Genomic DNA, 60,948 nt, shown 5'->3' with positions numbered 1-60,948 from the left:
TATCATTTAACACTATATCTATTTTACTAAATATTACCATTTCATTGGATTGTGATGGCTTGGTCTTTCTAATTGTTAAATAGTATCTGTCAAGATTTCAATGTTTACATTTTTTTATTCTGGCAGGAAACTCTAGACTGTTCACAATCTCACAAGCTTATACGCACACTTAGCAGTTTGGTACTGCATATAAAGATAATGTCTTTGAAATTGTTTCATTCACTTCTCTCTAAATTTAAAATAAATTGAATCTTATTTGTAGCAAAGCAAATGTTCCATAAAACACTTAATTTAAAGAATGATATGTATTCATAATACTTATTTGTAAAGCTGTTTATTTCCGGTATTATTGATTCTCACAATTATTTATAAAAAAACACACTAAATCGAGTTGATGTTATAGGTACCTTTAAAGAAATAAAATTGATTTTGATAAATGAAGGAGAAGATCTTAAAATTAAATTATCATGATCGTTTATTGATGAGAAACTAATATAATGAATTGGTTTAAACAATATTTATTTTCAATAAATTGATTACATAATATATCATACAAAGTACACAAGAATAATTACAGAGCGATTTTACATTAAAACTAAAAACTTAGTTTTAATATAATGAATTTATATTCTATTTTTATATAATTGGCGGCGCAATTTCCTTTCCATTTTCAGAAGCGGTTAATTTGAAAAACATAAACCCCGCAAGTTAATCAAACAACCCAGTTTATTAAAACATAGCGGCATTTCAACGTTGACTTGAAGTTTCATATCTTGTTGATGGTAGGGCTAGCCAGTTGGTGATCGCCGGCACAATTTTCACATATTTATAACATTAAGTTTATATAACATTAAGTTTTCCTTAAACATCCACACGTTAATTCGGCCTATTATTGCAGAGAAATATATAAACATGGGTGTTGCCATGTAACTTGCTGCTTTGTTTATTTTTCTATTTTCCACCACTAAAGGTACGAAGTCGCGATATCACCTTTACTATTTTATATATAAAGTTCGCATACAAATACACTATACACTCGATGGTTTATTTTGGAATATAATGAAAAGCCAAAAGATTGAAAATACAAAACTGTTCATTAAATTTGAATATATGTATATAAAATGTTCAATTTATTGATTCTGTGTGTCCTGAAAAATGTTGCTGCAGTTGTTATTGATAAGTGCCATATTGTTGAAGAATGGTGTGTAAAATTTATGCAAAAGCTATGTCATTTGGAGATTTGATACCAAATGTTCCTGTTATATGTTTTACTGTGGGGCTTAGGACTAAACTGGCGTGAATGGATTTTAATATACATTTCCTCATAGTAATGTTAAGTCCTACACACAAGAAAAATCTGTCTGTTTTGAACAAAGAATACAAAAAACGATGCTCAGTACAAAGATTGTTTTATTTCTATAAACAGACATGTAATCTCTGGATGTATTAGATTATTTCTCGTATAATCTGGGAACTTGATTGGTTGTTGCAGACTGGTCATTATGTAATGATTTTATTCTACATATCACGTCAAATTACAACTGCCAACTTTAATCATAAGAGAATAATACATGGCAGAGTAGGGCCGGAAGGTGATAATTTGCCCTCAAAATGAATAATGGCCACTGGCTTCAGCCCGGGGAAATTATTCATTTCAGGGCCCATTATCACCTTCTGGCACAACTAAGACGTGTATTAATGTCTTTGATACACCTGGTAGATCTAATAGTAGCATTTCCCTAAATAATACTTTGAAATTTCTTTCGTTGAAATTCCTGTCTGCATTTCTTCTGTAAAGTAACTTCTACAGTACAGAGTTGTTTTCTTTTTGTATGTTCAAAGTACACTACTGTAGAATCTGGAAGCAAGTTTTTTTTTTCATTTTTTTAATGAATTTGTCGTATCATTTCTATAAATTTCAATAGTAATAAAACTGTATGTGTACGAAATATTCTTCAACTCTCATAATGAAATTAAGCAATTCATGCTTAAAACTTCTTTCACTTTTACAGTTAAAATTTGCATGAATAACTTCAGTGAGATAATTTAGTAATAATATAGTCACTAATTTCATGTAATTGCAGGGGACGAGAATTTCGAACAGCATTTAGCAAATTGAGCACCCTTCCTGCAATATTTGAGAACATACCATTCCTTGCATTAAGTGGAATATTAACCAGAAAACATTTGAAAAAACTTCCAGAATTGCTGAGCTTGAAAAATCCAGTCTTAGTTCAAGACAGTCCTGATCGAAGCAATATTTATTTAGAAAGAGTCATTAAAATTAAGTACAGATTCAATGGAAATTTATGAAGATATTTTTAAAAAAGAACGTGAAAGTCTTCATTGATTCCCAACTACATATCCAATTACATTAATGGTTATGACCCTATATTACATTAGTATATCTGCAGCTTATCTTAAGCACCTGTTTGGGACAGTTGACATTACAACCTCCAGCTAGGCAGTACTATATTCAAGACAAGACTGTTATACAAACTACCATTGAAGATCTTAGATCAGAAAAAAACACGAATTAGACTTGTGCTTACATCTTCTGTGGCTGGTATGGGATTTGATCCCCCAAGTGTTTAAAGGGTAACCCATGCTAGACCCCCTCGGAATATGTCCCAAGATCTACATGATATAGGCCGAGCAGGTAGAAGAGGTCAGAATAGCAAATTATTATAACAACAGAGATGTAGCAAAGAACATTCTAGGAATTCAGGAGGATATACTTGAGTTTTGCAAAAATAACAATAAATGTCTTCGTGAAATGCTTCTTGCACCATTTGGTTTTACAAAGTCAGACAATATTCCTAAAGAGAGTTGTTGTTCTTTCTGTGTGAAAGAAGAACTTGTTCTGTTTGAATTAGAAGGTAAATTTGATGTAATGAACGTAAATTCATGTATCTATACTTGTGAAAACTTGGTGTTTTGTCAGTGTGAAAACAAAGGCAAACTGTATTCTGTTTCGATACATACTTCATATTTGTTGGGATAATCAAAGATGCTATAAACTCGTTACTTGTATCATAACTCAATACATAACTTTCTAGAAAATAATACTGATATTCCCTAGTTAAGTTCCGAGATTTCGTATTCTCTTGTTGGCCTTATTAATTGTAATGCAATTAGAGATACATGTATGTACTTTAAAATATGATAAAAGTCCTGTATCTGATCGTTTTTTGTGCTAATTTTTTTAAGTATTCTGTAATAAAATTGGTCATTTTATTGTCCGATCTATAAACTGTTCATTTAATGAATATTATCTTTCATTAATACACTGTAACAAAATCGCCTATGATTTCAACTTATTATGAGTGTCACGTGACCTATTATGAGTTTGCAGCCCGGGGTCGAAAACTTGTTATCAGCCTTCTGAACAAGTGCAAGTGCACAAACTGAAACAATGACGTCACATTTTACGTCATCAAACAGTTAACTATTAAAGTGAAAGTATGTTTCGCTTTATTTTATTATGAGAGCTGAAACGTATTTCGTACACACACAGTTTTATTACTATTGAAATTTAGAGAAATAATAGATCTACGACAAATTCATTCCGAAAAAATGAAAATAAAACTGGCTTCTAGATTCTATAAGTAGATTCTACAGTAGTGTAAAAAAAAGTAAAAAACTATGTAGAAGTTACTGTACTTCAGCAGACAGTTCATTTCAACAAAAGAAATTTCAAAGTATTTTTTTTTTGTTAATGCTACTTTTAAATCTACCAAGTGTATTAAAGACATTAATACATGTCTTAGTTGTGCCATAAGGTGATAATCAACGTTGAAATGCCGCCATGTTTTAATAAACTGGGTTGTTTAATTAACGTGCGGGGTTTATGTTCAAGTTCTTTAGTTTTATTGTATTGCAATAACTTCTTTTGTTTGAATTCAAAACTATCTTATACTGTATTTTGATGTTACATGTATATGACATGCATTTGTGATATATAGAGGATATTTGTTTGCTTTGCATGTAAGATTGATATATATTTCACTGAGTGAATACCAGATGCAATATTTTCACGAGTGGTGTAGCCACAAGTGAAAATAGAATAGCTGGTGGTCACGAATAAAATATATTTCAATCTTACACGCAAAGCAAACAAATTTTCTTTTTATTTCATGCTTTTTAAGTGATTTTAAGTATTTTCTAATCAATTTTGCCGCGTAACGTCACGCATTCCTCTTTAATGATGTCATCACATCATGACGTCACACCATAATTTTGAAATATAGTTCTATTAAATTTCTCTAATTTTGTCACATTTTAACATGATGTATGATGATATCGACTTGCTTTTCCTAATTAAGGTAATTTTCCTAATTTACATGACAAAATTTCTTTTGCCTGTTATTTCATGTAGTTATGATATTCTTCTCATCCACATTCAGATGTAGTCCGGCTACAGTGACAATTTTATATTATAATTTTTTCACTGGTGGTTAATTAGAATATAATCATCTGATAAAATTACAGGTAAAAACTCTGGAAAGCATGAAATAAAAAAAAAAAACATAATCCTTGAAATTCATGTTACATGGGGTTTTTTTGCCCTTCTTGGGGAAAATGGTTTTTCTATTAATGGTACCAAGGGAAAGAAATTGACGATGACCTTTTTATTGATAGGGGGGTTTAATTCGGGAAGGGGGGTTTATTTAAAAGGGGCTTTTAAAATGGGGGGGGTTCATTATTAACCAATTATCTAAAAAAAAATGATTTTGGAAAATTTGTATTTTAAAGGGGCGGGGGTTTGGGGTTTAATTGTATTGCTCTTTTTGTTTTTTTCCAAAAGTTTTTACTTTTGGGGTTTATTTTAAAACTTTGTAAGCGATGAAATTTTGGGGGAATTTTTAAAAAAAAAGGGATAATTCCAATTGAAAATTAAATGTTACATGTAAAATTTGCCCTTCAAATAGAAAAAGAAATTAAAAAATTTGTTTGGCTAAAACTTTTTAGGGTCCCCAAGTGATGATCAACTTCAGTTTCTTGTTTGAATTTATGTCAAAAGCAATAAATTTGTTTTATATATGGTACAGTATGACATTTTATGATGTCATCACATCATGACGTCACACCATTAATTTTGAAATATAGTTCTGTTGAATTTCTCTAATTTTGTTACTTTTTAACATGATGTATGATGATATCGACTTGATTTACAAACTTCGTAAGATTTTGGGTCATGGTAATTTTTCTGCTGTTTTTACTAAAATCATTAAACGTTTTATTAAAAGAGATTATGACCCTATTATTTTAAGACATACTGCATGTTTAGTGTTCAACCCTTTTACAGTTGGACACTACGCTTTCCTCTTTTAATTACATCTGACGGACCAAGTGGGAGACTCTATGAATGATAGTTCTTAAAGCCCTTTGGGACTGAATTGTCTTGATGTTCGTCTTCTGCCTTGCTTCGTCGGGCCCTTGTAGGTGATTTTCTTTGTTGCTCTGTCTTCCTTTAGGACATTGAGTACTTTTGTTAGGGTCATTGGGTTTACTTTTTATATGTTTCTACATGATCATTTTGGTGTTTTACTTACCATTAACCGGTTTAAACTCCCCTGCAGTCATTATTATGCTGCTGACCGTTCCAAGGCGCGCCCCTCTGTGTTCCTCAGATGTATGTCTATGTTGTTTCATACTGGTTTGGTGACACTTTTGCTTGTGTCCTTGTTGTTTTCTCGTCTACGGTAAGTATCTTCCCCCCCCCCTTTACCCCTAGTTTTTATTTCTTTGATTAAACCCCCACCTCTTCCCCCGGTCTCCTGTCCCCTTTCCCTGTGCCCTTTAATTTTGTGGGCCTATTATTTAATCATTTATTTATTTTCTTTGAATTCCTAATCAGTTACAACTTATTTATCATTTAGTGATTAATCTGTCCGTGCTCTGTCTTGTGCCCTGTCCTGTTTTTGTTTGGGGTCCACCTGGGCTCCTTGCCACTGGTTCTTGTTGCTGGGTCATATGGGGACTGCGTTCATTGAACGCCGCCTTTCCTTGTTGATCTTGTTTATCATATTTTTACTTTTACATTTGTATTCATTTTTGTGTTTGATTCTAAAAAAAAACTGGAAACAAAGTGATCCCTCGGAAGCATTAATCACAACACAATTACAAGAGAATTGCAGACTCGGTTTAATTGAGTCTGTACATGAGGGATAATGAATACCTGCAACATCCCTCACGCCCCCTTGCACCGGCTTGAGCGGTACTCAATTCTCAACACTTAATAGTGCTGGCATCAATGATCCCGCTGAACCAGAAAAATATAACAAAATTCTGGAAACAAAGTGATCTCTCGGAAGCATTAATCACAACAAAATTACATAAGAATTGCAGACTCGGTTTGATTGAGTCTGTACATGAGAGATAATGAATAAGTGCAACATCCCTCAACACTGAAGTGAAGTACGGGGCAACTTTTAACAGCTGCCACACAGCACTTGACACCTGCTGTTGTAAAGTATAAAAATCTGGAAACAAATTGATCCATCGGAAGCATTAATCACCACAAAATTACAAGAGAATTGCAGACTCGGTTTGATTGAGTCTGTACATAAGGGATAATGAATACCTGCAACATCCCTCACGCCCCCTTGCACCGGCTTGAGCGGTACTCAATTCTCAACACTTAATAGTGCTGGCATCAATGATCCCGATGAACCAGAAAAATATAACAACACTGAAGTGAAGTACAGGGCAACTTTTAACAGCTGCCACACAGCACTTGACACCTGCTGTTGTAAAATATAAAAATCTGGAAACAAATTGATCCATCGGAAGCATTAATCACAACAAAATTACAAGAGAATTGCAGACTCGGTGTGATTGAGTCTGTACATGAGGGATAATGAATACCTGCAACATCCCTCACGCCCCTAGCACCGGCTTGAGCGGTACTCAATTATCAACACTTAATAGTGCTGGCATCAATGATCCCGAAGGACCAGAAAAATATAACAACACTGAAGTGAAAAATTTGGCATTACGGTATTTAGCCAATAAATACTAATAATAATTATATAATTAAAATCAAACACTTTTCTTTCCATTAAGAATCTGAGAGTTCCATAAATATGTTATGCATGTCACTGTTCCACACTGACATATTTAAAAAATGTCCCCTCTTACTCAGATTCATCACTGTCTGAAGAGTCATTTTCTGTTCTCTCTACATTTTGTCCCCAATAAAGTCGCTCTATAACTTGTTCATCCTACACTTAAAGTCAGCTTTGTCAATTTATGTAAAGGAATTGCATGTATATTTGGAAAACCTTAACATTTTCTTTTTTCAACCTTGCGAAAAGGTCGAGATGAGCGGAGGGATTTACTTATTTTTCGTCTTTCTCAGCTTTTGGGGTATGGTGCCGTGTTGTTTTTCTTTTTCAATGACACAGAGGAATAAACTTTTGTACACCGGGAATTTGCTTTTTAAGTCTTATCAGCTCCTAGGCTTCTTATCAGATCTTTTTCATTCCTTACAGAATTCTCCTGCACCAGGTCTGGTTTCAATGTTGCTGTCATTTCCCCTCTGAGGTTGATAAAAGCCCACTCTAAAACCCCTTCGAAGTATTCAAGAAACTGCTTCAATAACCATGTGTTTACCAAAAAGCATAATGAAACCCGTCGTGATGGTTAACCCCTTTAACTTTCCTGTTACATCTGTTGCGCTGTAGTTGGCTTTTAAAATGGTAAAGTGTTCCAAGATGATGGACAGATTTAGGGCTACATACTACATACATTCTGAGGACTCCAGTGAAATAGAGCCAATTATCCCTCTTAAACTTTAACAAAAAAGAATAAAATTAACATTAATTCCTTAATGTTTACATTGCCAACAAATATTGAAGCTTTTTTATATGGATACCAGAAGTATTTACAACATCTAACCTTGAAAGTAAAAAACATCAACAGTAGATCATTTTAGCTCGGTTTTTTCGATAAGAATAAGTAGAGCTATTGTAGTCATCCAAGCGTCGGCATCGGCGTAACCACTTATGTTTATGTTTTTGTAATACCTCAAATATTTTCAAAGTCCATTGACATAACGCTTTTGAAACTTTGCAAACTTGTGCACCATCATGACCCCAACCTGTAGACAGGAGGAGGTAACTCTATGAAACATTTAGACAGATTAATGCCCCTTTTTCAACTTGGAACTTACATTCATGTTTGCATACCACCTCAGATATTTTCATACTCTATTGACATCTGGCTTTGAAACAAATTGAAATTTAATACTCTTCGTTGAGAGCATAATAGGAGTTTCTCCAAGGCCTTAAATTGTTACATAGATTAAAAGAAAATAATTGCCCTTTTGTAAACTTAGAAAAATTTTACATTATCAAGGCTCTTTTACTATCAAGCACTAAGAAAAGTCGAGCGTTGCTGTCCTGTCGACATCTCTTGTTTAAGGACTTATGAATTTATGGAATTTTGTAAAAGCAGCAAATAAATTTTTTCTATTAACCCAACCCACTGCTGGGCCTAAGGAAATCGAGAGGAACATAACAGTCCTATATCCCTCACCATACTATTCTATACCATATACAGGTAGTTTTGAAAATTAGTTTACTATCAATTCTTCAAGCAACTAAATTTAAATTATTATTCAGTTACTTACCTCCAGAAAATCTTGCATAGCATGCCATAATTCAATTACAATTGGATTTAGATTATCAAATCTTTTTTTTGAGATGTGGATAGTGAACGGAGCTGTTTTGCTTCCTCCAAACGTACTTTTTTCAGCTGATCTCCACCTACTACAACCTTGTATTTCTGAAGGAGACTGTTTGAACCTGTTAAAAGGTTTAAATTTTCTCAATTTATCTTAACACAAGAAGTAAATCTAGAAACAACGTCAATGTCAGATTTCATAATTTAAAATGTCTGCGATACTGTAATACATTGTGCATATAGTGAACAATACAATGAGATAGTTATTTATTCAGTTGCCATAGATTTTATTCAGTTGCGTTCTTTAATAAAGTAATTAACTTAGAAGAAATATGCGTATAGTTTTATTTGTAAATTTTGGTTTTAAACCCTTTGGGAGCATGTCACCCTTTTTCTGAAAATTTTGAAATTTAAAAATTGGGATGATATTTCCCCTTTTGTTAACTCAGCCGGAGCCCCCCGGGTGTCCGTTTCGTTGCCCCTTAAAAAAACCACAATCATTTAAAAAACCTTCATTTTCTGCTGGAGTACTGATGATCCCTTGTTTTCTGTTCAGGTAATACCCTAAAGGGAAAACACAACAAAAAAGGGAACGCGAACAAATTGTTTCACTTTTAAAAATGGCATACACTAAAAATGTTAAACCCAAAATAACTTAATTTTAAAGTCTGTTGAAATTTATTTTTAAGTTAAATTTTTCCGCTTTCTTCAAACTTTTTTAATATAATAAAATTCCGGGGTGGGGAAAAAAATGTTAAATTTTTAAAAAACTCAAAGTTAACAAGAGGGTCATGATTGGGCCCCTGAAATCGCTTTACCCTTTTAATATAGAAACTCTCCATTTGGGAAAAGGGAAAGGTAATTTGTAAACCCTTTAAACCCAAAAACAGATATGAAAAATTTAAATTTAAACTATAATCAAAAAAGTTTTATTATATCTGAAAAATTGCAACTTGTAAAAACTTACTGTTTTCTTTTCTAAGGGAAACATCAAAGGTTTAAAAAATGTGGGTCATATAAGGAAATAAAAGGAAAAACAAAGAAAGAAACGGGCCCAAAATTTTTGACCCCCCAAGGGTTTTATTTTTTAACAAACCCTTGGAAAGACCCCTCACAGCAGATGTTTTATGGGGTTTTATCCCTTAAAAAAACCCTAGTCTTTGGTTTTTTTTAGATGGGTTTTTTTAAAAACTTTTACAATTACATAAAAAGGAAAAAACAAAAAAACTTCCCTTTGGGGGGCCCCAAATTTTAACCCCAAAGGCTATTATTTTTAACAAAAATAGACACCCATTTAAGGGTTATTTCTGCTTAATTTTCTTTAAGGGTCTAAACGTCTTTGTGTGTTTTGTTGATTTTTATTTTTCCAAAAAAGAATTTTTTAATTTTCCTTAAAATATATTATTCAAAATTTCCTTGATAAATTTGGGGAAACCAAAATTTTAAAAGAGAGAAATAGCAAAATTTTAGAAAAGCAAAACCTAAAAGTGCCTTTCCCCTGGCTTTAAACAATAAAATTTATTTCCCGTACTGAAAATTTTTTATACCCAAACAAACAATTTATAATTTTGTTTCATTTACAATTAAAAAATCTTTTATTTTATTCAGTTTGAAGAATTTCTGAAATCGCAGAGGACGCTCTGTGCCAGCCATTACTATTCAAAGCTTTTTCTCAGCAACTTTTAAAGAGGTTATAAATAAAAACATCAAAACAATAAACCATACCAAAGGCCATTTTACGGAATAATCCTTTAAAAATGTCCTCATAACAATCAAATTTATCAACACAGTCCTCATGTTTAGCTTCATTCTTAAACATAATTAGTAACTGGTACACTTTGGACTTTACAGCCACCTGCTGCTGATACAGGTGTTTAATGCTGGCAGGCAACACTGATTTCATCCATGTAAATGGTTTTAACTCTGGAAGCACCCTTCCTGTATAAACAATGTGAAATTTATAACAGTGTTACATACTTCCTACATGTAACAATATAGTAATTATAACAGTTTGAACATTAATTTTAAATTTTATAAATTAAACAATTCAGTATTACAGACAAGTTATTCAGTTTAAAATGCAAAAGAAATAATGAAGAATTATCGGATAACAATAATCCAGTAAAACAAGAATAAAAACAGAGACAAAAACACACACTAAGGAATATCACCTTACAATATTTCCTAATTCAAAGAAGGGCCTTTTAAAGGAAACAATGACATCAGATATATTTCCAGGCAGTTTTTCTTAACAATATCAGTAAATGATAGATACTTAAGAATAAGAAGTAATATCATAAGTAACTGTTGTCAGAATTTAAGCAAGTTCAAATTCATGTTTATTGCATTTAATACATATTAACCTAGAAGAACTGTATAGCTGATCATCAGTGTGGTAGTGTAATGGCCATGTGGCAGGAATAAATCTGAATTTAGATTTGAGAAAGGAATGCTGTTTTCACAAAGACTGTACATATGCGGTTGGGCAATTCTGCTGAAGGTTATGTTTGAGGCAAACAAGTGAAGATCTTTATTGTTTTTATCTAATTATTTGTGACCAACTCTAACATAAACAAGAGGGCCATGATGGCCCTAGATTTTCCCCTCCAACCCCTTTAGGGTTATAAACTATTTCCCAAACCCCAAATTTCCCCAGACAAGGGATTTTTAGACCAAGTCTTTATGTAGTAGTAAATTTTTTTGTTTTTTGTAAAATTGGGCCTTTTTTAACCCTTTGGGGGGTTCCAGTATTCCCACTTGAAAACTGTTTTTAATCCCCTTAGGATATGTTGCCTGGGTTTTTAAAATTTTTTTTGACGGGTTTTTCTTGATATTTCCCGGGTTCATAACCTCAGATCCCCTTTCAAATTCCAAATTTTTTTTAGTTCCCCCATGGTTTTCCCCCGTTTAGGGACAGCATTTTTTCCCTTTTGGGGCCATACGCGCTTTTCATGGAAAAGGCACTACGTGTCACATTGAAGTTCCATGATTACCGGGCCCTATGAAAAATTTTATGTTTCTAAAATTTTAAAAGTTTTACCATTTTCGTTTTTTATTTTTGAATTATGCCTAAGCCCCTGCTAGGGGCCCCTTGCGGGTTCTTGCAATTTCCAAATTTCCGTCCATGAACGGGGTTTAATTTAAACCCAGCCTGCAACATTTTACCCAATTTTTTCCGTGTTTGGGGTTTTTTTTAAAGGGGTTTGTTTTCTCTATCTTTGTTTGGGGGAAAACAAAACAAAAACCCAAAAAGTTTTTATAGTTGTCCAAAGCCTGAAAAAAACATGTTTTTTACCTTTTTTTTGGGGTGCAAAAAAAGCTCAAACAGCACCCGCTATTGTTTCCAAAACCCTGATCCAAAATTTGCCAAAATTTAAACTTAGCAAATGGATATATGGCAGGCACAAATTTAATTTTGTTTTATTTAACCAAATTTTAGTTTTGGTCACCCAAATCAATTTTATCTTTAAAATGGGTAATTAAAGGGAAATAGCAAAAACCCCAAAAAATATGTAATACGAAACATATTTTATTATTTTTAAAGAAACTTACAATAAAATTTTCCCGTAAATACAAGAAAATAAGAAAAAGGGAAAATAGAATATAGTATTTGGGGTTTAAAAATTTTTTGAAAACAAAAAAAACCCAAAAAATACCCCACCCCCAAAAATTATCTGCATTTAAAGCAATTTAATTCTCCCCCCCCCCCCTCAAATGTTAAGTTAAAATAGGATGTTGGGATTTCAAAGAAAAGTAAACCCGTTATCAAGATGATAATGTACAAATAACTTACTGAGTCATCTAAATGCCTTTTTTGTAACAGTTATGGTAGTAAGTCTGTGCCAGGCTAAAAGTTTCTCTAACCTTGAGTTCTTCAAGATGGCGTATGCTGCTGCTATTAGAGCAATTTTCTGTTATGTTGGTTCTCCAGTACTAGAAGATATTGTTGCAAAGACATCCAACAAAAATGGGATTCCAAAAAGGTGGTAGCATTAACACATTTTAGCTCATTCAAAAATTATCTAAGTGATAACACAAGTGAAACTAAGTAGTTAAAAAAAAAACACATACAACATATGTTATGCTACATTTAAGCTTAAGTGAAAGAAATTACTATGTACACCTATGATATATTCTGCATTAAAACTATTATAGAAACAATTTTAATTCAGTATGAATTCATATTAAAGCCACTTCTCCTTTCCTTGTACTTTATAGATACATCAACTGACAATGAAAGTCTGAGTTTATACAAATGCATACCAAGTCTGGAGTAAATCCAACTTATATTGACCAAGTTATGCTTTGGACAAGCATATTAAGTATGAAGATTACACAAATGACCATGACTTTTTATGTCAAACATGAATAAATTTTAATTACTTATACTGCAAAAACACTGCATTACAAGTAACACTCTACCCGTACTGCTTTATAATGGAAAGCAATTAATTTCTTCATGAACATTTTAGTAACAATCCTTTTTAGTACAAAGATTTTAAGAGAAGTAATAAAATTTCAATAAATAATTGACATGACTGATTTCGTTGAATTTATCACCAGATTTCTACTGCATCACTACCTCAGTAAAGGTTAATGTAACATATCCTGACCTTAATTATTTTGGTAAATTATGTGGATTGTCAGTGTTGTTTGCAATGTATAAATTACCTTCTTTGTTCACTTGACAATATTTTATTTTAAAATGCATTTTCAAAATTTCAACCAAAATAAGATGGTACCTGAAGGCATGCTGTTTTAATGTCAGACTTAAAGTTTGACATTTAACTCTATTTCTGTTTATAACCTAAGGCTATGTCATTTAAAGCTTGTAATGGATTTTATATTCCTGAATACTAACTGTGTACCTTTGAGAAATTTAGAGAATGATTTCATTCAGCAGCTGGTCATCAAACAAATTGAAAGACCAGTTAAACTTCTGTAGCTGGACAGTTCACTTGAAAATGCCACATTTCTAGATGATTAAGTTGATCACATGTCTCTAATTACAGTCAACATCTTTCTCTCAACAACCTGTTGATGTCATTGATTTAAATTAACACTTTACTGTAAAATATGAATAACACAAAAACAAATGTACATAGAAGTAAAGTGCAAATGGATTGGGCTAAAAGTTTTTACAACATTTGCAACATTCCTTCCGACAAAATCAAACATTTATAATATAAAATTCCTGAGAATAGTTAGAAATTCTGATTTACAACAGAAGTGAGAAAAAAGTAAGAAAAACAAACAAATAAAATTACACACAAATATATAAATTTGGTATGAAAATTTAGAAAATAGATAAATACAGAATCCCTAAAGAAAGCTCAACACGACAAAATTGAAAATGTTGCAGGCTCGGTTTGATTGAGCCTGTTCATGGACGGTACTGGAAAGTGCAAGTTACCGTCCACGCCCCCTAGCACCGGCTTAAGCAGAATTCAACATTTAAACATGAAATAGTAAAATTTTGAATTTAGAAACATCCGCAGATGTGTTCATACGGCGGTTATCATGGAACCTTCAATGTGACACTTCCGTGCCATTCCATGAAAAGCGGCGTATGGTCCCCAAGTAATAAAGAGCGTGTGCCCTAAACGAGAAAACAATGAGCGGAACTAAATAAAATGGAATTTTGAAAGGGGATCAGAGGTTATGAAGCCTGCGTATCACAGATAAGACGTCAAAAGACAAATTTAAAAAGCAGGCAACATATCCTAAGGGTGATTCAACATTATTCAAGTAGGAATATTGGAACCACCCAACTAGAAAATGCCGAAAAGTTTAAAGTAAAAATACCACAAGGACAACAATAATGTCGTGCTGAACGATCTTCAAGGATCGGAAATATAACATCATTGATTAAATGTACGGGGAGACTTTTTACAGCCGCCACACGGCACAAATAACACGGATGTGATCATAAAATAGATAAATACAGAATCCCTAAAGAAAGCTCAACACAAAAAATTGAAAATGTTGCAGGCTCGGTTTGATTGAGCCTGTTCATGGACGGTACTGGAAAGTGCAAGTTACCGTCCACGCCCCCTAGCACCGGCTTAAGCAGAATTCAACATTTAAACATTTGAAACATGGAATAGTAAAATTTTGAATTTAGAAACATCCGCAGATGTGTTCATACGGCGGTTATCATGGAACCTTCAATGTGACACTTCCGTGCCATTCCATGAAAAGCGGCGTATGGTCCCCAAGTAATAAAAAGCGTGTGCCCTAAACGAGAAAACAATGGGCGGAACTAAATAAAATGGAATTTTGAAAGGGGATCAGAGGTTATGAAGCCAGCGTATCACAGATAAGACGTCAAAAGACAAATTTAAAAAGCAGGCAACATATCTTAAGGGTGATTCAACATTATTCAAGTAGGAATATTGGAACCACCCAACTAGAAAAAGATTTAGTTAAAATTGATAGATATATATATCAAAGAATAATACAAGTAACAACCAGATCAGGACTTGAATCTGAGGCCTTCCTATAACCATGTCTATATAAAGTCTAGGCTGCTCTACCGACTGAACTATCTGGTTATTAAACTTGTAATTTCGTATGATGTATATTTTTTCTCTTTGATTTCCATTTTTTGGACAATTTTTATACAAAATAATTATCCTGGTCACATGTGGCCTATGTTATGATCTGTCTTAAATTCATTTTTATATTTCATATCTAAAAGTGGAGCCTATAACTATACATGTAAATACTTTACTTACTTCATTTGACTTTCTTAATTTTACTTACCTCATTCTGTCAATGATTGTTAATATCCAAAACATTCTGTAAAACTGAAGATGCCAATGATAACGTGTTGTGAAAAAGCAACAACCACTCCCCAAACATACAATCAAAATTATAATCCTGGCCACATGTGGCCTTTTTAATGATCCGTCTTAAATTCATTCGTATAGGTCAGGATTGACACTTTACCTTGGTATAGGACATAGTTGACCCTGGAAACAGCAATATACCTACAATAATCTGAATATTGCAGAAATACAGTGTACTGTACAGCATTTGAATACAAATCTTTAAAATGAAGGAGAACACAAAATACCTTATGATTGAAAATTACATCAAAAATGTCATTCACCAAACTTGATGGATTGCCGGGTTTCAGGGTTCCACAAGATGACTTTTCATGCATTCTACAGTTGATTTTACACTTGATGTTTCTTTCTTAAGTCAGAGTCTACGATGGTTCAAAGTAAACACTATCTTCTTTGTTTTTTCTAACGATTGCACTGATGAATAGCAGTAATCATCACTGGTTGGTGGAATATCAATGCTTGAGTCATCCTGCAGTTCAAGATGTAGAGATCGTCTCACTTGTGTACGTTTGGAACTCACCGAGTCATCGTCCGTCTCAACCAGTAGTTTAGGATTTATTGGACTGTTCGCCATCCGTTTGAACCTAGGCAGTCCAACCTCGTGATCCTGATCCGAAATGTCAATAACATTTATCAACTGTGTTTGAAAATGTACGTTGAATTAACTTTCGAAAAACACATTCTACATATCCCGAATATTTAAGATAGGTATTGCGAACAAAAATCTTCAAAATTTTGCCCAGATATTTCATTTAACTTGACTGGTTATAAGTTCGATCTCAACAGCTTTCCTCCTGTTCAAACCGTAGAAACGTTTGTTTTTGCAACAAATGAGTCATTTTCGTCCAAAACAGTTTTGTTTGGAGAATCCTCCATTTTGAAGTCACGTGCGTGTTTACATTGGTCACGCGAAGTATGTGAAGTTCTGCCAAGGGAGGTAATCACAGTGAGGAGTTTGGTAATGTATTAGATCGACATTGTTATGTATCTAGTACTATATGCTAAATCTCCAAAGCTTAGCATGAAAAGGAAAGAAAGAAAAAGAAAAACAATTCACTTCCTTTTATTAAAGTAGTTTATTTCTGTTAATGACAGAACCGAACAGAATATTTGCCGTGATCAAATTTAATTATTATAAAAAATAACTACTTCACAGTGTCAAACGAATATTTTCAATAAAATCAAAGAAATATACAATATAAAAACAACATTTAAAGTTTATTCGGATGGTTTACCAAGGTAAAACTTTTATTAAAATGTTACTTGTTTCTCGTCAAATTTGCATTCCATTTGCCTATATAAGTTTTATTTTATATTGTTTACTTCTTTTATCATATTGACAGTTTGCTTTTGACAAAGTGGAGTAATTATTTTTATAATAGTAAAGAATGTGAAAATCATCTTATCAAAGTGTGTCTTTGTGATTCAGGTGCTACACTGACTTAAATTATCTGCTTTTGTTCATTAAATTTCAAATTCTATACGTTTTTCCCATCGCATAATCATAAGGCCTTAATTACTGTCCGCTCTATAGGATGTGTATTGAACCACATACTTTTGTTAACAAGGAAGATAATTTAATTACTCTTATATCATTTTCATAGTAAAGGACCAGTTCACGGAATTCCCGAATACATTTTCAACGAGCCTTTTAGTTTAACTTTAAATTTCTGTTGACTGACTGACTAATGGGTAGTTATAATAATCAGTTAAACAATCTTGAAATTTACGACTGGAGATATCAAGCGTTTGTTATTCTACTTCTTTATTTTAGATATAGGTTGGTAAAGATATGAAAATCTTGTTGAGACAGAAATTCTAAATTGCAGCAGTTTCTTCCCCGTCTTTTTGTTATTGTTGACAGACGACACACGATGGAGGGTCATAGAACGCCAGGAGGGTACGTGTTATTATAACTACTAGTATTTATTGCATGATAAAGTGCATCTTAGACTTTACTTATTGCCACTGTGTTTAAGTTATACATATTGTATATAAGTATAAATTTATTTTATTTTAAAGATATACAGTTCCCATGCAACTAATCTTAAAATATGGACGACAGTTAATGCTTCGGACTTGTGGTTGAAGGATCTCCAAGGGGGTCATACCATGCGCGCGCATCCTCAAAATACTGATACCGCGAACACTTTCAACCGATATTTTGAACAAAAACAAGTTATGTAAAGCAATCAGAATAGATTTGAATTTAATTTCTTTGCAAAAAAGATATCCTTATTTGAAGTTTTAATATTTCAAATGCCTTGACACAAGTCTTCCCTTTCTTGTCTGTATTACGCGAGCGTACACCCGGCGTTTAAATGTTACAGAAATTGTCGATTAAACTGAAGGTTTCACACAACTGGAAGTTAATTTATTATAGAATCTATTTCACAAATATATTTTCAACCTTTCTTATTTTTCCTTTGTACGAAAATGTCTTAAAACTTACTTTTTGCAGGCAATAAACATTATGATACTGCGTGCACTTTCAAATCAAGATACTGCGTACACATATATATGTTATTGATTCGTCTTGCATTTTCTCCGAAGCAGTTTAAGTTCGTAATGGGATCAAATGGATAACACTGTCTACCAAATAAAAATGAAAAGATAGTTGAAATAAAAAATAAGATTAAATGTGATAAAGTATGCTCCCTTAAAATGTTTAAAATGTTCATCCTAAAAAAGGGTTCGAGTTTAATATTTTTCATTAAATTCTTTTACAAATTTATGTAACACTCTGATAAAAAAAATTCATACACTGCATTTTAAAACAACTAACTTTTTACAGTCAAATTTATAGATGCAATCATGTATAGAAATAAATGCATGCCTATTTTGTCGCGAATTCTTCTCCAAACAACATGAAGGACGATCGACATCGTTTAGATGGTCGTTACAGATGTGACATTTGAAAAGGCATCTGGGACGTACTTTGGATTATTTTGAGTATACGCCAAGTTCAGGTCTTTGGTCGAGACTTATAAGATAAAGATAGCTCTGTGCTATTACCAGGGATTGTACTACTTAAATAATTGTCTTTATCTATAGTTTAAAAATTAACATAAAGTACATGTATTGAATGTAAGAGAAATTAAACATTCTAGCTTGTACATTGGCGTAAATGATTTAGAAATTATTTACCACTGTGTATCAGAAAAACAAACATAGCCAGGTGTCTCTATTGTTATGAAGATGGGTCTAAGAAGTCTTTTTCCTTGTTATTTTTCTTCTGTTTCACCATACCCTAACATGACATATAATCAAGGAAAATATTATTTAAAATGATCTGTAGAATATATATTCTTAATGGACTTAAATGACCACGCGATACTACAATTTAGCGTTAAACACGATAACTTATTGTTACACTATAACATTTAAGCTATTGTGTTTGTATTATCCTCATACAGATCATTTTTAAATAATGTCTTCCTTGATTATATCTTTTGTTAGGGTATGGTGAAAAAAAGAAAAATAACAAGGATAAAGACTTCTTAGACCCATCTTCATAACAATAGAGACACCTGGCTATGGTTAGTTTTTCTGATACACGGTAGTAAATAACTTCTGAATCATCTAGCCAGTGTACAAGCTAGACTGTGTAATTTCTCTTTCATTCAATACATGTACTTAATGTTACATTCATAACTATAGTTAAAGACAATTTTTAAGTAGTACAATCCCTGGTAATAGCACAGAGCTATCTTTGATATAAGTCTCGACCAAAGACCTGAACTCGGCGTATACTCAAAATAAGCCAAGGTACGCCCCAGATGCCTATTTAAAGGTCACATCTGTAAAGATCATCTAGACGTTGTCGATCGTCCTTCATGTTGTCTGGAGAAGAATTCACGAAAAAATAGGCATACATTTATTTCTTTACATGATTGTATCTATAATTTTGTCTGTAAAAAGTTAATTTAAAATGCAGTGTATGAACTTTTTTATAAGTTAAGATTGTTACATAAATTTGTAAACAAATTTAATGAAAAATATTCAACTTAAACCTTTTTTAGGATGTACATATTAAGGGAGCATACTTAATCACAAGATTTGAATCTTATTTTTTTATTTTAATTATCTTTAATTTCACTTTTTTTATGTTTTATTTTTTTTTTATTTATTGGTTGACAGTGTTATCCAATTGATCCCATTACGAACTTAAACTGCTTCGAAGAAAATGCAGGCAGAATCAATAACATATATATGTGTACGCAGTATCTTGATTATTTTGATAGTGTACGCAGTATCATACTATCTATTTCCTGCAAAAAGTTTGTTTTAAGATATTTTTCGTACAAAGGAAAAATAACAAAGATTGAAAACATATTTGTGAAATAGATTCTATAACGAATTAACTTCCATTTGTGTAAAACTTTCAGTTTAATCGACAATTTCTCAATATCTGTAACATTTCAACGCCGGGTGTACCCACTATCCAGAAACAAAATCGCATTCAACGCGAAATACTGACAAGAAATGGAAGACTGGTGTCATTACATTTGGAATATTAAAACTAGAAGTAAACATCTTCTTTGCAAAAGACATTAAATTAAAATCTATTCTGCTTGCTTTACATGACTTGTCTTTGTTCAAAATACCGGTTGAAAACAGAAAGTTGAGGATGCGCGCGCATGGTATGACCCCTTTGTCTCTAGCCGCCAAAAATATTTTTTGTATTAGCTAAAACATGGGATACACCTGATGTGCAATGATCAAGTAAGATATAAAACGTTTGCTTCAACTCCAATAATATTTAATTTAATGAGATATTAAATTGTTATATAGTTTAGATTAAAATAGTTAATGACGGAATGCAAATAATTCCCCCCCCCTTTTTTTAAGTGCAGTCTAATATTTGTGAATGAGACAAATATTACTATACACCTATTAACGCCGTGATCTATGCAGTAAGGTAGGTTAAGGTATGGTTTTTTACTATGTGAGGTATAGAATTCCATTGATCAGATATAACACAGGAATGTTTGTTTCAAATCAGAGGGACGATTAATGTTAGAATGAAACATTTATATATAAATACAATATGTACAATAATAAGAAAAAGACTCATGGAAGAAAGTATCACCTCGGCTGAAATTAATTTTATTGAATACGTGCCCAACAGCACAAATCTAACTACTGTGTAAGTGTACACTTTATATATGGGACGGAATAGGTGTAAACGTAGTAAAAATAATATGTATTAAATTTCGCCGTATTTCCTCAAGTTCTCAAGTTCTAGGTATTGTCAAAGAAAAGGCGGTAAAGTTACTCAGAATGTCAATTTCATAGTCGAATTTTTTGACCAAATTGTTTATGAAATTTGAAGACCGAATGTTTGAGATAAATTGAAACGGTCTGTCAACTTGTTAGTTGTTGTATTTACACATCAAGCAGAAGAGGACTTTTTAGATTGGTAAAAAAAATAACAAATACGAGTTTGCTAATTTTAGATCTTTTATATTCTTTTTTAATTTCTCTATTGTTTTATTTTAATACGATTATTTTATTTTATTGCATTTTTAGTTACACTAATCAAATTATGTTGTTTTAAACTCCCGAATTATAAATTGTCATATTTTCATTTTTCAGTGGTATTTTATTATATTTTTAATATCTTCTTTCCACTAAAATAAATAAATTATCAAAATGTATCCTCAAAAGAGGTATGAAAACATATTAAATCAGTGAATTTACCGACGTCAGAGATGCATTAAATGTAACGGACGCTACATTGAGAAGTTATGAGCGATGCACGACACGTCAGAAATCAAACTAACGTCCAGTGACGTCGCTGACGTCGGGAAACACCATCGTGACCTGCAGGGGCGCTGGAAGTCGGGTAATATTACCTTATGCGCAGTTTGTCTTACGCTGTTGAAATTTCATGTACAAGTGTATATTAAACTGCCGTTTCCGGTCAAGTAATTTTTATGTATTATGTTTGCCTAACAAATATGTTATAAGCACAGTCTAGAATATATTGAACGCCCCTCGTACGTGGTGTCTGTATAACCTTATACATGAAGTACAACATAATAACTCTTGCGATAACTTGAACTCTTATTTTTCTGTATACCGATGGAGAAGAAACTAAGCTTGTTTCCTTATTCTAAGGAAATGAAACATTTGTGTCAAAGTGTTTTGCCCCTTGAGATGATTTCTTGTCATCATAATGATAGTAATAGTATTCATTGTTCCAGTAAGTCAAATTGACAGCAAGTCTTAAGAATGATATCTACTTCGTATTTTCTCTAAAAAAATCAGCTCTCCATCGTCACAAAAATATGGTGATTTTCATTAATACGTTTACTTTATTTCCTCGTTCATCAAAATGTATCAAATTACGAAATATGCAATTATAAGACTATTCATGCCATTTATTCGAAATTTATATAAAATATGTGAACTTTAAATTCTTGCCGTTCATAATTCATACTAGTCATGCTTTTATTACTCACCATGTTTCATTTTTTCATAGAAAACTCTGTCGATATATTTATTTCTTATAGATACAGGTATATACGGCATATACCGTCAAGTAACAAAAGGCAAACTTGGGGTAATCACGGATTTATATTACATCCGTGGGGTAATACAGACGACTAGTAAAGTCCTACTTCACGACAACCTTACACCGAGAACACAAATGCACGTCATGGGAGAGGAACCAATAGACAGTCGCAAACAACTGAGCAGGAGATGCATATGGACGTTGATTCTTCTGGTGATACTAGACGGGAGAAAATGCCCAAACAAAAAATTGAGGAACTATTCTTAGAACTCGAAGGTCTCCCGATTCTTATCCAGAACTCAAACAGGAAATGAGGGAATGGAAGCAGTTATTGTCAACAAGGGTAAGACAAAATTGCATTTTTACAAAAGATTTGCATTTTGTAAGGTCAAACTGTGTTAATATATAGAGGATATTGAATGAGCGTAAGTTCAATACTGAATTTATTGCACGAGTTGAATAAAATTATACGAATTGAATAAAATTATATTATGCGAGCCTCTGGCGAGCAAAATATTTTTTCATTCAACGAGTGCAATAAATTCAGAAATGAACTTACACGAATTTAATATTCTTTTTATCACATATCCAAAATATAGACCGTTTAAAGTGAAATTAGAGTCATTTTTCATTGACGCGCCTATAGTATAACGCTATTATTTAATTTTACTCATGAAATATGGTGCTATATCAGTCAAATATATTTCATATTTTTTTAAAAATAAATATGAAATATAAATATGAAAGTGGGCGGAGTCAAAACTTATATTTATCTTAAGGGACTTCTTTCGCCATTTTGTTTGAAAAATCTGATAAATACAAAACAGCTTTTTGTTGAATTTTGTTTTGAAAACTATCTAGAATGATAGAAAATGGTCTAACTAAGAAAATAATTCCGAACACCAATATCTTTAATTCAGTAATTAACGCTGTACAGACGTTTAAAGAGTTGTTAACGTGACGTCACAATGTATCGCTAAATATCGCGTGCAAAACAATATTACTGCGCGCTGTACAATTGCAGTTGCTAGCAAGCATTGGGGTTCGTAACATTTTTCTTTGATAATGAAATATGGTATATATTTTCACTCAACATGATAAAATGCCACATATTTTCACTCGCCGTCCCGGCGAAATAATTTGTGTATATTATATCGATGCGGGAGTTAAAAGTTTTTATAGTTATATCATTTTATTTTTCTGGCGAAACTCTGAAACTGAAAGAAGAGATTGAAAAGGTGAAAATGGAAAATCAGACCCTTAAGACCCGTCATCACGACCGAATCTCAAGTAACAGAAGTGATGAGAAAATTAAGGATCCAGAACAAGAACTACAGAAGGCAAAACAAATAAACGATAAATACAAAAAAGCTTACACTGAAGTCGTCCGAGAATATGAAAAGGCGGTTGCAAAAATAGAAAATCTTGAGCAAACAGTGGCTGAAGATCAGCTTTACCGAGACAAAATTACAAGAGAATATACGTCTGTAAAGGAGCCATTGTCTGCATTACAAAATCGATACAAAGCGGCAAATGACGAGATGGTTAAGATTGAAAAAGAATTGTCTGAATCAAAATCGCGGTAAGAAGTACTAATTTATATCATTTACTGCGCTCATATGTTAGTAATATATAGATAATAGTAGATTTGGTTTAAAGATTTTGGTTTCTGAGTCGAATTCCATATATGTATAGATCATTCAATTTAACATTCTTACCGACTGATCAAAAACACAATAAACTTGAAAAGGGTAAAAATTGTCACTCACTTAAATACTGTGATATCATTTAATTTTTTGCACAACCTGACTCACGACCTCTTTAACGTATCAGATACAGGAAGGAATCTCCTCCTAAATATTTAGTGTTGGCTGCGAACGTTTTATACCATTAAGTTGGTAACATTTCAAATAAAAACCTTATTAAAATCTTGGCACAGATTCATGAAGTCTAACCTTTCTTATTACATGATGAATGAAATGTTCGTATAATAATAATTTATAATTTGATGTTCAATTGAGCTGATAAAGTAACAATAAATCATAAAAAATAATTGACTTTAGACTTGCAAAATATCCTTTAACGTTGATGTCGTAAAAATATTATTTTTACAGACTGAGGTGAAACACAAACACGCGACATTTCCACATTTTCTGACATTGTTACTTAACTAAATACATGTAATTTCATTTAAACGTATCAACATCTTAGTCAAAAGACACTAGTAAATGAAGTTCGTCTTAATTGTAGACTAAGTCGGATGATGGGAAATAAGCTCGGAGATAACAACCCTGATATAGCAGATCTTAGCGATAAAAATAGGCCAACGAAGATTGCCGAGAAAAACACAGAACTATATGACAATGAGTGGACATATGCTTTTGAAGTATTCCAAACAAAGTATTCGACGGAAAAAGAAACCATTGAAAAACTTCTTCAAATCCTACAGGTACATGTTCATCAATTTTGCATTTACATGTCTATTACAAAAAAACTGAACAGTGATTTAGTACATGTTGCGACTTTTGTTGAATATAAGAAGGGTTGAATCATGGAGCGAGAAATAAGATTTTAAAAACAAAGATATAGTTCAACATAAAATGTGCATTAGCATACAGATAACATTTTAAGGCATACACAAAACAGTTAACAAATTCGTATGTATGGTTTGAAAAAAATGTCAGTCAGTATTATATGTTAAGGATAACACAAAAAAGGATTAGGTGAACTCTTATTTCTATTTTAATCCTTAAATTATAGCGTTGTGTGACATAGATAGATATATACTAGAAATAGATAACGATGTTTAACAATAAAAAACAAGAGCACCGCTAGGCGGAGCATTATATGCCCGAAAGTGATTTTTTTTTAGAAGGATGAAGCATTTGTAAGACATGGGAATTAAATTATTTTACTACAACAGATGGACAGAATGATGCCAGGGATATAACATAATATAAGCAAATTTTTAGGGCATATAATTAATGTACTCAATATATGTGATCATCCTATGAAGTTTGACAGTTGTAAAACTTTTAACAATATTACGGTCATTTGACATTTGACCTTGTGACCCCAATATAGATATGGATCTTTTATTCAATATAGGCAATCATCCTATGACGTTTGAACACCGTAAGCCAAATGGAACTTGTGTTATGCTCCGGAAAGCACAATTTTCACTGTAAAGGTCATTGTGACCCTGACCTTTATCTTATGAGCCTAAAATCAATAGGGGTCATGTATTGGACATGGCTGTTCATCCTATAAAATATTACAGTTGTAGGTTGATTAATACTTAAGTAATTGAGCAAAAACCGTTTTCAGTTTTAAGATAATAGTGACATTGACCTTTGACCTGGTAACCCCAAAATATATAGGGGTCTTCTACCCAATATGGACAATCATCCTATGAAGTTTGAATATTGTGGGCCGAATGGAACTTAAATTATGCTCCGGAAATTGTTTTCAGTTTTAAGGTAATAGTGACCTTTAACCCCAAAATCAAGAGGGATATTCTACCCAATATGAACAATCATCCTATGAAGTTTGAATATCGTGGGCCAAATGGAAGTAAGTTATGCTCCAGAAACTGTTGTCAGTATTAAGGTAATAGTGACCTTGAGCTTTTACCTTGTGACCCCAAAATCAATAGTGATCTTCTACCTAATATGGAAAATCACCCTATGAAGTTTGATGATTGTGGACCAAATGGGACTTAAGATATGCTCCGGAAACTGTTTTCAGTTTTATGGAAATAGTGACTTCGACCTTTGACCCCAAAATCAATAGGGGTCTTCTACCCAATATGCACAATTATCCTATTAAGTTTGAATACTGTGGTCCAAATATAACTTAAGTTATGCTCCGGAAACTGTTTTCAGTTTGAAGGTAATAGTGAACTTGACCTTTGACCTTGTGACCCCAAAATCAGTAAGGGTCTTCGACCTAATATGGAGAATCATCCTATGAAGTTTATATATTGTGGGCCGAATGGAACTTAAGTTATGCTCTGGAAACCAAATTGCTAACGGTCAGACAGACCAACGGACGCCAGGGGGTTTAACATAATATGCCCCAAATTCTTTCGGGCATATAATTAATACCCAAGAAGTCATCATTAAAGGTTTATCACATAATTACTAAAATACATGTACAAAAGCTTCGATGATAGTCATGAATGTATTATAAATTGATAAAAGTATGAACTATTGACTATGTTATTGGGACAATAACATCAAAATTAATGGCACAATGCACTATTCGTCATTATGATCTATGAAGGCTCAAGTTTATATTTTAAATAAGGTAATGATCGTGACAATAATATAAAAAAGGATAAACAACCGGTAATTACTCTAAACAATCAAGTGTATTGTAAACATTTTAGCTCCAGTTTTATGACTATCGATATGACATTCTCGTTGGCGCATGCATAGGTTTTACCTTTTGATTTAAGTCCATTTTCTTAGAAAGTAAAATCTAAAACTATCCACTTCAAACTTTGCGTAAATGTCCATTGTCATAAAAGGACGTCATTTCAAAAGGACAGGTTACCCTAATGATTTATTGCAAAGTTATGCCTATTTTTTCAACATGGAGTTTTAGCCCTGGTTTACCTTTTTGTTAAGATCCGTTTTCTCAGAAACTATCAAAGTTATTCACTTAAATCTACAATATTTCAGAAGGGCAGATAATACTAAAATTCATTTTTGCAAAGTTATTCCCCTTTTTACTTTACTTTTTGTAATTTTCTCAAAAACTGTCAAAGTTAATCACTTTATACTTGGAAAACTTAATCATTTTTTAAATTAAATGCATTTCAAAAGAATAGGTAACATTATCATTTTTCTTCAAAGTTATGCCTCTCTTTTATTTTATTTTGAATGTCATCGTTTATTTGTCTGTTAAAGTGCATTTCTCAAAAAGATAAGATATTCACTTATAAACTCGGAATTCTTGTTTAATACCAAATTTGAAATGCATTTCTTAGAGGCAGATAATCCTGAAAGCCATTTTTCTTAATTATTCCCTGTTTTGATTTGGAATTTATTCCTCTTTCTCAAAACCAGTTGAAGATTTTCAATCCCAGCTTCAAATGTGTGTCGACTATACAGAGCAGGTATGTCTGCTAAGCATATTTGCCGAATTATGTCCCTTTTCTGTGCTGTCTGTTTTCAACGATAAAAGACTAAAAAAAGTGGAGCACCTGTATGCTGACATTGCAAGCTAGCATCTCAAATGATTTATGAGTTATTTTTGTCCATTCAAAAATAGAGCATGAAAAAAAACAATAACACAAAAATAATTATTAATTACTTTGTTAAATAAGATCTGTCAGCCTTAGAAATTTCAAGTTGATTTATCAAATACATTTTATTATGTGACCAAAATTTAAGCAATAACAGTTACTAAAACTCAGAAAGGGCAGAGTGATCATTCATGTGCAATTCACTCTTACACAATACGAAATATCCACCTATTAAATTTGAAGTTGATATCTAACATATTTTTTCGAGTTATGCTGCGAACAATAATTTAGTATGAAAAGTAAAAGAGGGCAATTATTAAAACAATATGAAGGGTAGTTATCATTTCGTGCATTGCTATCCTCCGCAATGAGTTCAATTCACTTACATTATTTACTTATATTATATACTTCTTGAGTTATACCCTATATGAAAAATATACATGTATATATAAAGCATGACAAAAAAACAAAGGGCAATATCTCAAAAATATGATTTTTTTTTCTTTTCAGGATATAAAAGTCGATTGTGATAAAATCGCCCAGGAGCAAGTACAGAAACTGCTAGAGGCAGTGAAGATGAAACGATCAGTAAGTCGCCTTTTCCATATACTTTAAATAAAGATATGTGTGCCTCATCGTGGATTAAACCTCCTAGCGTTACATATGCATTTAAACGGGCCACATCACTGCTGATTTACTTTACACACTTAACACATACTTATTAGCTTTGGTAGAGCGCCAATATAAGCAGTTATATTTATATTACACCAAGGTTCTCAATTATCTCTTTTAACTTGAAACATCTACAGCTCGGCTTTTCATACAGGGTTCCTAGTCATGTGATCAAGTCATGTGTCACCAAGCATTGACACTTTTCTTTTAAAAAATAATTTATTCTTCTAAAGTCTTGTATTTTTGTCTGAAGCCAAGTTATTTGTTGCTTCAGTTTCTAAAATAAGATTACATGCAAAGCTAACATTTTGATAAAATATTAGGATAAATTGTATCTGGTTTATATTAAAAAAAAACATAGAGTTTCGTACTTAAACTTCACGCATACTTATGTCGTTTTGCATTTCTCACAAATATGAGCCTTTGTGACCATGTTTTGTAATTTAGAGAGAGAGACTTCCAGCCCATACTTTCAAACAATTGAAAGATTTCACAAGATTTACAGCAGAAGAATCTCTCCCTGAAGTTATTGAGGTATATGAGGCATTATAATTAATTCAAGCTATTATTATTATATCAATATAAACTCCAATGCTTAGAAAAAAATGCCATGCATCAAAAATAAGCCACAATTTTAGAAATTTGTCATCTGGTCACATGTTCATCACTGATTCATATCGTGACTTATGCGTGTATTTCATTCAATACCTTCATTATTTACTAGACTTAAAATCAATGCTTACATGATAATGGACTTGAAATGGCATACAGTGGCGATATTTGAAGATGTTGCCATGTTTAGCTTTTACGATTTTTGCTTAACCATGTCTGTACATGAACATAACTGAAATGTCGCTACCTGCTGACAACAGGTTAGCTGCCTTGATAAGCTGTGGAAAGATTTGCCATATACATTTTTGGTTGTTATATATTTACTATTTTTTTCAGAAATGTTTGAACAAATTCCGCTACAAAGATTATCGGAAATTTCTGAGTAATGAAGGAGTTCTAAAGTTTTTTAAGGGTTGCGTAGAACTTTGCTGGTTTATGAATGTGCAAGATCCTCCGCTTGTTTTTGGAGATATACCAAAGAAGAATGATGAGTTTGATAGCAATTACTTCAAGTTTTACACATCAACTGGGTCGAAGTTTGAGTATATGGTATGGCCTGCTTTACTATTGAAGAAAGACGGAGCAATTATGAGTAAAGGTGTGGCACAGGCCTCTGATGAACAAAAGGCAGAGTCGCAAAGACGCAAAACTAGAAATGCTGAAGCAGAAAGAAACAACGTGGGATCTGGCTCTAACAGGCAACGCTTTGGTCAGAACAAAAATTTTTATCGTTCGGATGGAGAGACCGTTACATCACATTCATATGTTGGTAATGATGGATTCTCTCCTGACCACGGGAGTCAAAATGTATATGACCAAAACTATCAACAGACGGTTGTTGGTACCTCCAGCCATCTTTCCGATAAAAATACTTTTAGCCGTACAGTGTTGCAGGGAAAATCAACTGTTGCAGACAGAATAAGCAATTACTTTGCTAGCTCACACAGGGAATCAGGCAGCTCTAGAATGCAGTTGTTAAAAACTGTAGGTAGTCCAAATTGGAACCAATACTGGAAATTTAACGATTTGATAAAACTATATGGTATTGACAGTCCGGAAGTTGTTTCGGGTATGGGTAAGGACTATGCAAGTTGTAAGGACTATTACATATACATACACGGAATGAAAGAGACAGAATCTGATGTTTAACCCATTACTTCATAAGCATTTTGTGAAAAATGGCTGTTTTCATTGAAAAGTCTCCCGTTACAAGTTCAAATTGCTATAATACTATAAAAACTGCTTCAACACTAATCAAACTTGGCACAAATGTTGACTGGACCATTGTCCTTGCAACAACATGCTCAGGCTTAAATTTTCTGTTACCATGGCAACGAGGGGACATCTCAAAATTGCCAAAAATCACTATTTTGCGTTGATTTTTTCCATCAAAATTGATTTCAAAGTGCTGCAACTTCTCAATGGATTGAGATAGAGTCAAATGCTTTTCAGAGTTGGTTACACGTTACCTTATAATCAATCTGGGGTCATTTACAGCCTCTCACGAGTCCAAAATTTTCTTGGCGATGAGGGGGACTCCGCCCCCCTTCAAACCCCCCAAAACAGAAGGGGGCACATCCCCCTTCTGGCAACCACTGATGTATCTTTTGGTTGGGGGGCCGAGCCGAAAAAGAGGTCAATTTTTTTAACAACATTTCTCAAACAAAAAGAATTGTTTGGGGCCTAAATAAGGCATTTTTTCATCATTTGAGACAACAAAAAAGGGGGGGGTGAAAAAGGCGTTAAAAGGCGTGTATATGAAGTAATGGGTTAATGGATTAAAAGCATCTATACAATTTCTTGGTCAGTTTTGAGTATGCAGTCCAATTTCCTATTTTGCCAAATATTTCAGTGTAGTACTTGTTCGATTATTGTTTTCAAAGTTTTTGAAGTTTGTTCGGATCCAACATATGGGACCGAAATTGTTTGTCTCCGAATAACGTGTTACTTCAATGACTTAAAATAACTGATATCTTACGTTCTAAGTGAAAAATTTTCTACATTTACATGTTTTTAGTTTATTGATTGTAGATCGACACATATGTACAGTGTACACTACGTAATCAGAACACTCTGTTATCAAACTGGTTTCCAAATTAACGAAGTCTTATAGAAAAAAAATATGGCTTCTTCGAGTTATGGACGTATGGTGTAAAAACATTGTATTGTTGGTTTTTAAACAGATATTAATAAGAATGGAAAGCTAGTATAAATTCTAATGAGGTGTTATTTTGTATAAATCGTTAAAGTACAGTTTTGGAATGACACCTTGTTTAGAAACAACTGTATCAAGAAATCAAAGAATAGTTTAAACTACGCTGTGTATTTCAGCTCATAATCTTAGATAATGTATACATGTAAATATTCAAGTGAAAGAGTTATATTAGATGATTTGTAATACAAAATTTATAAAGTGAGGATCAGTTCCATTTTGTGTTTAAGTGTCCTGCATAATTATGAACATTTTCGAAAAACATATATTGAGAATTATTATAGAAATTGACCAAGTATGTATATGTTTGTAGAGATATAAATAAAGAAACAAATATTTGATATGATTTGTGAATATAGGAAGCTTCAAATAACGATACCAGATGATTAATATTTCGATTATAACAGCACGTTATCCACTATATTGCCTTTACAATCTAATATTTTGATGGTAATACAAATTTAGTGCAATACGAGCGATGATCCAGACTTACTCCGAATTTGTTTATTATTCTGATAAAATGCACGTTTACTTCATTTAATTAAAAATTTATACTTGTGCAAAGTTTGATGTTTCATCCATGTGATTGCATTTTAGTATGTTTTTGACGTCACTGCAGTATGCGCATTTATCACATAACCGTGCCGCTTTTGCGACTCCGTAAATATGGTAATGCACGGCCGTGCATATATTTTGACGTGACGTCATTTGTGTTGTAAAGACGTGGTAAATGTTAACGTTACACTGTGGGCGTGTCAATGAAAAAAATATTCTTCATCATTTTAAACAGTTTTTATTTTGGGTATGTGATAAATAGAATATTATATTCGTGCAGGTTCATTACTGAATTTATTGAAATCGTTGAATAAAATATTATAATGCTCTCAAGAGGCTCGCACAATATAATTTTATTCAACTCGTTCAATAAATTCAGTATGGAACTTCCACACATTACTTTTTGCTTAGATATGCATGTGGTGACTAAAATTTGTTTGTTACATGTACAAGATAAATTTTGTTGTATATTACGCATTAATACAGTGTTTGTTGAATGAACTTTTTATATCTATTATTGAATTAAATTTTATGGCTTAATTTCGGGTACTTCTAGATCATCCCTCGTACGTGTATATTAACAAACATTTTTGGCCGGGCTGTACAGGTGCGAAGGTGAATGTTGGAGGGCAGGCGGGCACAGTTTTCTCAGCATTTACTTATTACAGCCTCTTGATATTTAGTATACAGCATTAACACTTGGTCCCATACCGTGGGATTCGATTTCAGGTCTGTCCCTCATTCGCGTCCAGTTGACCGACTTAGTTAGGTTTTTTTTACATTAATGGTCAATGGTACTTTAATATGCTTGGAATAATCGAAGATGATAACTGTGTCATATTATTTTGTTTTATTGATTGTAAATCGATATATATATATATGTTTATATTCTCACTTTTAAAATAAGTTAAACTTGATAATTTGATAGTTCTTGGTTCAGTTTATCTGGCTTTTGATCATTTGATTTACTACATTGCTGTTTATTTAGACGTCTTCCAAGTTTACTTTTCTCAAGTAACATTGAAATAGTATCAACTTATACAAACTCTGTAACCGTTTTTATTTGGCATGAATTAAAATATCGCAACTACGCTATTATTATTATTGTCCTTATTCAAAATAGAAATACAGACATAAGTGACATTTTGAATGCAACCAATTTGGTGCTGTTTGATCTACAAAAGGCATTTGATACAGTTGATCACACTATACTGCACATGAAGAAGTTCTTCTTCTTCTTCATGAAACTTTAAGCATCTGCCATAGGTAATGTCATTCTTATATGGTTCAAGTCTATCTCTGATAGACAGCAGCTGGTGGATGTGGCTGGTAATCATTCTACTACTGCTGCGGGTACCTATGGTGTCCCCTGAGGATCATTTTAGGTCCTGTTTTATTTCTAATATGTATGCAACCCTAAGCAATAAGCTCTTATTATATGCTGTGACTCCGGTACCCTTGTATCTGGTAAAATATATCTGAAGAAATTGTCTTTAATGACATGAGTCTTATAAGATTGGTTAATTGACTATTAATTGTCTTTGCATCTTGGCAAGACAGAGTCTATTCTTTTTGGTTTAAGTTTCAACTTAAACTGGGCCTAGCCTCCAGGTCACATGTAATGGTACTGCTATAAAGTACACATCTTTTGATAAGTATATAGGTGCAAAACTTCATCAACTTTTTTTGGCGTCGCCTTTGATGCTTTGCATCAATGCTTTTCTTGTTATATGTTGAAAGGGCCATTTAAATAGCTTATCTAAATGTGACATGTTAGAAACGTGACATGGTGTAGACGTCTTGTAGAGCGAAAAGGCGTAGCTATCGGTGATTTAGAGAAATGCTAAAAACTTGTTTCTCAATCGAGCTTAAATAAATATGTTTAAACCAACTATTATGTATAGGTTAATGTTTAATAATATGCATTAACAAAAATAACTAGTCGCCTGCCTGCGGAAGGCCTGACCAATTATTTTAGTTAATACGTATCATTTAACACTAACCTATACATAATAGTTGGTTTAAACATATTTATTTAAGCTCGAGTGAGAAAAAACTTTTTGGAAACTATATTTGATATTAACTATAGTTAATTATGGACACTATTATGTATCCAGTAATATATGCTTAATCTCCAAGGCTTAGCATGAAAACAGAAAGAAAAACAATTTTTCAATAAAATCAAAGAAATACAGACCTACAATATAAAAACAAATTTATTCAGATGGTTTACCAAGGTTAAATTTTTATTAAAATGTTATTTGTTTCTCATCAAATTTGCATTCCATTTGTTAAATTGTTTACTTCTTTCATTTTATTGAAAGTATTCGTTTGACACAGAGGAGAGATTATTTTTATGATAGTAGTGAATGTGAAAATCATGTAATCAAAGTCTGTCTTTATGATTCAGGTGCTACCCTAACTTAAATGAATTGCTTTTGATTACTAAATTTCAAATTCTGTTTGCGTTTTTCCCAGGCCGAAATTACTTTCCGCTCTATAGGATGTGTATTGAACCACATATTTGTGTTAACATTTTTCTGACAAGGAAGTAAATTGAATTAATCTTAAATCATTTTCCTAGTAAGGAATACCCGAATACATTTTCAACGCGCCTTTTAGTTTAATTTTACGACTGGAGATATCAAGCGTTTGTACTTCCTTATTTTAGATATAGGTTGGCAAAGATATGAAAATCTTGTTGGAACAGGAATTCTAAATTGCGGCAGTTTCATCCCCGTCTTTTTGTAATTGTTTACAAAGGACAAACGATGGAGGGTCATAGATCGCCAGGAGGTCGGGTATTGTTTTTAAATAGTATTTAGTAATAGAAAGAGCATCGAAACACGAGGCTATCTGATTTATACGAGGGGGCATAGCCCCCCGAGTATTCATCAGATTGCCGAGTTCTTTCTCTTTTGTATCATAGTCAAACATAAAAACACGTTCTCTGTTGTCACAATATGAAACTCCGGAAAAAGTCACTATTGAACGAGCACCTAAATATGACATTTCTGTCGCTTTCACTGTCTCTGCCGTCACAATAAGTAAACCCCAGCAAAAATCAGCCAATCAATGGGCATGCTCTGGAGTGCGGGTAACTAATACCTGCACTCCAGTTACCGCACGGTGCATGTATATGTATACGATTTAACTCGGACACATTTTCAACAGAAAGGTCCCCAAACTATGATACAATTACATGATAAAGTGCATCATAGACATTACTTATTGCCATAGTGAATAAGTTATACATATTGTATTGTATTGTATTGTTATCGCGTCGGACTTGTAGTTGAACGATCTCTGGCCGCCTACGCAATGGAAATAAAAAACATGCAAGTTCTGCATAAACTAAAACATTGGATACGCCTGATGTAAAATGATCAACTAAGACACAGGTGTTATGAAACGTTTGCTTTAAACTCCAATAATATTTAATTAAGCGAGATATTAAATTATTATGTAGTTAAGATTAAAATAGTTAATGATGGAATGTTAATATTACCTTAAGTTTTTATGTTGTTGTTGTTCTTGTTGTTGCTTTAAATGCGGTCTAATATTTGTGTTAACGTCGTAATCTATGCAATAAGGTAGGTTAAGGTATGGTATTTTACTGTGTGAGATATAGAATTCCATTGATCTGATATAACACAGGAATGTTTATAACAAGTCGCTAGTTTTATATCAGAGAGGCGATTAATGTTAGTTTTGGCGTCCGCGCCAAAGCGCGACGCCCTTTATGGAATAAAATCAGATTTTGTGAAAGGGCAATTGCAACTTCTCGGGCCTTTTCGTCGGTCATAATAGCCGATCATTCCGATTGGTGTGAGGGTAAATGAAATGTTGCGATATGTACAATGAATACCGAACTGGAGAATTTCTGCAATGCAAACATATTCAAATGAAATTTATCATATCCGTCAATTAATCGAGCTCTTCGGTTTTTTATTAAACATTTTGTAGTACACAGTGTGTAATTATGTAAGTTATTGCTGTATCTATAAATAGAATTATGACCTTAATGCAGGCGTCTCACTGTCCCGAAATTGACACCAGATGGACATACGAATATGGAATTTTGAGTTTCGCGCGAATATGGCCCCGAAATTGGTCGACAGCCAATCAACAGCCGAAGCAAGTACGATTCCTACAGAAAGTCACGCGATCGTATCCGATCCACACGCGATACCTACAGAAGGTAACGCGATGGCATCCTATCCACACTCGAAGTCACCTCAAAGGTGCATTTTTTACCAAGAAGTTTACCCGTAGGACAAGCGAAGGCCACGCGATAGGTGCACGACGTCGTATTTTGAGTACGATGCGTTCGAACGTCGTCACAGAGGCGTCATGTGATCTCTGGGTCGTATAAAACATTCGGCAATACGCGGCAAATTTCAGTTGCTGATAGTATTGATAGCAAAACTACGTTAAAACTTTATTTTATATTTGATTGAACTTTATCATGCCACCCAAGATGAACCTGTTAGAGTTGCTCGTTATGTTTTTCAAGGTATATAAAAAAGTAGCAATACTGCTGTCTTTTTTTTTTTCTTGGTTGACTCATCATCATTCTGCAGGAAATGAAATAAAGTGATTGTTAATTAATTGCAAAGAATGTAAGCTTTTGAAGTCTCTGTTAGAGATGTACAGGACTGAAAGATGAGGAAGATGGTCTGAGGATAGCTTTTTATATATCCACCATGATACATAATTATGCAACATTTGAGTTACTCAAATATGCTTTCTTCGTCCATATCGTACTAAAATACGATGACAACACGACGGTATTGCGGGGACTTCACGTAGTCGTGCTGCCTACCTAAGACAGTCGGACATCTTCTTGTTGCCTTCATATTGCCTTCTTGGTGTGAAAAATACCAGATGGCACCAATGTTCACACGAAGTAAAGACGAAAACAACAAGATTTGACAAAATGGCTTCACGACGGCCTTACGAAGTGCAAAATTGGTATACGAAAATGAACCTTCGCAATGTCTTCCGGCATTTTTTGGCATGCCAAACATTTCGGGACCGCTCACGAAGTTGCTGCCGGAGCCTGAAAAATTAAGCCGGGGGTCATACGATGGCGCAATATGCCATCACGAATGGCCCGAAATATAACGATCAGATCCGAATTTGAGCATTTCCTTATTTGCGTGCCCGTCTGGTGCCAATTTCTGGACAGGGTGACGCCTGCATAACATTGTGAAAGTCCGAAAATACATTTATAGAAGTAGTTTTAGTTGAAGACAATCGATTTTATGATAGTTTGAGTGGAATGTTGATTTGCCGAATATTGTGACGTTTTAACTACAGAAACTTTCGTCTGCAATTTAAACATGAGTTATGGGTTTATTGATATAAATGTAAAGACAATGGTGGGTCAGACGAGGTTTTCAAAATAATTCATAATTTGTATGTTCCAAAGAAAATACCTCATGAACTTGAAATTCTATCCAATAACCAATATTAATGATAATATCCAAAAATAACCCTCTATATAGTATATATAAACTTATACCATATAGAAGGTATATTTTGGATATTACAGACCTGTATATTATGGAAATCATCATTAATATTGATAGAATTTCAAGTTCCTGTGGGAAAAAAACAAACATTAAATATTCTAATCTCTAGAATGCCTACCAAAGTTCATAATTAACAACGTCTTTCGTCCGCCCATTTACAAATAATATGCAATGCTGGCAAAAAAAACAATTAACCATTGAAAAGTTTATAAGAATATCTGGTCATCAGATGTCTTCTAGTTCATCTTCACTTGCTGTATTTCTTGCTTGGACGCCCTTTGATACAACATGTACAATAATAAGAAAAAAACTCAAACGCGAGTATTGAGGAAGAAAGTATCACTTCGGCTGAAATTATTTTTATTGAATACGTGCCCAACAGCACAAATCGAACTACTGTGTCAGCGTACGCTTAATATATGGGACGGAATATATATGCACGAGTACTAACTAGATGGCCATTATAGAAAAGGAAAGAAAGTCAGTAGTAAGAGAATAGGTATAAACGCAGTAAAAATAATATGTATGAAGTCGTGCTGTATGCAAGCGAAATTTCGCCGTATTACCTGAAAATCTCAAACCTGAAAATCTTAAGTTCTAGGTCTAGGTCAAATAAAAGCGCTAAAGTTACTCAGAGTGTCAGTGCATAGGAACATTTTTACCAAATTGTTTATGAATTTGAATACCGAAGGTTTACGATAAATACAGACGGTCTGTGAACTTCATGTGTTAGTTGTTGTATTTAGACGAGTTTATTATTTTTAGATTTTTTATATTCTTATTCAATTTCTTGTTCATTTCAGATCCATTATTTTATTTTAATGCGATTATTTTATTATATTGTAATTATCAATATATCCTCAAGAGTGTTAAGAAAACATGTTTAATCAGTGGATTTATCGACATCAGAGATGTATTGAATGTAACCTAACCGACGCTACTTTGAGAAGTTATTAGCGGTGCACGACAAGTCAAAAATCGAACTAACGTCTATGACGTCTATGACGTCAGGAAACACCATCGTGACCTGGGGCGCTGAAAGTCGGGTTGCATTGCCATATGCGCCGTCAAATTCAGACAGTTTGTCATACGCTGTTGAAGTTTCATGTTCAAGTGAATATTAAGTTGCCGTTTCCGGTCATGTAATTTTTATCCTGAGAAATATGTTATGAGCACAGTCTAGAATATATTGAACGCCCCTCGTACGTGGTGTCTGTATAACCTTATACATGAAGTACAATATAATGACCCTGACAATAACTTAAACTCTTATTTTTCTGCATACCAACGGAGAAGAAACTAAGCTTGTTTCCTTATACTATGGAAATGAAACAGTTGTGTCAAAGTGTTTTGCCCCTTGAGATGATTTCTTGTCATTATAATGATAGAAATAGTGTTCATTGTTCCAAAAGTCAATTTGACAGCAAGTCTTAAGAATGATATCTACTTCGTATTTTCTCTAAAAAAAATCAGCTCTCCATCGTACAAAAAGTATCACAAAAATATGGTGTTTTTCATGTATACGTTTACTTTATTTTGTTGTTTATCAAAATGTATCAAATTACGAAATATGCAATTATAAGACTTTTCATGCCATTTATTCGAAATTTATATAAAGTAGTGTGATCTTTAAATTCTTGCCATTATTAATTCTTACTATACATGATTTGATTACGGATTAAGTGAATTGTGATCACGGAACGTGATTGACAATGGGCCTACTAGTATTTCATAATATGTATTAAAATGTGGATGTTTATTTTGATTGCTATATTGACAGAGAGTTCTTTTGATATTCATAACATTGTAGTAGTTTACTTAGTTTGTGTTTTTATTGATTTATGGTAATATTCATAACAATTAATTACTTCCTAACAGGTGCCCGTAAAATTCGAATATATCCGGTCTAGTAGCTTTGCATGAACAACGTCTAAAATAAAAATTTCTCTCCAATTTATTCGCGAAATCGTGCGGACTTATTCGCGCAAACAAATATTTGCGCTTCGTGGCCATCCGCGAATAAAGCGAATATTAATTTGTCGCGAATATTCGTTGGGTTACAGTACTCACCATGTTTTTTTTTTCATTGACAAATCTGTCGATCTATATATTTCTTATAGATACAGGTATGTGACGTCAATTAACGTAAGGCAAGCTTGGGGTAAAACAGACGACCAGTATAGTCCTACTTCACGGCAACGTTACACCGAGGACACAAATGCACGTCATGGGAGTGAAACCAGTAGACAGTCCCAAACAACTGAGCAGGAGATGGACGTTGATTCTTCTGGTGATACAAGACGGGAGAGAATGCCCACCGACAATATTGAGGCACTTTTCTTAAAACTCGAAGGTCTTCCGACTCTTATCCAGAACTCAAAACAGGATATGAGGGCATGGAAGCAATTATTGTCAACAAGGGTAAGAAAAATTTGCATTTTTTCAAAAGATTTGCATTTTGTAAGGTCAAACTGTGTTTGTGTGATCACTTAACATGTAAATCATTCTAGGCAAGCAAAATACATGTACACACATGTATATATATTGTCACTGTCAAAGTGACGATAAGCTTTGTCAATGTTAAAACAATTATTAATATGAATTTGAAGCGTGAAATTATTCGTGTACAGTGTATATTATATCGATGCTGGAAATTAAAGTTGATATAATTATATTATTTTAGTCTTCTGACGAAACTCTGAAACTGAAAGAAGAGATTGAAAAGTTGACAATGGAAAATCAGACCCTTAAGACCCGTCATCACGACCGAATCTCAAGTAACAGAAACGATGAGAAAATTAAGGATCTGGAACAAGAACTGAAGAAGGCAAAACAAATAAACGATAAATATAAAGACGCTTACACTGAAGTCGTCCGAGAATTTGAAAAGGCGGTTGCAAAAATAGGAAATCTTGAGCAAACAGTGGCTGAAGATCAGCTTAACCGAGACAAAATGACAAGAGAATATGAGTCCGTAAAGGGACAAATGTCTATATTACAAAATCGATACAAAGTGGTAAATGACGAGAAGGTTAAGATTGAAAAAGAATTGTCTGAATCAAAAACACGGTAAGAAGTACTTATTTATATCATTTACTGCGCTTATATGTTAGAAATATATAAATAATAGCAGATTAAGTTTAAAAAAATGGTTTCTGAGAAAATTCTTTCATCTCGAGTTCCATATCTGAATAGATCATTTAATTTACCTTTCTTACCAACTGATCAAAAACACAATAAATTTGAAAAGGGTCAATGACTTAAATGCTGTGGTATCTTTTAATTTTTTTGCACAACCCGACTCACACACGACTTCTTTAACTTATCTGACCCAGGATAAATGTCCTCCTAAATATTTAATGTTGCAGCGAAAGTTTTATACCTTTAAGTTGATTATATTTCAAGTAAACCTAATTAAAATCTTGTCACAGCTACATGAACCCTTGCCTTTGTTACTTCATATTGAATGAAATGTCCTAATAATTTATAATTTGATATTCAATTGAACTGATAAAGTAACAATAAATCATAAAAATAACTGTCTGTACCTTAAAGCTTGTAAATTATGCTTTAATGTTGATGTCGTTAAAAATATTAATTTTACAAACATGAAACACAAACACACGAGATCTTCACATTTTCTTACATATTTACAGAATTACATTAAAACGTATCAACATCTTAGTCAATAGACACAAGTAAATGATGTTCGTCTTAATTGTAGACTAAGTCGGATGATGGGGAATAAGCTTGGAGATAACAACCCTGATATAGCAGATCTTAGTGATAAAAATAGGCCAACGAAGCTTGCCGAGAAAAACACAGAGCTATATGACAATGAGTGGACAGATGCTTATGAAGTATTTCTGAATCACTATAAGACGGAAAAGCAAACCATTGAAAAACTACTTGAAATGCTACAGGTACATATTCAAAATGATCATTTTGCATTTTAGTAATTAGTTAACCACAGGACAAAAAATGCCAACTTTGTGTTATATCGTAACTTAAAATTAACGTCACAGTGATGTTTTACATTTTAGTTGCAATATTTTTGTGGCACTTTAAACGTAACAAGATTTATACTAATAGGTCTTATTTTTTATAAGTGTTAATGATAGACATATCTACCTCGTTATATTGAATATTTGTAAAACTCTCGCGGGAAGATTATTATTTTCTGCATGAAAATAAATTGTATTTTTAGGATATAAAAAGCGAGTGTGATAAAATTACTAAAGAGCAAGAACTGAAACTGACAGAAGCACTGAAACTGAAACGTTCAGTAAGTTATTTTTATATGCTTTAAAGCAGCACGCCTCCAGCTTCATCCTTATTTTCATGAAAATTTTGAAAAATATTTAAAAATGAAACATTGTGAAATGAACAAAGAAAGTAATTGGCACATTGCAATAGGCACTTATAATTCATGTAAATTATCAAGAAGAGGTCAAAATATGCAAAAATAGCCCATACTTTGTTAGTAAGCAGTAAAAATATGGTGAAAAATACTCAAAAAAATTCATTAATTGCACATAAGATATAAATTATCACTTGAATCTTTAATCTGTTTACTTTTCTTAAAATTTTACTACATTTTTTCCAAGTATAATTTTCTTTAAATATTTTGGCTCATCTGGAGGCATGCAGATTTAAACATTGCTTGTTTTGCAAATTGTCCTATTGTTAATGAGCAGAGTCTAACCCTAAAGTGTTTATTTATTTAAATTTATTTATTTATTGATTGATTTATATTTATTTATTTATTTATTTATTTTTATTTATTTATTTATTTATATTTATTTATTTATTTATTTATTTATTTATTTATTTATGTCCCATACTTAATTCCTTAAATTAACAATTTTGATACTCCAGCGCAAATATAACATTTTCTGCTATAAAATTTATTTATAAAATAAGATTATGTGTGACGTTAGCATTTATTTGTTAAACCCAAAATGATAAATGTTCGACAATATTAATGCATATGTGACCTTCACAGACAATCGAAACAAGCTATAAGAATTATATGCCCAACAATTTCCACCTAGTCATTCACGTATATTGTTTCCATAGTTTAACTTATTTACATTATTTCGTCCTCTTTTGAGTAGAAAAAGTGTTTGATAAACAAAAAGTAAATTCAGACTTTTATCTTTATCAAGAGATACAACTTTAAGCTTGGCTCAGTGGACAGAAAGCATGCACACAAAAAGCTAACCTGAAAACCTAAATAAAAATGATTGATATTGCTCTTTTTCAAAACATTATAGGCAGGAAGTGTACCAGATCATGTTTTTAAACAATTGAAAGATTTCAGAAGATTTACAGCTGAAGAATCTCTCCCTGAAGTTATTGAGGTATTATTATAAGGCATTATATACTGTCCTAAAGAAATATTTTGGGCAATGCAGCATTATTAAAGCAATAATCACTCACTCTTGTTTATTCTCACCGATGGATGGGCATATTGTCGCCGCTTTGTTTGTCCGTCCGTCCGATTTTCTTGTCCGGGACATAACACTAAAAACAACAAGAGGTATCAACATGAAACTTTGCAGGTCGGTATATCTCGTTGACACGAACCATATAACTATACCTTGCCTAATTTTGAAGTTTTTGCCCTTGTTCATTTTTACACTTTGAACTTTGTCAGGGACATAACTCAGACACCATAACAGGTACCAACAAGAAATTTTGTAGGGAAATATATCTCGTTGAATAAAAGTGCGATGCTAAAGAACCGTTACTCTGCCTTGCTTAATTTTGGAGTAATTGCCCTTTGTTCATTTTTACTTTTTGAACATTTTCCGGGACGTAACTCTGAAACCATAAAAGATATCAACATGGAACTTTGTAGGTACATAGATCTTACCGGGTAAATGAGCAGTGCAAAGGAATCGTAACTCTTCCTTACCTTATTTTGGAGTTATTGCCCTTTGTTAATTTTTACACTTTGAACATGTCCAGGACATAGCCCTGAAAGTATCATAACTCTGCCTTGCCTAATTTTGGAGTCAATGCCCTTTGTTCATTTTTACACTTTGAACTTTGTCTGGAACATAACTCTTACATAGATAGATCTCATTGGGTAAAAGTACGGTGAAAAAAGGTAACTATGCCTAGGCTTATTTTGGAATTATTGCACTTTGAACTTTGTCCGGGACATAAATGGGAAACTGCAAAATGTATTATTTTCTGTGTCAAAAAAAAATTCGGGGAGCATCACCCGGTTCAACTGGCTCTTGTTTTTATGGTAATTAGATAATTTCCATTTTTAGTTTTATAATGCATATATTTGTCAGTTTGTTTCAAGTTTACTAACCACCAAAGCCGGTTCCTAAATAAATGCATTCATTTCAAAAGATTTTCATACTTATAGGCATAAAAGGGATTGAAAGGACATAAAATTACCACATTTTATTATAATACTAGGTTAAACTTTCAAGGTGACTGCTAACAGAGCTAATCATAACCTTTCTGTGTTTTTTCTATTACTGAAATATTTTTAACATGCTTGCGCTCATCTGTACTGAAAATCTTTTGCCTTTAATTAATGTTAATTAATGTTACATATGTTGTTGTTGTTTTTTCCAGATATGTTTGAGAAGTCTCCGCTATAAAAGCTACACCCGATTTTTGAAAAGTACAGATGTGCTTAAGTTTTTCAAGGGATGCGTGGAACTTTGTTGGCTTATGAATGTGCAAGATCCTCCGCTTGTTTTTGGAGATACACCAATGAAGAACGACCAGTTTGATGTCAATTACTTCAAGTTCTACACATCAACTGGGTCGAATTTTGAGTATACAGTATGGCCTGCTTTACTCTTAAAGAAAGATGGAGCAATTCTGAGTAAAGGTGTTGCACAGGCCTCTAGTGAACAAAAGGCGGAGTCGCAAAGACGCAAAACTAGAAATGCTGAAGCAGCAAGAAACGGTACGGGATCTGTTTCAAACGAACGCATTTGGGATGAACGGAAAGACAAGAATCTGTCAGATAAAAACCCAACTACAAAATATTTGTATCATAATAATAGATTTTCTCAGAGCCATGAGGATAAAAACTATAAACAGTCAGTTGCTGGCGGCCCTGAGCATTTCACTGATAAAAAGACTTTTAGTCAGAGAGTAAAAGCGCCTGGAAGTACGACTGTTGCTGCCAGAATGAGCAGAAACATCGGTAGTAGATCACAAAGAGAAAGTGAATCAAGTGAAAGTGAATCAGGGAACTCTAGAAAGCAAGTTCGCTCGTATAGGTCGAACTATTCAGATCTCGTCAATATGTATGGTATCAACAGTCCTGAAGTGAAGTTGTTGGAAATAAGGCTCGGAATTCAGTCGACAGAATCTGATGTGTAAGGGATTACTAGTATTTGTACAGTTTCTAGTTTCTAATTTTAACTTTCCTACTCTCTTTCTACAGGCATATGGATTTAAATAAAACACTGATGCATATTATATTTCTGCAAAAAAGAGTCTTATTTCCATACATCATTAAATTCAGGTCAATAACGAAAGGGAGAGCCTTTACTCGAAATGGAGATTTTTCACTATAATTTTGTTATTTAAACTGTTATTCATGTTATACATGTACATGTATAAAATGATAATGCATAACATTTAATTTCAACTTCACCTGTGTTTCTTAAAAATACACATTGTCCGCCTTGTTTTTATTATATTAGATACTTTTTCTATGGCTGATCAAGTTTCCCATCGCACTTTTAAAAGTTTTTTGTTGTTGTTTTTGTGGGTTGTTTTAAAGAAACATAGGATCTGTAGTTAATATTTTAATTATTTGTTAAGTTTTAAAATAGTTTGGGGTTAAGATTAGAGTTGTCTGTCAGAATGTTTTACTTCCTTGATGCATGTGATATGGATATCTCATATTTGTAGAAATTGACTTGTAGAATTTTATAAATATAGTATAACTTGGGCAAACTGTTGATCAAATGCGTCCGGATACCCGCTCTAAACAAATGCATTAAAATACAATTAATTAATTTACCCACAAACATATTTCTTATCAAAATCTCATAATTACAAATATGTACAAATAAAATAGATAAAAAAATCATTTATGTACATGCCCATGTATTATCATGTTATATTGTATGATTTAACAGTTATTAATTATATAGAAAGAGTTTGTATAATTGTAGACTGAAATACGACGTACCCTAAAATTTCATGAATTCGTGAAATTAATTATAAAGATGGTCAGAGTATCTTGTGAAGTCCCAATCACCTATATATTACAGACATATCTAAGTGTTTTATATTTAAATGAATAAATGGTAAATAACTTTACATAATACATTATCTTGTTTGTTATGTTAGACTTTAGATAACACTGTCATTGCAAGGGTCATACGGCGACTGATCAGCTTTACTGGTGGTGGAAGAACTCAGGTGTCCCCTCGTGATTTATTTCAGGCATAAGCGGACACATGAAAACAACCTCCGACCTTCTGTAAGCTAGCTTGATAGCTTCCTCGAATAAAAGAATCCAAGGCCCAAGGACGGGATTCGAACTAGGAAACGCTGAGGAGCAAATGATTTGAAGTCAGCGTTATTCTACACATGTGACTTCGTAAGAATTACATGTCGACCGGTGAATTACATAAAATTAGGTTTAATGAAATGTATGTTTTGATATATCGAATGTATATCAAAAATGAAACCTGCTTTTTCTGTTTATGTTTTATGTAGATCTATAGATGTATATAACGTGTGCATATTGCACGTTGTATCTACACATGTGTACATTGGCATCAATGATATGCCTTTTGTAAATACATACAAAAACATTTCATTAAGGAAGTGGTTTTACAGCATTACTTTCTAAAAAGAGTTTTATATTTGTCTTTACGATTTGAAAAAAACAATGAAGTCTTACATTTTACAAATTATATCATGTTTTATGAATGTGCTTTGATAGAATATTATTTTGCACGTTGATTTGATCTTATTAAAGAAAAAGTGTTTGCTTTGTAAATTGGTTATAAATTTGTGTTTCGGAAACGTTGTATAGCTTTTTATTGTGTAAAGAACTTCTTAGTGTTCGCCTTACCATATTAGGTGTACCAGTGAGTATGTTGTTATCTGTGTCCCGTTAGGTCCATCGCTATACGCATATAACTCGAAACAACACGAAATTACGATGGTGAAAAGTTGAAATACCAAAACCACAATGGTAAAAATACGAAGATACGATGATGAACTACGAAGGTGAAAACTCGATATTATTTCGTCTTTACGACCTTTTATCATCTTGGTTCCATAATTTCGAATTTTCACCATCGTACTTTCGACTTTAAATTATAGTATTTTCGCCTTTCATTATCGCAGTTTCGTTTATTTCGACGTTGGAACGGTAGTGCACTATGATGCAATAACAGTAAAAGTTTGTTTTTGCCACCACCACTAGAAAATCTACATTTGCCGAGGTTTCGGATAACATAATATATTATAATGATGATGTCAAAATCGTTTACTCATATTGAACAGAGGAACGTATTTAGCTTAAAACACTTAAGAGATGTGCATTGTTATCAAGCATATTTAGATTTGAATAGTTAAATTGTCCGTGCGTTATTCCGTAGGTAAAAACAAAGGTATGTGTTCAAGCGGGTAAGAATTTATCATATAAGAAATAAGCTATATCATGTAATTGCGGCAGGTTTTTTTATGAAAAATTCTCGAACACAATATGACCACTATTTGGCCGTAATTGTGAATGAACGTTTATTGTTAGTATTAAAGGCCCATTATGCCTCAGAAATGCTATCATTTTTATATCTCAAAAAGTGTATTTTTTTATATATTGTTGTGCTTTCAAAACTAAACTCATTTGCTATATACATGAACTATCTTTTGCATATTCAGTTCTGTTGGCAATTAGTATAATTATGGTGAATTAGTATTTTGTATGGAAGACAAAATACTACTTTGATTACATTTTAGTACCTTAATTTACTACACATAACTGCAAGTTCAGCTCTACTTTTCTCATCTAACATGCACTTAATCCATCATTAAACAAATGTTTAATACTTCTTAACAATTTAAAAAATATGGCTGTATGAGGTATAATGTGCCTTTATGTAAAAGTCAAGATAATTTTAAATTGAATATAACATTTTTATTAATTCTCAATTTTGTCAGTCAATTTTAAGTTTATTCATGAAACGTTTATGCCATAATTTTAAAGTAAACGTTTCTATTTAAGACTGGCGTATGATAACAATTATAAGATGACAATGAACAGATGAGTTGAATAAGCAAGGTTTCAAGATTATAATATTTATTTGCTATGGACATACATAATGCCTTTGGTCATATTTACAAAAACATATATGCAAAGAAAAACAGATAATATATACAAAAGAATAATAAAATAATTATTAATGTTTGACCGTTTGGTCTTTGTGTACAGTAGAGCATTAATTTTCAAAGAACCGGACCATAATTACATGTACATATATAATTAATTAATATAAACATAGCATAACAAATGTAGATTAAACTCCTGCAACATCACACCTGTGCTGTTAATTATGCTGTATAACTGTAATCTACAAACATCCGTGCAATACAAATAGAAACAGTGATTTCTATGAATAACTGTAAGACAAGAAATTATGCTGCCATCCTGAATTCTTACATTCAAGAATATTACTAATTTATTAAAATAGACTAACTTTTATCAAATCCACAACTATATAAATTAATATAAAGCATTATAACATTAAAGAACAAATGAACAAAACATACCAATACCAAAGTCCTCAATCCTTAGTTTAAATAATAATTTCCAAGTAAGTAAAACAAATGTACATGTCACATTGACCAACAACGTCTCAGAAGACCCTTACTGTCGGGATGGACAGATAGCTAACTGGTCAAAGGGACATAATCACACAAAAAAAGTAAAGAGTAAAATCATACAAGGTCGACAGAGTGGTCTTTCTTTGAAAATAACAATAACCTTAAACATAGCACTTGGTTACGTTAACATTAATTTGAGGACCCAACTTTTCTAAATAACGATAAATACATGCATTATCTATGTGTGACTGTAAGTTAGCAGGATTCGTAGAAAACAATACACTGCCGTCGGAAAATAAGATAAAATACATAGATAATAATTTTAAATCCTTATCAGTGAGACAATTTTATTTTCTCTTTTTGACAAAACAAATATTGTTTGGCTGCCGCTTTGCTTTCACAATTGAATTACTACATTCTGAAATAATAACTTATTTTCATCAGTCCTTTTCATGGCAGCATAACATTCAGAATAAACATTTTATAAATCACTGTTAAACCAAGGTGTTTTTCTTCTTTTAATACATGGTTTTGATCGATTTCTCACAGAACAGAACATTCATATTTTAGACCTATATATCGTCTTGTTAACATGATATGAATACATCACATAAATATATGTATGACGAGTGTTAACCAAAACATTTCATTGAAATGGTTTAAACGTGGTTCTCGCTTTGAACTATATTTAGATATATCATTTTCTGCAATATATGGCACTAAAGTTTGTCATGTATGGAAACAGATTTTATAATATGATACCAAATTATTAATCAGTTTTATGGAAATGATATAAACAAGTAATTTCAAACACATAAACTCATTATTAAACTAATTTTCGAAATTTATTGAGAACTCTTAATAAAGTATCATATATGTTGTATGTTACTACAAGGTAGAATTGTGTATTTCAGACTTACCATGTAGAGCTCCATAGCTAGTTAATTAAAAAGTACACATTTTTTCTTATTTTACTTTTAACGAAAAGGTTATAAAACAAAGTCATTGTTAATCCACAAATGTCCAACTTGGTTACTAAGTAACTGCGCACGACTTAGTTATCTCGTTCCCACGACTAAGTAACTCTTGGCAACGACTAAGTAACTCGTGGCCACGACATAGTATCTTGTGCACACCACTTAATCATCTCGTGGCCACGACATAGTATCTTGTTCCTACGACTTAACTATCTCGTGGCCACGACACAGTAACTCGTGGCCACGACATAGTATCTTGTGCACGCCACTTAATCATCTCGTGGATACGACATAGTATCTTGTGGCCACCACATATTATCTTGTTCCCACGACTTAACTATCTCGTGGCCACGACACAGTAACTCGTGGCCACGACATAGTATCTTGTGCACACCACTTAATCATCTCGTGGATACGACATAGTACATGTATCTTGTGGCCACCACATAGTATCTTGTTCCCACGACTTAACTATCTCGTGGCCACGACACAGTAACTCGTGGCCACGACATAGTATCTCGTTCCCATGACTTAACTATCTTATGCAATGACTTAGTAACCCGTGGCCACGACTTAGTAACTCGTGTGCACGAGATAAATTAAAACGCACACATGTAACTCTTGTGTCACCGTTAGTACGGTATCTGTCGATTTGGATTTCTATCGTTAATTACTTTTAAAAGTATAAAAATAGTTTCAGCTTCTGTAATGATCCGTTAAACTTATCGGATGGTTTGTAATCTGCATGTGGTTCAGACAGCATATCATCATCATCTCAAAGTCATTAACATCAGTCCTCCTTGGAACTGAACAAGAAAAATATCAAGGTGGCATAAGGATAAACACAGTCATGTCAAACTTACACAAGCTAAATGGATACCTTTATGAAATGAAAAAATCCAAAGTCTTTGTCGGGATTCGAACCCACAGCGATGAGGGGCAAGTGGTAATATTTGTGGAAACTTTAAAAGATTAGTATATTTGCTTCTGTTGATAATATCCTAATCGCCCACTATTGAATCACGATAAACAGGGACGCATTCAACTTAAAACGCTTTAAGTTTATATACACATTTTTATCATGCGTATTAAAGATTGAAATGGTTATGTTTAATTTTGGAATATACTTCCTTCTTTAGAACAGGAAGTTTAAACAGTAAAATTCTCCGTACGTGATGAAGCAGGTATGTCTTCAAACAGGTAAGAATTTCTGAATTAGAAATAAAAGTTATATTAATATGATAACTCCTGATAAGGTGGGAAAACCTGGTTATTAAATTAATTGTATACCTTTTAGAAAAAAGATAGGTAGTCAGATGTACTTTCAGTTTGAAAGTGAAAGTTAATCATAATAAACTATACATGTATTTACAAAATTGAGCGGTAATAAGTAAAAAATTCTATGGTCAAAGGTCTTTTTCTCGTTTAGTAAAATATGTTATGCATGTGCATGTTTTGTAATACTTATAAATTGATCAATAACTGTTAAATACTAATATTATTTTCCAGTAAGTACATGTTCGTACAATACAGCGTAGTATGAACTTATACATACAGTATAGAGACCAAAGTTTAAACAATATCTGTTTGTGAAGAAAAAAAAATAACAGAAAGAAAGCAGAAAAACAACGGTGCATTTATTTCAATATGCATCTCTCAGAAACCAACGTTGCGTACTTCAATACAATATATAGTGTTATAATAAGAAGTAAAATAGACAAAGAATCTGATAACAAGGCTTACGTTAAAAGTGAGGACTGGTGCACTGAACTTCTAAAAAGTGGTTTGCTTTTGACTTTTTCTTGATAGTGTTGCCCTCAACGTTCCTTTCTTTATTTGTTGTCTATAGTTTATGTATGATGTATTGATCAACGATTCCCCCCCCCCCCTTTATTATTAGATCCATTTACTCTCCTTATCGCCCGCTTTAATATATCTCCAATTTAGAATACAATTCAGGGTTTGGATTTATATTGTTGTTTTTGATGCGTTTTACCTTCTCCGTTAATGTTCCACTCCCGTCTATGCCCGGTTTCAGGTCGGTGGTCTTGGATTGGGGAACGTTATTAGGGCAGCGTTCGTTGAATGGCGCTCTTCCTTGTTGATATTAACATTCAGGCTGCCTTTACTTACCCGAACACTTCACAACCATGGTTAAAAGTACACTGTATATGTACATATTCAAACAATCTACTTCTTTCGTAATCTCTATGTAATTACTAACGGTAATTATATCTTTTATCTTTTATTTCCTTTTATATTATCGATAGAATTTACTTATTGTTACACGTAATACTGCATTAAACACGTATATTATAGATACATGTAAAAAAATGAATATTAAGTCAAAAGAGAGTAAATCTCAAGTTTTAGTGATGTAATCATTTTTAAACTAAAGACATGGACCATATTAAATAAATATTGTAATGGAATAATACCGCGATAATATTTTGTGTCAGAGAAGGTAAATAAATAATGGTGCTTGAAATATTATAATACTTTAAACCAAAGGAAGTGTACAAATTACTACATCTGTCGATCTGGATCAATAATGTTATGCTTATTACTATCTATTAAGAGAATCAAAATATTTTTAGTTTCAGTAATGATCTTTTAAACGTACCTGATGATTTACAATCTACACGTGGTTCAGACAGCATATCATCATCATCACCTCAAAGTCACGTGCATCAGTCCCCATTTATGATGCAAGGGGAAACTGAACCAGAAACAATTCATGGTGACATAGATACACCAAGTATCGATAAGCTGGGTCAATTAACAGATGCAGTGTCAAACTTAAGGCCTATTTTGGATGCGTTCAGGCATGAACAAATGCTTAAAGACGAAAAGCTGAAACAGCTAACACAGGAGAACAATAATCTTAAAGAACATATTGGAACATTGGAAGGTTTTGCACATCTGTCCCCGGAAAACACGAGAGATCAATACAATAAAAATTTGCAGAGTAACTTACACAGAACAGAATGTTTGTTACAGGAAGAAAAGTCAAAAGTACAAAAGTTGTCCAAAGACATTGATGAATTGCAGGCACAACTAGCGAAATCTAAAACAAAAGAAATTAATTTGACTTCTGAAAACCAAAAGTTGGAAGCTATTGTCGCCGACAAAGACGATTTATTAAAAAGGAATGAATCTTCAATCAACGATTTGTACGCGGAAAACACTAATCTAAATTTAAGAATTGAAAAACTGGTCACTGAAAGGGACAATTTAAAGATGATTGTAGATCGATTTAAAAACGAACTGCGGGAAAAAGATAGTAATGAAAAACGCATTTTGGAAGAGAATGAAAGTCTAACACTTCAAAATGTCGAGCTAGAAAAGATGATCGAAAAGGTTAAACAGGAAAAGAGAAAATTTGAAGATGAGGTTACCGAAACAAAAAAACGGTATATCACATTCTTTATAGATTTCTTTATAATAACCTAGTCAACTGATGAAAAATGAATGAAATAGTTTTCATTCAAGTTGTAAGTTGCTGGAAAATTTACCCAGTTATCGAATAATATTATTGTTCTTCAAAGCATTGTTAAATATCTAATGGTAATAACAATATTTATATAGCTAAACTATTATGTACATGTACTTAATTCAAATTTGTGAGATAAAATATATAATATATGACATATTTCTTTTCAGTTTAAGTAAAGTGATGGGCAACAAACTGACCGCAAATAATCCTGGTATAGCAGACCTTAGTGATCAAAATAGACCGACGAAACTAGCCGAGAAATATTCAGAGTTGTATGACAATGAATGGACTGATGCCTATGAGGTTTTTGAAAAATCTTCTCCTAACGAAAAAGATGCGATTAAAACTCTCCTTAATCTGTTACAGGTAGTTGCTAAATATACGATTTTTATCTTTAATTCTCTTTTTAAGTATGTCAGAGTTAATAAGGATCATTTGTCGTATCACTTTTATAACTTGTTTTATGCAAATTTATAATGGATAAATACACAAAAAAGAGTTAAAAAATATTCAAATTTACAGAGTATACAGAGATTTTGTAGCGAAATGGCTATATCACAGCTAGAGAATATCAGCACTGCACTCACGATGAAATATGATCAGGTATGTTGATTTTATACCAGATTCGTAAATCACTTTTAACACAACAGTTATTTTTTAAAATTTGTTACAAGCAAAGTTTTTCAAACAGAAAGACCCTGATTAAAGCGACCTCATGTTAAGTTGAGTGGCTAGCCACAGATCCTGTACGTTGTAATTAAGATTGTGACCACTCTTAAGTGACATTTTACATACATGTATGTATATAGTTATATGCTTCTAAAACAATTTTCAAACATCGAAGAATATGTAAAATATGTACTGCAAATATTTGTTTACATTAAATGTAATCATTAAAATGTATGTATGCATTCACTTCAAATTGAAAATTTTGACTTAGACTTTATGGAAAATAAATTTCTAATTACCTCCCTTTATTAACATGCAATGTAAATTTGGTAATATCTTTACAAATAATCCTTTTTTTTGAACTGCCAATGTTGATAAATCTCCATTTAAGCTTTATATTTATGACATCAAATCATAAAAAAATTGTTACAGGATCTTTAATGATTATTATTATAAATGACATTGTGCAAGATTTATTGATTTAATAGGTTTCTGAAGCAATATAAAGTCCCCTTTGCAAGTATAATGAACTTGATGACAATCAATATTAAAAACGTATAATACTACACGAACATAGTGTTACACATCACGTGAATATGTTGGTAATATCAAATAAAAAGAAAACTATGATAATACTTTTGTAGACGAAATCACAGACCGAATATTTCAGACAACAAATAAAGGACTTCAGAAAAGCTACATCAGTGGAAGCCATAGAAGGGGTAATTTTGGTAAGTGTAGAGATTTGTATGCTACTTTGAGCTTCCACTTTACATCGGAATCGATTTCGCATATTGATTCATAAACCTAGCATGAACACACATGCTGATGTTAATTACTGCCGTTCGCGAACACGTTTATTTAAACCGGACTGAACTTGCAATACTTTCAATTTCGCTAAATTTAGCAACCTTTCCGGTTTCCATTTTATCTAACTGAATGTGTCTACGTATATGTAACAGTATTCATATACATGCATTTGAATTATGATACTATTATCATTATCATTACTATTATGTACGAGTATATATTATATACGATTCAAACAAAGGGCTAAGCACGTGCTTATCACTATAAGATAATTAGTGTAGTATTTTATGACAATAAATATGCTTAAATACTTTTTAATTAGAAATGAAATGATTTAGATAGATGTAAATTGTGAATGACTCATTGTCGAATAATTTATGTTCCGAGCTAGGCTTCTATCCATTAACTATTTGTGGTCATAATGATCGGTCCAGTTAATGCCAAATGATGTGCACTATTTTTTTGATATCGCGCTCAATTTGTAATAAAAAAAGAAAAATTATAACGTTTGCCCTGAACATTACATTAGTTTTTTAAGGTTACTGTATACATTGTATTGTTGTTTTGTATCGAAATATTGATCTAAGTCGCCTGTCTTGAATATAAGCGTATCAGTGTTAATGTTAACACATGTTCCTTGCTGGTTTGAATACCAGTGGTCAATCTCTTCAAACGTTATTTCATTTCTAGTCTTGTCGTTTCAGCATTACGTGAATCATCTAGAAAGTAATGACACCGTAACATTGAAGCTAGTGAATCAACCAAATGTGAAACCATTTATGCATAAATGTGTGGAGCTATGTTGGCTAATGGCGGTCCAAGATCCTCCATTGGAATTTGCACAGCTGAAGGAACAGTGGGGTAATAAAAGATTTGACACATCAATATACAAGCCGTACACTCAGACTGGCGCATTTGTCGACTTTGTTGTTTGGCCACCTCTGTACCTGCACAAAGACGGTCAATTACTTGCTAAAGGAGTAGCGCAGGCATGTGGACAGCTATCATCAAAAGATCCCGTTAGCAAAAATGTTTCGAATGCAACTGCTGTTCCAGGTACAGCTGTGCCTGTTCAGGGAACTTGCAATAATGACAAATCGAGAAGCTTTCATGGCAGATCCTCAAAAAACACCGCGGCTAACTTCAGCATGACGGTATCGGGAGCTAGCGGATTCTATGACAACAACTTCTCGACAATACAACAAGACGATGACGAGAAAGCATGTGAATAAACCGGGCAGATATTATTCAAGATATCAATGTCTTTTTGACTGAGACTGACCAGTGATTTTTTTTCACTACTGTATTTTACAGCCGAATAATGGCTGTTTCCCCTAGCCCAAAATAGGTAAAATTTCCCCTTAAAATGCTCATATTTTCCCCTAAAATGCCTCGTGTTCTTCCTAGCCAGAATTATGACTTAACAGCATCTGACTTATATCAGCTAGAAGACAGAAATCTGTCCCTATAGGTACATTGTAGCGTCTGCTGTATACCATGCATGTTAAATTGAATTGAAATCAAAATTTTATAAAAAAAATGTGTGGGTGAATAATATTTTCAGTTGTTGGAATTTGATTTCAGGTTTTCCCCCTTTTCTGTTTTATCGAGCTATATTTCCCCCTTTCGAAAGCCACAGGTTGTTTTGAAAATTGGAAAAAAATCACTGGTGACTGTCTGAGACTGGTTTATACATGTTATAGCTATGAATAAAATATATTACATACTTGTCAAAGCGTATGGGATCATCGGATTATTATTGTTACATATTAGAAATAGTAAAGGTGCATTTGACATTAAAAAAGAATGTTATTTAAAATATTGTATGTATGTGCTATTGAATTCATTTTTGAAATGTTATTAATGTTCTCGGTGGTCATCCAAAAGTTTGCTTCGATGAAAATTTTAGACACTAGGGACCACATAAACAAAATCGACATTTCAGTCGTTATGCGTGATAACACGAAATTATTCCTTATTTTATTTAAATCTTACACCATTTATAATAATCAATCTAAAAGACATAACAGTCTCGGCCTCGCATGAAATACTTAACAAAAGTAAGAACCCAGAACGTGTTTTTAATTTTATTAAATTAAATAAGTACTTCAACTTCATACACCCCTGTTCATATTTGTAGGTGAACATCTTATGATTATAACTTTATTAAACTGTTAAATGCAATATGTAGTTTTTCACATGTCCTCCGTCCTTGTGCCCTCTACCATTGTTCCGTCCGGTGCCTCTAATGGCTGGTCGGATGCTGCGTTCTACGATCTGATCTGATCTTTGTTCTCATTTTTCTTTTATGCTAAAACAAATTGATTTTGACTTGTCGTTCGTATTATTGTACTACTATCAGATAGCATATATGCATATGGTCATAATCAGGAGTTAAGCCATCAACACAGTTGTTTACGTTACTCAGCAAAGTAACACTTATTTATAGAGAGACCAAACAATATGTACGGTGCTTTAACCCATTACTTCATGAGCATTTTTTGAAAAATGGCTGTTGACATTGAAAAGCCTCCTGTTACAATATGATAACAAGATCAAAAAGGAAAGGCAGCGTTCAATGGCAGATATGGTCATAATCAGGAGTAACAGATTGCCATGAAACAATAAAAAAGGCACCAATACTGTTCAAACTTGGCATACATGTTGACTGGACCCTTTTGTAACGGCATATTCAATCTTAAATTTCCTGTTACCATGGCAACGAGGGAACATCTAAACATTGCCACAAATCACTATTTTGAGTTGATATTTTCATCAAAACTGATTTCAAAGTGCTGCAACTTCTCAATGCATTGAAATAGAGTCAAAGGCTTTTCAGTGTTTGTTGCATGTTTTTTAAGGTCAACCTGAGGCCATATTTAGACTCTCACAAAGCCAAAATTTTCTTTGAGGAATAAGGGAGTCTACTGACCCCCTTCAAACCCCAAGCAGAAGGGGCACCCCTCCCCCTGGTACCCCCCTTTATTTGATAGAGGATGGCGCCGAAAGAGTTATCACTTTTATTAACACCATTTCTCAAACGAATACAAGTGTTTGTGGTCTAAATAGGGCAATTTTTCACTATTTGAGGCGTCAAAAGTGGGTGAAAAGTCGTCAAAACACGTCTATACGAAGTAAATGGTTAAATGCTTCAAAGAAAGGCTGTCAGAGGAGATAGCACACTAATTAAATACTGGACGCAACTATGAATAGATAGAAATACATTTCTGTTATCAATATCAAGAATGTATAGAAGACCAGCACAACATGCATGTGACCACGTCAATAACTTTGAAAAAAATCGACATACTTTTCCATGATATAATAGACAAGACAATAATCTGAAATCTGAACTCAAGGAGCTATATATTATTATCATAAAAGTCTATAAAAGTATATTGCTTCATGCAGTAACGGGACGATAAAAGTGAAAAATATATCTAAATAACATCACTTTAAAAGAAAAATAGTTCTAGGTTCAAAGATGAGATAATTATTGAAAGAAAGGTGTATACATAAAGTGATTGATGACAAAAAGTAGAGTAAAATTATTATATAAATCATAAGATTTCTGGAAATATAAGTACTATACATAGTTACGCGCTTCATGAATATTGACTTTCCTTGTTGATCTTTGCTTCTATATTCTATGAAACATAGTTGAACATTCGAATGACATTAGTCTAGCTAAAATACGGACTTGGGGAACGCCAGCATAGATTAATGTGAAATAAAGAACGCCGAGACTTTATAGACAGATATGGAGTTTCTGAGATTGTATCTTCTAATGCTAGTAGTTTGCAAATTAGAATTGCTATTTCAGACAGTCGAATACTTAAGAAACGTCAAAATAAAATGATGCAAAAGCAAATGTTGTGCAGAGTAAGCTTTCAATCCCTTTATAATTCTGAATAAATTGTTGCATACGATGATGTCCAACTTCTTCAAATATTCTTCTAGCTGATAAAAGACAATCTATCTTTAAATCCCATAAGTATTATATTGATGATACGATTACTGATACATAACTCGTTACCACCCATTAAGCAGGTACACTCTGGACTGATATTTCAATCCTAACCACAAACACTTGTAAAATATTTTGGGAATATCATTTGCTTTTTTGTATGCTGAATATTGCAAAATAATATACATTGATCTGAATTGATTTTTTTTCTTGCATTTTGTAGGGGTCTAACCATTTTTTAAATAACTTACCTACATGAATAAATTTATCATGGAAAAATTGTCATCTCATTCGATACTATTGTCTTATAGTTGCTTATGAATTTACAGCTTCATCCATAACATCCTAAGAACGCAGAATTTTCAAGCCTTTAAAATGCACTTGTTTTAAAGGATGCCAATATAGGTGTGAATCGGGCGACCCTGGTTCGATTCCTCGGCCATGAAGTCCTTTCTATAGGCATTCGCACTGTACCCAGATGTGCTCTGGCATACACACAAGTTATCAGTTCCTTGCAAAAGTGAAGGCAAATAATACTGGTATTCCGCTTGACAGCTTACTCAGGGAAGATGGGGTGTCTGATCTGTGCTCTGGTAAATTCAACGTGTCTTAGTGACGTGATCCGGAGGCACAATTACCATTACAACACCACCTATATACAGATGTCAAATACCTTTCTGCCCAGTATAAGGAGAGTTAAAGAGCGTCCTTGGTTTATTGTCACATCCGTGTTATTTGTGCCGTGTGGCGGCTGTAAGAAGTCTCCCCGTACATTTAATCAATGACGTCATATTTTCGATCCTTGAAGATTGTTCAGCACGACTTTATTGCTTGTGTAAACATTTTAGATAGTATTTTTAGTTTCTTGTATTTGACCTTTTTCAACTTTGGTGGTTCCAGTATCCTTACAAGTTTGAATACTGTATAATCACCCTTAGGATATGTTGCCTGCTTTTTTAATTTGTCTTTTGACGTCTTGTCTGTGATATGCAGGCTTCATAAGTTAACCTCAGATCCCCTTTCAAAATTCCATTTTATTTACTTCCGCCCATTTTTTTCTCGTTTAGGGCACACGCATTCTTTTACTTGGGGACCATATGCCGCTTAAATTTTCATGGAATGGCACTATTGTGTCACATTGAAGGTTCCATGATAATCGCCGTATGAACACATCTGCGGATGTCTCTAAATTCAAAATTTCACCATTTTTCGTGTATAATGTTGAATTCTGCTTAAGCCGGTGCTAGGGGGCGTGGACGGTAATTTGCACTTTCCAGTACCGTCCATGAACAGGCTCAATCAAACCTAGCCTGCAACATTTTCAATTTTGTCGTGTTGGGCTTTCTTTAGGGATTCAGTATCTCTCTATTTTATAGCCTGAGGAATGTAAAACATAACAATTTATTTAGATTTAAAATTGTTCATGTTGATATTCAGCTAGAAATACGTAAAATCAGGGTCTTTCAAATACCCTGGTAAAATGGAACTGAAAAGAAAGGAGATTCATTAATTTTTATAGATCTACTACAAGGTTGCTTTACAGTACGCACATGACATTAAATTATGAATGCATTTTAATATATACCTAGAACAGAACAGTATCACCGCTTTTCTGTTTTATAAATGTAATCATATCTTATTGTGCATTTTACATGCAGGACATTCATGTTCTTGTACACTGAAAATGGGGGTGAAAATATTTGAGTAGTGTTCTATCTAAATGCATTAATTTAGTACAATTAGACCTACTGTACAGTCGCATGGCGCGTAATTATTGCCTCACTTTCTCGACGATTTTCCCCATTTATTTCTTGCGTTTCGAGCTACGTTAATAACCGCTAAATAATTTGTATGTCTGCGGTACTTATGCAAGATAAATGGGAACGTGACAATCTGAAAAAAGGTAAAAAAAACCCTTGATAATTTTATATCATATATTTTCGCGATGCATTATTTTGTTGACGTTTGGAACATGTAAAAATATGTTTAACCACATGGGCTTTGTTCTTGGTAATAGAAAAGTCAACAAGACATGTTATTTGTAAGATGATGCAATTCCTATTTTTGCCGTTGTGTCTGCCTGCACATCGTAAAATAATAGGAAAGTTAACTGATGACATCACAAGTACCTGCTATCAGAATTTTGCAGATTTAGGTCAGACACTCACATTGATTTTTCCATAGACTTACATTATGAGAAATGGTCCCAAATGAGCAGTGTCTATTCTAGAAATTCAAAAATAGGGGTGATTTTCCCCCCTCCATTTAAAAAAAGGGGGCGATTTTCAAAATCAAGGGGTGCCAATATAAACTGCCAATGTTAAATCGTCTGCATTAAGTTTACACTGAGGCGTTCAACCGATGAAATATTTAAAACGAAAATATTCATTTAAGGCAGCAGAAGTTGTCCTCCCTTAATTTATGAACGAAAACAAATTATTATAGAACTGTCGCGATTGATTATCAAGGGATTGACAATACAAACAATCGACTTATCTTTTACGTCATAACCGTAGCCAAGCTAGGAATTGCCTCATTTTTCTTGATTATTTACTACACTAAAATGGCGCCCAACTGTCAGACCTAGCACACTAGTTCCGGTCGGTATGGAACATTCCGTTAATTTCCGTCAACTCACGTAACCAGTACCATACGGTACTAAATTATTATAATTAGCTTACAGTTACCTCCCTTCAGTTTCCGGTGTAAATGTAAACAAAACAACCAAATAAAATGCGAAATGGAATTATGCATGCGGGGGATCACTTTGTTTCCAGAATTCTTTTACGATTTTATTAACTTTTTTATAGATGCGGGATTTTCACGCATATGATTTTGAATTGTGCGCAATCTGTTAAATATTAGCGTGAATCCCGCAATCGCGCGTCCTAGAATAGACACTGAATGAGTAATTCTACCTTAAAATTAAGGTGATTTTTCTAGCAGAATGAAATGCCTGACACATAAAAATGTTCCTGTTATATAGTGGTAGCCAACCAAATTTTTTGCAAAATGACTTCAAAGAGTATTACCCCCCATTTCATTGAAATTTTCTGCTGATCACAGGACTGACACAGGACTGACATACACTTTTTATAAATACAAATATCCAAGTCAAAATTATCATAGAGACTCATGAAATATTTCATTTTCTTCAGAAAACAATGTAGTTTTTAAATTAGTTTTTAGCTCGACTTTTTTTTTTTTGAAAAAAAAAGTAGAGGTATTGTTATAGTCAGGTCGGCGTTGCCGTTGCCGTCTCCGTTGCCGTTGCCGTTGCCGTCCGAAAACTTGTACC

General features: G+C 32.9%; 2 protein-coding genes across 2 annotated transcripts; both read left to right on the top strand.

The window, feature by feature from the left end:
- The first annotated feature begins 23,268 nt into the window (after positions 1-23,268).
- LOC132713721 (uncharacterized) lies at positions 23,269-45,916 on the top strand. The gene is made up of 5 exons (XM_060696395.1): positions 23,269-23,641; positions 40,623-40,821; positions 41,106-41,183; positions 42,175-42,261; positions 43,499-45,916. The coding sequence occupies exons 1-5, from the start codon at positions 23,304-23,306 to the stop codon at positions 44,258-44,260; spliced, it is 1,464 nt and encodes a 487-aa protein (XP_060552378.1). The 5' UTR covers positions 23,269-23,303; the 3' UTR covers positions 44,261-45,916.
- A 3,835-nt stretch (positions 45,917-49,751) lies between these two features.
- Positions 49,752-55,504, top strand: LOC132713718 (optineurin-like). The gene is made up of 6 exons (XM_060696391.1): positions 49,752-49,908; positions 51,306-52,121; positions 52,372-52,570; positions 52,727-52,807; positions 53,518-53,604; positions 54,388-55,504. Exons 1-6 carry the CDS (start codon positions 49,895-49,897, stop codon positions 54,913-54,915), a joined length of 1,725 nt encoding a protein of 574 aa, XP_060552374.1. The 5' UTR covers positions 49,752-49,894; the 3' UTR covers positions 54,916-55,504.
- Positions 55,505-60,948: the final 5,444 nt, after the last annotated feature.

The sequence above is a fragment of the Ruditapes philippinarum genome, unplaced genomic scaffold, assembly GCF_026571515.1.
Source record: "Ruditapes philippinarum isolate M1 unplaced genomic scaffold, ASM2657151v2 ctg493_1_1_1_1, whole genome shotgun sequence".
Classification (NCBI taxonomy): Eukaryota; Metazoa; Mollusca; class Bivalvia; order Venerida; family Veneridae; genus Ruditapes; species Ruditapes philippinarum.
The sequence above is the reverse complement of the archived record's forward strand: the minus strand, read 5'-3'. Positions and strand labels throughout refer to the sequence as shown.

Coding starts and splice junctions, on each gene's coding strand:
- LOC132713721 (XM_060696395.1), top strand. CDS start 23,304: ATGGAAAATCAGACCCTTAAGACCCGTCATCACGACCGAATCTCAAGT. Junction 23,642..40,622: donor TTGTCTGAATCAAAATCGCG/GTAAGAAGTACT, acceptor TCTTAATTGTAG/ACTAAGTCGGATGATGGGGA. Junction 40,822..41,105: donor AACTACTTGAAATGCTACAG/GTACATATTCAA, acceptor TTGTATTTTTAG/GATATAAAAAGCGAGTGTGA.
- LOC132713718 (XM_060696391.1), top strand. Junction 52,571..52,726: donor CTCTCCTTAATCTGTTACAG/GTAGTTGCTAAA, acceptor TCAAATTTACAG/AGTATACAGAGATTTTGTAG. Junction 52,808..53,517: donor TCACGATGAAATATGATCAG/GTATGTTGATTT, acceptor ATACTTTTGTAG/ACGAAATCACAGACCGAATA.